Raw genomic sequence first — 72,089 nt, 5'->3', positions numbered from 1 at the left:
ATTTGATCAGCCGTCTGGATGCCTCTAGGTTAAGGAGGACTCTTCCCAACATGCTGTTAGTCATCACCATGATGGGATGTGAGAAAAATTATGGGTGAAGCCTTCAAGCGACAAGTACTAGCACGTACGCTAATTTTTTGAGACAAGTGTAGTGAGATTCTACATCTTTCAATATATGGTTTAAGAAATACACCGACTGTTGTTCAGAATCATTCTACTGCACCAACGCCGAGTCAACCACATGCTCTGTGGATGATAAATAAATCCAGAGCGGCTCGCTAGCGCTGACTTTGCTAGTATAGGTAGCAAAGTAAGATATTTCTTAAGTTCTTCTAGTGCCTTGTCACATTCCGGATCCCACTGGAATTTTGTCGCGCGGCGTTGGATTTTGAAGAAAGGGTGACTCCATTCGAACGATTTGGAGATGAATCTCGATAACACGGTGATTCATCTGGTTAGCCCTTGGGCCTCCTTTAAGTTACGAGGCAAGGGCGTGTCCTACAACACCTTCACCTTGATCTGATTTGCCTCTATTCCTCGCTTAGTCATTATGTACCCGAGGAAGTGGTCACTCCTTGCCCCGAACAAGGACTTGCTTGGGTTCAGTTTGATTCCATACGCCCTCAAAGTTCGGCAGGTTTCTTTGACATTTGCACAAAGTCAATGGCCCGGAGCGATTTTATTAATATGTTGTCAACCTATACCTCCATATGCATGCTAATCTACCATCGGAACACTTTGTTCATCAGTCTTTTGTAAGTGGCACCGGCGTTCTTCAGTCTGAACGACATGACGTTATAGTAGTAGGTCTTATCGACCGTAATGAAGCTAACCTTCTCTTAGTCTTCCTTGGCGAGTGACACTTGATGGTAGCCCTAGTATGCATCAAGCATGCAAATCAGCTCGCAACTTGCCGTGAAGTCCACCTTTTGATTAATACGTGGCAAGGGTAGAAATCCTTTTGGCAAGTCTTGTTCAACTCGCAAAAGTTGATGCAGACTCGCCACTTATTGCCCAGCTTGGAGACCAGCACGATGTTGGTCAGCTAGCTCAGAAATTAAACCTCGTGGATGTGACCGACCTCCATCAATTTTTCTATCTACACTCGGATGATCTTATTCTACTCCGAGCTAAAATCCCTCTTCCTTTATTTTCTGGTCGTGCATCTGGTCGGACATGAAGCTCGTGTTGCACCATGCTCGGCGAGATGCTCGGGAGCTCGTGAGTTGACCAGGCAAACACATCGTGGTTTTGCCTAAGGCAGGTGACTAGCTCTGCCTTCCTATCGTCTGTCAGATTGGCAACGACAAATGTTGTGACTTTCGATCGGCTGGGATAGATTTGAACCTCCTTTTTTTTCATCATAGACTAGCGCAGGAGGTTCATCTACAATTGTGTTTACCTCCAAACGCTGAGTCTTCCAAGTGGCCTTTGTTTCGACGTAGCATCGCCAAGCGGCTAATTGGTCGCCTTTGACCTCACCCACCAAGTTGTCCACTGGGAACTTGATCTTTTAGTAGAAGGTGGACACTACGGCTCAGAACTCGTTCAAGGCCGGTCGTCCCAATATTACATTGTATGCAGACGACGCATCCACCATGATGAAGTTTGTGGTTCTTATCCTCTTGAGAGGCTCCTCTCCAAGTGATATGGTCAGCTAAGCCTAGCCGATTGGTAATATTTCATTGCCCGTGAATCCATACAGCAGGGTCGTCATGGGCTGCAAGTTGCTTCGGTCGATTTGCAGCTGATCGAACGCTTTCTTGAAAATGATATTCACCGAGCTACTTGCATGCACGAAAGTTTGATGAATAGTATAATTAGCTATTACCGCTCGGATGATCGAGGCGTCGTCGTCGGGGATCTCTACTCCCTCTAGGTCCTGTGGGCCAAAACTGATCTCTAGTCCCTCGGCCTTCTCCTTGCTGTATCCCATAGCATGTATCTCCAGTCACCGGGCGTGTGACTTACTTGTTATGTTGGAATCACCGTTACTTGGTCCTCCGGCGATCATTCCAATTTTGCCTCTAGCTGCATTGCTTCGGTTGTCCTCCTCCCAAGTCGAAGGTCGAGTCCGCTCAGCAGAAGCTCGGGCGGACTTGCATTTCCTGTTCGTTGAGGCTGACATTGAAGTTGCTCGGCTGCTGATCTCTCTTCTCCCCCTTACCCTTCTGATCAACATTGATGTGGTCAATCTGGAGAGGGTGAATGATGACGGTATCTTAGAGGAACCGATCGACTTGAAACTGGTCTCAAGTCGTAGCAGTCCCTTGTGTTGTGCGTCGGCGAGTGATGGTAGGATCAGAACAATGGCATCCACGGCCTGCCTTTCGAAGCCTTCGGCCGCTCTGCTTCTACTTGCTGCACTGCATGGGCTTAGGGCTCCTGGTGCACCTGTGTTGCTCCTGATCGGGGGGCCCTTTGGTGGCTGATGGGCATCGGCTGGTCGTAGTTCAAGGGGAGTAGTATATTCAGCGGACACTTCCTTCCTTCGTGCCACTTGGGTCCTTTCCACGTTGATGTATTCGGTGGCACGCCTGAGCAGGTGATCGAAGTCTTTTGGCGACCTCCAGATGAGTGAGCGAAAGAATTCCCCTTCAGTAAGCCCCAGCGAGAAGGTATTCACTAATATCTTTGAGATGACCAATGGGATATCCATGACCACTTAGTTGAACCGCTTGATGTAAGCTCTTAATGCCTCCTTGGGCTCTTGCTTCATAGCAAACAAATTAACGCTCATCTTCTGGTGGTGGTGACCATTGGCAAAATTATGCCGGAACGCCGCTTGAAAATCCTTGAAGCTATGAATTGATCCTATTGGCAATCGTCTAAACCATCGTTGCACTGATCCAGAGAGGGTGGTGAGGAGGACTCGACACTTCACTCCATCGGTGTACTGATAGAGTGTGGTCGTGTTATCAAATCTGATCAGATGGTCCTCTCGATCGGTTATCCCATTGTACTCCCCGATCGTTAATGGAGTACAATATCGTGGTAATGGGTCGTCTAGAATCCCCTGAGAGAATTGCCTATTGATCCGTTTGGGTGAATCATCGATCCTTAGTGCCTTCCCTTCTATTCGTTCCGAACAGGCGCGTCGTCTGAAGAGGATCCTTGCTCTCTATATGCTCGACCTTACTCCTCTGAAACAATATGGAACAACGTCAGATGAAAGGGGATCAACGCATTTGGCCCATCCCCATATGTACCGGTCGACTTCTTGTTTTACCCCTGAATGAATATATTTTTCGCTCGGTCTCTATAGCCAGCCTACTGTCCCACTACTGACACTACGGGTTCATTTACTTGCCGTTCGACCATCGCCTGTTGTTGTTGCTCCATCATCTTGGCAGCCCGAGCTTGTATTAGCATGTTCAACTCCTCCTTCGTCAGTGTCACAGTCGTGAGTCGCCCAATGTCTTCCATCTTCGCGTCTCGAATACATGTTAATTTCCCACAGGCGACGCCAATATGATCCTATCCGAAAACGGTGAAGATAACTAGCTTGGGATGTGGCTCGATTGACCTTGCGAAGACTCCGCTCTAATCTGAAAAACTAAGAATGTCAGTGCTAGGCCAAGGAAGGGATCCCCATCTTTGGTCATCCGATGCTCAAGTCAGTCATCGAAATAGTAGAAAGGCGGTAAAGAATTGTAGCAACAACATGAGCTCTAGCAAAGATAACGCATACCTTCCATAATGCATGGAACCCCTTTATATAGTGCTCTAGTAGCAAACATGCACGTTTATCAAGGTGTGTGCATGCTTTCTCAACTGTTCGATGAAAAGATATGTCAGAAAAAGTGTCTCTGACATCATTCCTTAATAGAGCGTGCAAATCTCTAACATAACAGTGAAAACTTTTGTCGTACAATTTGCCTGTTGACCATACCTTGTTGTCAGCGACATCAACTCTCAAAATGATATAATGAGCTAGGCAAGCAGCCCCACTGTTTGGCCAAGTGGGGGAGCCGCTCGGCCGGGATTCCCCGCCTGGTAGCTTTCAACTATTCTTCTTCACGGTCGCTCGGCTCGGTAGGTTGTTCCCCATTAGACCAGATATGCGATCTGGACTAACACTTGTAGGGTTGTCATAGTTGAGCATTTAATGTTCTCTCTGTAGTCGTCCTGGTCGGACAAGCGACCTACCAAGGTGAGCCTCCTGGCCGAACAGAACTTTTAGACCCGCTGGGCTCATTGCCTCCCGCTTGGCCAACTTTGGTGACCAGGTAGTTTCTTGTCTTTGGCCTCTACGTCAACTGTTATTCTTGCCTTTGACTCATACTTGGTAAGCTCCCTTTACCACCTCATCAGTAGTGATGGCGTCAGGTGGATCTACGGGGAAGAAGAGATGGCTAGGTAGGGAAACCCCTTACCTTGTGGATGGGAGATGGGAGATCACTGGAGGAAGGGCAAAGAAGAGATGAGATGAAGGATGATGGATCACCGGAGAAAGGGAGTCCTCTTGACCTCCAGTGATCCGGTGGTGGTGGAGAAGCAGCGCCAAGGAAGAGCAGGGCGATCATGGTGGAGCCCGAGAGAGGAAGAACTATGCTTCGTCAAATATGATTCCTGCTTCTCCGATCTGAGATAACAGTTGGGATTAAATCTGAATAAGTAGTTTAGATCAGATCAGACATAGATAACATAGTTAAAAATTATTATTATTGTAGATATTAAAAAAATACTTATAGATAAGCATGGTCTTTGACCTTAAAAAAAACCACCAATAGATAACAAAGCGTTGTTTTTAAGAAAAATATAAAATATAGATAATATTTTTCATTAAAAACGTTGTAAAATAAAAAAATTATATAATATTTTTTTAAAAAAATCGTTGACTTTTATGCAATGTGTAATCCTAATTTTTTTAAAAATAATTGTATATAAATATCGCTTACACGAAATATTCGACCAGAAATATTATCATCAAATCTACTCAAAGATGAATGATCAAATTAAAGGAAATTAAAATTAGAGAGTGATCACTACTAGTCACAAATTAGTGGTCAATATGTCAATAAATATATATTGATCGAAATATAGAAATAATGATACCCATAATTCAAATTACTATAACTAAAAAAACACATTCACTAGTTGAATTTTATTGATAAATTTCACCACTGATTATTTCTGATATTATTAATTCTCAAGTAATATATGTTAGGCTTCGGTTATAAAATTGACATAATAAATAACATTTTAAATTTCATATATTAAACAACCTAAACTTCAATTTTATTTTTACATGACATTTAATTTTATAATATTAATTTGGTGAAGTAATAAAATAAATTTATATTTTGAAATGATCAAGTAATAAGTTTGGATTTGTTAAAATATTATTTCATTTAGTAATAAGTTAAACCAGCTGTAAATAAGCCGAGCCAAGTTGAGTTTTGGAGTATTCAAATTTGTTAGCTGAGCCGAGTCGAGCTTAAAATGAATCAAGTTTTTGAAATGATTGTTCAAGTTTGGTTTGACTTATTTTTTATGAGTTTGAGTTTGTTTAAAGCTTGACTTGAACTTAATTCGTTTAGATATTATCGAGCTCTTAATTCAAGCTTAGCTTGAGCTTCGTTCGTTTAAATGTTATCGAGCTCTCAATTTAAATTTTTTTGATTATTTGAGACTTTTACTTCTTTGATTGATTATTAAGTTTGATAATTTAAATTTATTTATTTATTTTATTATTTATTTAGTATATTGAAAAGAGGTTTATTAATGAATATGATTCGTGAATATTATTCATGAACGTTATTCACGAATATTGTTCACGAACGTTATTCACGAACGTTGTTCACGAACATTAACGAGTTTAATACGTATGTATTCAAGCTTATTTGTTTGGTTTAACGAGCTATGCAAGATTGTTTGTTTAATTAATCTGGTATATATTGAATGAATATAAATAAATTTTTATTAAGCTGAACACTTATGGTTCATTTAAAGCTATCAGCCAGGCAGCTGCGGTTCGAACCCCAACTACGGTGTATTTGCAGGAATTTGTTCTTCAAATTGGGGCGTAACCAAAAGATGTTGGGCTTCTGGACTGGTCGCCGTGTGGGCTTATTGATTTACCCTGGTGGCCGGTGGGAAACTTCCGTGGGGTCGGGTTGGTCACCACAGGGATAGTTAATGAGGCTAACTGGTATTATCATTTTGTCACTCAGGCACCCGGGGTTCGAACCCCAGCTACGACATATTTGCAGGAATTTTTCCTCCAAATGGGGGGGCGTAACCAAAAGATGTTGGGCTTCTATCCTCGCCGCCGCGCGCGCTTCTCGATTTACCCTAGTGATTGGTGGGAAACTTTAGTGGGGTCGGGCCGATCACCCCTAAGAATAGTCAGGGACGGTTCAAGGCATAGGCCATTAAGACCTATGCCTAGGGCCCCTATTATATTGGGGCCCACAAATTTTACATATGTATACCTATATAAATTAAATATGAATATTAATTTAAAAACATATGAGTATGGATATTAAATATTTAAAATTATAATTAAAATAAATTTTGGTCGAGATTTATTTTTATCTTAAATTTAATTTTTTACTAACTAAATTATATTTGGTAAAAATTTTAAATTTTTTATAGATTAAATTTGGTTCATTTTTATTTTTTTTACTCGTGTTAGATTTAATTGATAATTTTAATTTTTTACTATTAAAATGAGATTTAGTTGGTAATTTATTTTTAATTTTTTAGTAAAATTTAATTAGTAATTTTAAATTTTTTAATGATAAAAATTTAATTTATTAATCAAAATTAAATTTTGTTAATAAATTAAAAATATTTATTGGTTACACTTAATTCATATATATATATATATATATATATATATATATATATAAATATTTTTGAAAGTCAAAAATATATTCAATAATGTACTATTATTTTTTTATTAAATTTTATTTTTCTTTCACTTTTTTAATAATTCATCAACAATATTTTCTAACTAAATATTTTTGAATAAATAAATTTTATTAATAATTTATCAAAATTAAAATTGATAAAAAGACAGTTTAGTTCACGAACCTGTCAACAAGAGATTCTAAGGAAGAGTCTATTATACATAGTGACTATATCTAGTACTCGAATCTATTTTCTCTATGTCACACAACAATTTTACTGTTGTGTCAAGACTTTTCTTCCTATAGTTAAAAATGATTGATATTTTTTTTTAAAAAAAATGTAATTAAAATGTATATTAATAGTATTACAATAATTTATTACTGTTTCAAAATTAGATAATATAATATAAAATATTTTTTATTTTTTTAAATTTTACTAATAATAAAAAAGCGAGGTTTGATATAAGATAAAGTTATTGCTACGTGACTTAGTTGGTCACTGTTTCTATCTAATTGTATAAATAATCATTGACAATATATGAAAACACCCTTTTAAATCTTACTAATATAATTAAATGTCTCCCCGAGAACATGATTAAATTGACTAATATAGGGTAGATATTGTTACAATGGACAAGATGTTGAATCTCGATAAAGTCAAGAAAAATGTTCTCCCAGCCAACTGCAGTTTTTCGATTTATCTCCTCACAGATAATCGGTCGTGTTGAGCTACTAGGATGATAAGTTTCACCTTTTACTATAACTAATAAAATTAAATATTTCTAATAATATTTATTTAAAAAAATATTAATTTTTTTTAGATCTCGAGAATGGTTGAGACAATCCTAGAGTAATCAATGAGTCGGGATTATCATTTTTTTTTTCATTTAAAACCTTAGTCAGAAAAAACCAAAACCTAGGCTAGCACAGCCATTGGGTCGTTCTCCTGGTCGAGAAGAAACGCGAGGCGTGAGGCAGTGGACGCCCCGCCCCGTCGAATCTCCATCCCTCGTTCTACTACTTGTCAATCCGCTTCTGCCCATGCAGGAGAGGAAGGAGGGCAACGACTCTGTCAGCAAGCTCGTGGCTAGGAAGCCCTCTCGAAAAGGCATCTCCTACAGCCAGCCCCTTAACCGAGATGTCGTTCTCGCCTGTGCGTCACGCCGCTGAGCCCTCCCTAAAGCAGAGCCTTGACGAGGACAACTGCAGCACCCGACCCTCCTCAATCCCCGGCTTTTTCTTCGTTCTTAAACTCTAACCTAGGGTTTGGTGCTATTTATTCCCATCTGCATCTCTCAACAACTCTTCTGTTCGGTCTTTCCCTCTCCCATCTCTAGTTCTTCCACGTCTTCATCTTCACCGAAGAGAAGTCCGAAGGCCGCAGCTTGAATACTTTTCTTTTCCTCTGTCGTCTTTCACCTTTCATCCCTTCTTCTCCTTAGGTCCTCGCGGACTCTCCGCTAATGGCTCCAATGCCACGAAACTTTAATCTGAAGAAGAAGTTAAACAAGAAGATTCCAAGAGGGGAGGAAGTTCACGCGTCCTCCAAAAAAATTGAATCTCTCGAATTCGATCCAGGCTCCGAGGAGGAGGAGGAGGACCGCAACCAGTTCTTCGACCCGGAAGACTTCTTCCAACGGAGAACCCCTTGCCGACGACTTCCTTGGCGGCAGCGACGATAGTGGTAATTGCGGCTTATTCACGTTTGTTGATTTTGTCAGTTTTATTTGTCATGCGCGTGATGTTTTCGATGATTTGGTTTCAGAGGGAGTGGAAGAGCTAGGGTCAGATTCGGATGAATCTGATCTGGAGGCAAAATCAAGAACTATAGAAGAGGCCAAAGCGAGGGCAGAGGAGAAAGCGCAAGATGAGTTGCAACTTAATATAAAGGGGGGATCTGATGAGTTCATATTGCCAATGAAAGAGGTCTTTTTTGCCTCTAAGTTTTTTTCAATTTATTTTTTGGCATTTTGTAACTTCTGCCTTGACATTATCACAACAGGTTCACTTTTTTGTACTGAGATATGAGTGATCATACAAGAACTCAAAGAAGAAGCACAACAACCGCCCAATCTTCAGAACATTCATTGGAGGATCAATGAAAATGAGTAAGCCTATCTCCTTTAAGAGAAATATTTTGAGCTTCAAAATTGTGATTTTCTTCCATTGTTGTCCTATTTTCACACACTTTTACACATTTTTTTTCCTTCTCTTTTCTCATTGAATTAAATTGCCATCTATGTGCCACTAGCTGACATGTGGGTGCTTGTGATTGGGTTTCGGATTGCTTGTACTTTGTGCGATTTTGCAACTAGAGTGGATGCAATCAATTATGCAACATTTGAATTTTTGTTAACATGCATCTCTTTCACAAGTCTGAAAGCTATCAATAAGCTTCATTCTTTAAAATCAAATTAAGATGTTCAGATTGGGGATAGGGTTTCTTTTGTAATTGTTTACACAATTTATAACAATTCTTATGGATCGAACTTGACAAGGACGGATGACAAATTAGCTGATACTGTGACTGTTGGGAGCAATTTCTACAATAAAGTTGAAAGATCTATGGCCGTTCTTAATGTGTTCACTGACTTCATACAGGTAATTTGCCTTCGTCTAACTCAAGTTTACCACCCCTATCCAACTATTTTGTAGTCAGGTATGGCACCAAATCATGTATTTACATAACATCATCTTATGTTACATTAAGTCACATTTTCTACACCCAAGGACAAGTTTGAAAAGGAAGCTTTTATTAAAGAAATTATTTAAGGTTAAGAGTATAATATCACTGTTTAAGTACTTACTATCTGGCTTGTTAGTCATATGGTGAGTTATATTTTGATACTATATGGTTTTCTAATGCTTATTATAGGAATTCAATCGTTAAAGTTCTTATTTGTTTGACCTTCAATTTGTATTATATTCTTGTAGATGCATATGAATACAAATCTGCTAATATTCCATCAAGGGAGGAAGATAAAGTAGATGGTTTAGGAGACTTGGTCAGACAATCTATTTGGAAAGGGCCTAAGACCATCTCCAACCCACATCACTAAATATGGTGTAATTTTCACACCAAAATGGTGTTATTTCAACACCAAACACTATTTCAACTCCAACCCATCATCACCATATCACACCAAAAAGGAATATTCTTTAGAATATTCTATTATTCTTATTAGTTTTTTTTATATGATAATTATTATATTTAAAATTAATACTTCTTAATATTCTTTTTTAATATTTGAAATTAGTGATAATTTATAAATGTAATTATAATTAAAATATATTAAATAAAATTAAAATAATAATTTTAATAAATTAAATATTTACAAATATACATAATAAAATTTAAATATGCTATTAAATACACTTAATTTAAATTTATAGTAAATAATAATTACATTTAATTATACTATAAATAAAGATAAAGAAAATAATAATTATTAATTAATTACATTTGATTTTATAATAATATAATAAAATAAAATAAAAAATTCTCTCCATCACCAAATATGGTGATGTGAATAGTGCAACACCAAACACCACTATTCACATCACCATATTTGGTGATGGAGAGATCGGGGGCGCTGGCGGCGAGCGAATCCCCTTTTGCCACATATTTGGTGATGGAGAGAATTTTTTTTTAATTTTTATTATATTATTATAAAATCAAATGTAATTAATTAATAATTATTATTTTCTTTATCTTTATTTATAGTATAATTAAATGTAATTATTATTTATTATAAATTTAAATTAAGTGCATTTAATAGAATATTTAAATTTTATTATGTATATTTGTAAATATTTAATTTATTAAAATTATTATTTTAAATTTATTTAATATATAATAATTATCATATAAAAAAATTAATAAGAATTATAGAATATTTTAAAGAATATTCCTTTTTGGTGTGATATGGTGATGATGGGTTGGAGTTGAAATAGTGTTTGGTGTTGAAATAGCACCATTTGGTGTGAAAATTGCACCAAATTTGGTGATGCGGATTGGAGATGGTCTAAGCAAACAAATATGGGGTGAGCTGTATAAAGTACTAGATGGTCGGGACCTCTAGGTACAAGATGCTATCACTTGGAGAAGCACTCAAAGGAGTACTTTTGGGTGAAACACTTAAAGGAGCACTTAGAGGTACCAGATGTTTTACAATTAATATCAATAATGATGAAGTAAGAAGTGATCGAATTTGTCTACTCTTATATGGATGTCCAAGAGTCGTGTATGCTATAATATAAATCTTTGGGTTGTACACATTTTTTTTCCTTCTCTTTTCTTATTGAATTAAATTGCCATCTATGTGCCACTAGCTGACATGTGGGTGCTTGTGATTGGGTTTCGGATTGCTTGTACTTTGTGCGATTTTGCAACTAGAGTGGATGCAATCAATTATGCAACATTTGAATTTTTGTTAACATGTATCTCTTTCACAAGTCTGAAAGCTATCAATAAGCTTCATTCTTTAAAATCAAATTAAGATGTTCAGATTGGGGATAGGGTTTCTTTTGTAATTGTTTACACAGTTTACAACAATAATAATGGATCGAACTTGACAAGGACGGATGATAAATTAGCTGATACTGTGACTGTTGGGAGCAATTTCTACAATAAAGTTGAAAGATCTATGGTCATTCTTAATGTGTTCATTGACAATACAGGTAATTTGCCTTCGTATAACTCAAGTTTACCACCCCTATCCAACTATTTTGTAGTCAGGTATGGCACCAAATCATGTATTTACATAACATCATCTTATGTTACATTAAGTCACATTTTCTACACCCAAGGACAAGTTTGAAAAGGAAGCTTTTATTAAAAAAATTATTTAAGGTTAAGAGTATAATATCACTGTTTAAGTACTTACTATCTGGCTTGTTAGTCATATGGTGAGTTATATTTTGATACTATATTGGTTTTCTAATGTTTATTATAGGAGTTCAATCGTTAGAGTTCTTGTTTGTTTGACCTTCAATTTGTATTCTATTCTTGTAGATGCATATGAATAGAAATTTGCTAATATTCCATCAAGGAGGAAGATAAAGTAGATGGTTAGGAGACTTGGTCAGACATAATCTATTTGGAAAGGGCCTAAGCAAACAAATATGGGGTGAGCTGTATAAAGTACTAGATGGTCGGGACCTCTAGGTACAAGATGCTGCCACTTGGAGAAGAACTCAAAGGAGTACTTTTGGGGTGAAACACTTAGGCTACGTTTGATTGGGTGTAATGTAATTTAGCTTGTAATGTAATGTAATGTATGTAATCTTTGATTACAAAGGTAATTACATTCTTTTGTTTGGTGTCCATTATTTTTTATAAGGAATGTAATTCATATTATTATAAAATGACAAAAATATCCTGTGACCTCTATCGGCGGTCGCCACACCTCTGCCGGGGTTTGCGGCAGCCATCGGCAACCAGCTGCCGCCGCCACCGTCGGCGACCGGCGGCGGCCGGCGACCGGCGACGACCGGCGATGAAGGTCGGCGACCGGTGGCGGGCGACGGTCGACAACAGACTAGGGGTATATTCGGCATTTAAATTTTGGTGAAACAATGACCTCGTAATGTAATCGGATTATATAGCATTTGCTTTGTAATCCAGATTACAAATCTTCACTACCTTTTGTAATCCAGATTACATTACATTACAAGTTTTAAATCAAATCAAACAAAATAATCGACTTTGTAATGTAATCTGGATTACATTACAAGGTAGATTACATGCTACCAAATGTAGCCTTAAAGGAGTACTGTTGGGTGAAACACTTAAAGGAGCACTTAGAGGTACCCGATGTTTTACAATCAATATCAATAATGATGAAGTAAGAAGTGAGCTAATTCGTCTACTCTTATGTGGATGTGTTGAGAGTCGTGTACGTTATAATATAAATTTTTGGATTGTACTTGGCTAACTATTGATACAGTTTTAGCTGAAGTTGCTCAAATATGTTTGTTGTGAATATATTTTTGGGTTGTATTTTGTACATATTTATGGTATATTTGTTTAATTTTGATAGTGAAAAATATTTTATCCAATTAATACAACAAAAAAATATTTCGATCAAGTTAAATTGTACAGAATTAAAAGCAAACATTTACTACATCATAATATAAAAATAGTGAAGTCGTATAAATAATTTACTTCATCAATTAATATAACTTGTGAACTCATATATCATCAACTATTTTAGTATTTTTACGAAATTGATGAAATAAAATTTTTTACTTCAAAATCGGTCCAATTTCAAACCGGTTTAAACTAGACAAAGACTTCGGTACTTTTATGACAAAGTAATAAATAGACTCTTTCGATAGTTTGATAATTATCTACTTTAGACTTCGTTGAATAACTGAAGTATTTCTAATAAAAATATGATTACATCAAGGATCAACTCGAAGTCTCTAACTTTTTATACTAATTATGGACGAATTATTGCACACATTCAAGACACAGTACTATCGTACATATTTGCATATGACACTTTTTAGTATATGAAACATGTGAAGGAGTGAATACTAGACTAAAATCTGGATAGAAAACATTAGAAGGGAAAGATTTTAAACTTAATAGAATAAAGATAGAATATATGGAATTTAAGTTTAACAATATTAGACGTAATGAGATAATTGTTAAGATACGAGATGCGAGTTGTCCGGAATTAAGAGCTTTAAATATTTAGGATTATTTTTACAAAATAATGGAGGGATTGAGAGAGATGTTTTACATAAAATATAAGTAGCAGGGTTAAGATGGAGGAGAATATCAGATGTTTTATGTGACCATAAACTACCTTTAAAACTTAAAAAAAAAAAATTCTACAAAATCGCAATTAAACCTGCTATGTTATATGGAGCTGAATGTTGATTATGGCTCGAGCATATAAGCAAAATATGAGAGTTGTAAAAATAAGAATGTTAAGGCGGTTGTGTGGGTACACGAGGATGAACAGAATAAGAAATGAGAACATTAGTGTAAAAGTCGAAATTGCATCTATTAAGGGAAAACTCCGAAAGATACGTTTAAGATGATATGTGCATGTACTTCGATGACCAATAAATACTTCAGTTAGAAGATGTGAAATTATGACAAATACGCATATCAAACGAAGAAGAGAAAGACAAAAAAAATTTGGTTAACAATAATAAAATAAGATAAAAAAATATTTAAGTATAGATGATGATATAGTAAGAGACAAAGCTCAATGACATAAAAGAATCCATATAACTGATCCCATCTAGTGGGATAAAGTTTGGTTGTTATTGTTGTATACTTCGTTGAATATACGAAGTCTATTAATCAAATTTACATAGTTGATCCGGTAGTAAGAAGGCGGGGCACATGGGAGGTCAAAGTCAACGGTCAACGGTCAATACCGGGAGTATCCGACCGAGCAGACGTGAAGGAGGGTCAAGTGGCCCCCAGCTCGGTCAAATGGGAACGCAACCTCGGCCCGACGGACATGGCTTCTTCGCTCAGCGAGACGGAGCCAGGACAGTTGGATGATTGGCCGAGCAGCTACCCCGCTCGGCCCGACCATGATAACAGCTAGCAGTTGACTGGCCGAGCGGCTACCTCGCTCGACCCAATACCAGACAAAAGGAGCAGCTGGGAATATCTTCCTAGAGATTAGTGCCGCCGACATGCTGCGTGGCGGGCGGCATGGTCAGACAGAGAATCGTACGGTGGACGTTTCCACTGTCACGTCAGGGATATGCTCGGGCTATTAAGGTATGGCGCCAGACACGCTTTTCTGACAGGTCTATTACATGTATGCTTTGAGGAACGTGCACGCCTCGGGGGAGCGTGCACGCACCTCTGGGGAGCCCTATATAAGGACCCCTGGACTTCGACGGAGGTATGCTCCATGCTTTACTGTAGCTACAGTCCTCGTTTCCTTTTTGCTTTAATTCTTTCCACCGGAGATCTTACTTGAGCGTCGGAAGGCCATCGCCGGGGAACCCTTCCCCTGCTCGGCGTTGTTCTTGCAGGTTCGCGTCAGCAGGAGATCTACGTCTTCGGAGTCTTCGACCAATCAATAGGAGCGCCATATCCCCAGCGTCCATCGACTCAACCCTCGGATAGGATCAAATTTGGCGCCGTCTGTGGGAACGCACTTGAATCCGAGCCAAGGAGATGGAAGAAGTTGGACGTTAGCACACTGTGACACTCTCTCAAGAGGAGCTTGACGTGCTCATACAAGCGCGAGCGACCAAGATAATAGAGCAGCAACAGAAGACACTAGCCGATCGACTGGCGCAACAAGCAACCTCAGCATCTAAAGGCCGAGCGGCGCACGAGGATCGATCGGAACAGCTCTCCATATGGGGCCAAAACAAGGGTCCGATTGGCACACAAGTAGAGGCGCCGCTCGCCCCGATTCCATTCTATCGGGCCTTGTTCCAGACGTCATCTGAAATCGCGCAAGCGAATCGAGACTGATCTTCATCAGACGAAGCTCCCTCTCGGGACGCGAGAAAGGGCAAAGCATCCCGAGCTAACTCATCCCCCGAGTGGATCAACCACCAATTCTCCGAGGCAATTCTATAGGATCCTCTGTCAAGACACTACGCACCCTTGGCGATCGGCGAATACAATGGGTCGACTGATCCGGACGACCACCTCGGTAAGTTCGATAACGCCGCAACCCCTCATCAATAAACAAATGGAGTTAAGTGCCGAGTCTTCCTCACTACGTTATCCAGCTCGGCACAATGTTGGTTTTGAAGATTGCCGGACGGGTCGATTCAGAGCTTCAAGTACTTCCGAACGGTCTTCCTTCACCACTTCGCGAGCAACAGACGCTATCAGAAGACTAGTGTCAGTCTGTTCTCTATGAAGCAAGGGCCGAGAGAGACTCTACGGACCTACATTCAACGCTTTAACCAGGCGGCCATGGACATCCCCATGGTCTCGTCTGAAACTATGATGCATGCCTTCACCCAAGGGCTCATCGATGGGGACTTCTTCCGCTCGCTCATCATAAAGCCACCCCGCGATTACGACCATATGCTGAAGAAGGCCAGCGAGTATATCAACGTAGAGGAAGCTCAGGCAGCCTGAAGGAAAGAAGCGCCATCAGAACCATCGGTGCACGCCGAAAGAAGGTCGTCAATCAGCCACCAGCCTCCGAGAGGGCCACGAGCCGATGTGGCACGACTGCATCAGGAAGCAAGGCCACATGTCGTCCAACACGTGGCTGCCAAACGACCAAGGTTCAAGGGAAAGGTATGAGCTTCTATGTTCTGTATCTTTCATCAATCGGCAACCCACAACACCCGCGACTGTCGCGGAGTCCCTACGGTCGCTCAGCCGACTCCCAGGAGTTATCGTCGTCGATCGCCTTCCCCAAAACTACGATATAGGCGGCCGAGTGTCGGATGACGAGAGGAGACCAGGTGGTCACTTGAGCGGCGACAACATCATCATCAAGCAAAGAGTGATGACCGTGCCCAAGCCTCACACGAGCGAGTCAGACACTCCGCTCGGGAGGAGGAGAATCGAAGCAACGCCGCTCGTGGTGAGATCAACATCATAGCTGGTGGACCAACCAACGGAGACTTCAACCGAGCCCGAAAGTCATATGCTCGGCGATTAGAGATCCATGCTGTAGGATGCAGCCAAGAGAAGGCGAGCGGACTCGAAATCAGCTTTGGCCCCAGGGATCTTGATGGGATTGAAGTGCCGCACGACGACGCCCTCATCATCCGTGCGGTAATTGCCAACTACACTATTCATCGCATATTTATTGACATAGGGAGCTCGATCAACATCATCTTCAAGAAGGCCTTCGACCAGCTCTAGATCGACTGGGTTGAGTTGTTACCGATGACGACCTCTTTGTATGGGTTCACCGGCTATGAGGTCCAGCCGATCGGTCAGACAAAGTTGGTCATATCACTCGGAGAGGAGCCGCTCCAGAGGACCAAGACTACCACCTTCATCATCGTGGACGACCCATCAACCTATAATGCCATTCTGGACCGGTCGACCCTCAACGAATTCCGGGCGATAGTCTCTACCTATTGCCAGAAGATCAAGTTCCTCGTGGAGGATCGGGTCGGGAAAGTCAAAGCAGATCAACTGGTTGCTCGGTGTTGCTACGTCGAGATGGTGAAGGCGGAGGCTAAGTCCGCTCGGAAAGTTCCCCGACTCGAGGTAAACGCCATAACCGAGAAACCTCCTACTTTATTTTATGAGGAGAAAGAAGAGGTGCAGATACACCCCGGTCGGTCGGGGGCAACGACCTTCATAGCGTCCGACCTGCAAGTTGAGCAGAAGGCCAAACTGATTAGATGTCTTCAACAAAATCATGATGTCTTCGCCTGGTCCACACATGAACTACCCGACATTTCCCCGAGCGTAGCGTAGCACGAGCTTCACGTCCGACCGGTGAAGCAGAGGAAAAGGGACTTCAACGCCGAGTATAATCAGATCATCCAAGCTGAGGTAGAGAAGCTACTGGAAGCCAACCACATCCGAGAGGTCCAGTTCCCGAGCTGGCTCGCGAATGTGGTGCTGGTCTCGAAGCCTGACAACAAGTGGAGGGTTTGCATCAACTTTCGAGACCTCAACAAGGCCTGCCCGAAGGACTTCTACCCATTGCCAAGGATCGACCAGATGGTGGACTCCACAGCTGGGTGCGAGCTGATATGTATGCTGAACGCATATCAGGGGTATCATCAAGTGCCGCTCCCCCGGGAGGATCAAGAGAAGGTGAGCTTCATCACGGCGGACGACACCTACTGTTACAACGTGATGCCATTCGGACTAAAGAATGTCGGGGCTACCTACCAGCGACTCATGAATAAGGTGTTCCGGAAGCAGATTGGACGAAACATGGAGGTATATGTCGACGATATGCTCATCAAGTCCCTCCGAGCTGCCGATCTCTGTGCAGATATAGAGGAAACTTGTCAGACGCTCCGTGCATACGGAATCAAGCTGAAGCCGAGCAAGTGTCTGGTCGGCGCAAAGGGTGGAAAATTTCTGGGCTATATCGTCATCGAGCGGGGCATTGAGACGAACCATAGTAAGGTGAGGGCGCTGCAAGATATGTCGCCGCCAAGGAATTTGAAGGAAGCTCAGCGCCTCACCGGTCGGATAATTACCTTATCTCGGTTCATCTCCAAGTCTGTCGATCGGAGCCTTCCTTTCTTCAAGATACTGCGCTGAGCTACCAAGTTCCAATGGGACGAAGAGTGCGACCGGACGTTTGAAGAACTAAAAGCATATCTGAATTCCTTGCATGTGTTGGCTAAGCCAACTGTCGGCGAGCCACTTTGTATTTATTTGTCCTCGATCGAACACGCTGTCGGCTCTGTGTTAGTGCGGCAGAACGACGAGGAACAACAAGTGTATTTCCGTAGCCATATTTTAAAAGATGCTGGCCCCTTGGTGGACTTTGTCACTGAAGTACAGAATCTCGAGCCAGAAGTCACTTGGAGGATATATGTGGACGGATCATCCACTCGGCAAGGAAGCGGAGTCGGTGTACTACTGATCTCCCTCCGGGAAGAACGGATGCATCTGTCCGTTCGGTTAGAATATCGAGCAACCAACAACGAGGCCGAATACGAGGCACTCATAGCAGACCTGCAGGCCGCTCGGCATGTCGGAGCGATCAAGGTCTTGATTCACTCGGATTCTCAGTTAGCCGCTCAGCAACTCACTCGGACATTCGAGATAAGCAACACTCGACTCAAGTTCTACGCTGAGGCCTTTGAAAAGCTCAAGGTCAACTTCCAGGAGGTGGTTATTCAGAAGATATCCCGAGCGGAGAACCAAGTTGCGGACGAGCTGGCTAAGCTCAGCTCCATATCGCCGATTGTTATATCACAGTCGATCGAGCAGGTATCTCTGGTGGCGCACATTGACCAAATGGAAGGACTCACCTTCCCAAACGATTGGAGGACGACACTGATAGAGTTCCTGCGATCGGGAACTACGCCGTCAGATCGGGAGGAAGCCCACCTATTGAGAAGGAGGGCAGGAAGATTCACACTGATTGGGGATCAACTGTACAAGAAAGCTTTCTCTCAACCCCTGCTCAAATGTGTCGGGCCAGAGGACATCGACTACATTCTACAGGAGGTGCATCAAGGAACTTGCGAAGGACACCCAGGCGGTCAGCCATTGGCTAGAAAGATACTGTTGGTCGGATATTTTTGGCCAATCCTCCAAGCAGATTCCGCTCGGACAGTGTCCACCTGCTTGTCCTACCAGAAGTACCACAACCTCTCGCACCGACCCACAGAGGAGATGAAGACGTCCGTAGTATCTTGCCCGTTCGACCAGTGGGGCATGGATATAATGGGGCCCTTCCCCATGGCGGCCGACCAACGAAAGTTTCTGCTCGTCGCAGTAGATTACTTCTCCAAATGGGTTGAGGCAGAGCCGCCCTCGAGAATAACCGAGCAGATGGTTAAGAAATTCATCTGCAACACATCATATGTCGGTTCGGAGTCCCGCGTCGTAGCATATCCCCAGAGCAACGGACAAGCTGAAATTGCCAATCAGGGGATTCTGCGAATTCTTCGAGTTCGACTCGACCACGTCGGAGGCAGCTGGGCAGACGAGCTTTCTGGCGTGCTATGGGCAATCCACACAACTCCAAAGGAGGGGATGGCAGTGATCCCATTCCACTTGGTTTATGGAGGCGAAGCAGTCGCCCCTGTTGAAGTCGGAGTTGAATCCGATCGTGTGCAGCAGTATAGCGAGGACAATGTCGAGTGGAGACTCCTGGAGCTGGACTTGGTGGAGGAGGCGCGCGCTAAAGCAGCCGTCCGCCTGACGACCTACCGACAAAAGATGCGTCAGAACTAAAATAGACGAGTAATACCTAGATCTTTTCAGGTCGATGACTTCGTATGGAAGAAAGTGAAGTCAGTCGGCGACATTACCAAGCTGGAGGCTCCTTGGGCCGGACCCTTCAAGGTCGTGGAAAAGCTCCGATCGGGCGTTTATTACCTAGAGGACGAGGACGGGCGGAGGCTAGAGTGTCCGTAGAGTGCAAACCACTTCCAGCCGTACCGAGCTGGATGAAAGGTGCGCTGATGTAATTAAGGCCATGTAATCTCCGTTTTTTCTGCGTCCTTCGGCTGCAGGATTAAAATAAAAAACAAGGGTTCACAAAGTTATTGTCGTGCGGCCAACCCGCTCTGAAGATCGTCGAGCGGCGACGTTAAACCCAGAGTCGAAGCGACGATTATAAAAACCCCGCCTTGAAGATCGTCGAGCGGCGACGATAAACCCCACAGTCGAAGCGACGACTATAAAAACCCCGACTTGAAGATCATCGAACGGCGACGTTAAACCCCAGAGTCGAACGACGACTATAAATATCCGCTCGAAAGACCGTTGAGCGGCGACGTTAAACCCCAGAGTCGAAGCGGCGACTATAAAAATCCCGCCTTGAAAACCGTCGAGCGGCAACGTTAAACCCCAGAGTCAAAGCGGCGACTATAAAAACCCCCGCCTTGAAGACTGTCGAGCAGCGACGTTAAACCCCAGAGTCGAACGACGACTATAAATATCCGTCCGGGAGACCGTCGAGCGGCGACGTTAAACCCCAGAGTAGATGTGGCGACTATAAAACCCCCGTCTTGAAGACCGTCGAGCGGCGACGTTAAATCCTAGAGTTGAACGGCGACTATAAATATCTGCCCGGAAGACCGTTGAGTGGCGATGTTAAACCCCAAAGTTGAAGCGGCGACTATAAAAATATCTTTTTGAAGACCATCGAGCGGCAACGTTAAACCCCAAAGTCGAGCGACGACTATAAATATCCGCCCGGAAGACCGTCGAGCGGCGACGTTAAACCCTAGAGTCGAAGCGACGACTATAAAAACCCCGCCTTGAAGACCGTCGAGCGGCGACGTTAAACCCCATAGTCGAACGACGACTATAAATAGCCGTTTGGAAGATCGTCGAGCAGCGACGTTAAACCCCAGAGTCGAATGACGACTATAAACTCAAGAGTTGAGCAACAACTTTAGACATGGGCTCGAAAGAGAGACGAGCAAGTATAAAATCGAAGGCCGATCGGCGGCCCCAGGGTCAGGAGATGACCACTGCGAATGTAACAGTGATCAAAATGCAAAGTATGTAAGTCGCCCGAGCCTATACAATCAAATACTGGCGGGAGAATAGGCAAACAACGAAAAACTGGAAAAGGAATTCATTAACAAGCCAAAAGCCTCGTCGAGCGGCGGGCATACATATATAATTTCAAAAAAGTTTTATACATATCGGAGCCCTCACACACACAAAATCATTCCAAGTAATCGAAGATCTCGTCGGGGATGGTGGTGATGAGCTCGGCGCGGTCCAGGGTGGGGATAGTCATAGCTTCAGGGAGGTGACCTTTGGCCTTCAAATATGTGACCGTCGCAGTGATGGCTAGATCGAACGCACCAACGAGCCGCTTGCATTCCTTTTCAACAAATGGCTCCGAGCGGATGTAATTTTGCCTCATGACAGCAAAATGGCTCGGTTCGGCATCTTAATACTCTTTGAGAGCGGCACGGGAGGCTTCAAGGGCGTCTTGCAAGGTCTTCAAGTTCGCCCGGAGAGCGGTCACCTCCACCGAGCGACCATTCCGCTCAGCGTCCAGAAGATCTGGCAGCTCCTTGACTCTCTGCTCCAGGGCCCGAGCCTCATTCTTCGCATCCAGGTCGGCGATGACCCTAAGCTTCCTGGTTGTGGCCAGCTCAAGCTTATGGTTATATGACCGGACCTGTTCCTCAACCCGACCCATCATTATCTGCCAATCGGATGAGGTTTTGCTCGGCCTCCAGGAGTTTCTTGGTTTTGGCCAGGTCCGCCTGGAGTTCGGCATACGAGGGTCTCTGGGAGGGAGCTCCACTAGAAATTTTGAGCTGCTTGAACTCCTCCTCCAAAAGCGCCAGGCGGTTGCACACCGCCACGCTCTCCACCAGTACTACAGCCGAGCGGGGGAATGTTAGTACCGAGATAAAGGAGGTGAATCATGAATCAACAGAACTTACGCCGGTAGCCATCTGCATATGGCTGTTGCCCACCAAACCGGGAGGCATGGTCGCGACGTGTGCTCGAGCGTCCTCCCACACCTTGGCGAGCGACCCGCGAATAATTATCTGATGTTCCAGAGCCGTGGGCCGATCCGCCTGGGGCAGGTACTCCTCCGTCGGAAGATGCAAAATTGCCTTTATTGACCTTCGGGCGCTCGGGGTAGATTGAGCGGACGCCGAAGGGCCCGAGGATTGACCGGCCGAAGTAGAGTGGATGCCAGATCGCAAAACTCTTCGGCGAGCGGGGGGCAGAGAGCTAATAGGCTGAACGGTGAAGGGTTCAAACGATAGCTCGAACTGAGAAGGAGCCCGATCAGAAGATATCGCCTCCACGGTTTCGGGAGCTACCGGAGGAACGCCTGTCTGTTCGGACGCATGCACGACCGAAGCGGCTGAGCAGGAGGGTGTGCCCGTTCGGCAACATTTGCGACCTATCAGCGGAAGCTCGTCGTCGGAAGACTCAGACCCCTCGGTCCGAGCAGTTTGCTGTGCCCCGGAAGGTGTGGTCTCCCCCGGAAGTCTGAGCGACGGACCGCCCCCCCCTCCAGCAGTTGGGGCTACCTTGCTCCCGTCAGCAGTTGGAGCTGCTTCGCTCTCACCCTCGTGCGAGCCGACCGGCGTGAGACCGAGCCTCTCCATCTCCTTAGCTGCAGCTGACTTGACCTCGGCAACCTTGAGCTTCATCAGGCCGAGCGTTACCGATTTCATCATAGTGTCAGTTGCAAAAGAAAAAAGGAAAATCAGTTAGACCCAAAAAAAAGCAAGGGGGAATTCCTTACCAATGTCGTTCGAGAGACTAGTTCGGATCGGGCTCAACCCGAACATGTACAGGACGCCTTCTGGCAACAGCCTGTGGGTGTCGAATTTTAGGCCGGCAAGCATGTTGGCCGCATGAAGATACTCCGGCCGGGTCTTATACCTCTTCAGCTCGGGCAGAGGTGGCAGGGTGGTCTGCCATTGGGCTCGGAAGTGTGGCAGCTCGGGAAGAAGCAAGTAGAAAAAATAATCCTTCTAGTGCTTATTGGAGGAAGACATTTTATCGAAAAAGACTAAACCAATCCGAGACTGAAAAAAGGAAGGTGCCCAGCTCGGACTGTTTAGGGTAGTAAAAGTAATGGAAAATCTGAAGCTTAAGGGGGATGCTGTGCACTTTGAATAGCACGACCACACCACATAACATGCGGAAAGAGTTGGGAACAAGCTGGGCGAGCGAGACTTGGAAATAGTTGCAAACCTCGGTGATGAACGGATGGATGGGAAACCGGAGACTGGCCACGAACTGGTCTCGGAAGGAAACATATAGTGCCGGTCGGCGGGTTGTGTGGCCGATCGGACGGACCAGCCAGGACAATCTTGTGGTCGGGCGGGATGTCGAAAGCGTTAATAAGGTGCGCCGCATCGCCCGCATCAAACCTGGTCTCCACGGTGGTATACCAGAGACCAGGGGAGGGATCGACTGGCTAGAAGGAACTGGTCATGATCGGAAAACAAAGGAGCAGAAGGATTCGCTAAAGAGATCGTCGGAAAAACGGAGAGCAGGATCGACAGGAGGTTCGCCACACAAAATGGCAGAACGTCGAAAAACGCTAAAGGACGAGAAAAGAAGAGGAAGGAACAGAAGTGGAAGCTTACAGGAAAGGGAAGCGTTGGAGTAGAAAGACGGGGATCGCCGGAGCACTGAACACGGATAGTCGTCGGAGCACACGAACATGAAGGCAGCAACAATGAAACAGAAGTCGGTGTAGCGGCTTTATAAAGATCGGGCTCGGCCGAGCGGAGTCGTTCGATCTAAGTCGCGAGAATTGACGCATGCATTCAACCGTCGAATTTGAACCGTCGAATTTGAACCGTCGCACGTCACATCACCTTTGACGCATCGATCGCGTGGTGACGGTGGTGGCGCCACGTGGCATTCACCTACAGGGGCACATTTAATGAGCTCCATTACCGGGCATGGCCGCGTGCTCAGTTTAATGACGGTGATTTGAACGAATTCCAGGAGATCCGGACGACGTCAGCTTTGACCGCCCATGGACTAGGACCCGGAACGGTGCATTTTGCATAAGTACCTGTTGGTGCAATATCCCTCAGGTCAAGGTTGACCTGGTTAACCAAGCTGAGTCTTGGTTTGGGTTTAGATGTTTGACAATAAGATACTGATTGAAGGAGAGTCAAGTAGGTCAAGGTTGACCGGATACTTGACTGGGAAGTCCTGACTGGGATGTTAGGCAGAAGGAATTCCTGGTGAGTGAAGCCAGGTGAAAGTCCTGACTGGGATGTTAGGCAGAAGAAAATCCTGGTGAGTGAAGCCAGGTGAAAGTCCTGACTGGGATGTTAGGCAGAAGAAAATCCTGGTGAGTGAAGCCAGGTGAAAGTCCTGACTGGGATGTTAGGCAGATGAAAATCCTAGTGAGTGAAGCTAGGTGAAAGTCCTGGTGAGTGAAGCCAGGCAAGGGAAATCCAGATGGATCAAGGATGATCGGACATCTGGTGTTGGGAAGTCCAAGTAGGTCAAGAGAGTGACCGGATACTTGGCATGAAAGAAAAGTCCAAGTAGGTCAAGAGAGTGACCGGATACTTGGCATGAAAGAAAAGTACAAGTGGGTCAAAGGGATTGACCGGACACTTGTTGGGGAGTCCTGGCAGGTCAAGGGAGTGACCAGATGCTAGGCATGATGTACCAACAAGTCAAGGTTGACCGGATGTTGGTTTGGGAGGTTCGGGACTTGGTTTTGGGCAAAAACCAAGTGCTGGATCGATCAGTGGATCGATCCAGATCTTTCCCAGCGCACCAGATCGATCGGTGGATCGATCAGAGGTCCCAATCGATCGGCCGATCGATTGACGGTGCGCGATAAGCGCCGGATCGATCCGTGGATCGATCCAGCGCGTTTCCACGAATGGCCGGATCGATCCGTGGATCGATCCAAAGTCTCCCGATCGATTGGGAACATTCGAATCGATCGGGATCCGACCGTTGGCGTCGATAAAGGCCGCAGCGCACGATTCCTTGGCATCTCTTCTCGATTCACTCGGATCTTTCGCCAACTTCTCCACAGGCTCTCAAAGATCGATCGCGGTTCTTGAAGGATCTTGGAAGCTTCAAGTCAAGAGGCGGATCAAAGACAAGAAGAGAAGATAGGGTTAGGGTTTTCAGTACTCATTGTAAGCTTTGGCTTGTATTTAGTTTCCTTTCCTTTCTTCTTGTCTTGAGAGTCTTGTAGGGCTTCCGCCCTCGGTAGTTACCGAAAAGGAGTGTTTTCATAGTGGAGGGTGCGTGCGTGGTGTGGATCCTTGGACTAGTCACCTCTTATGAGGTGGATACCAAGTAAACCAACCTTGTTAGCGTTGTGTGTTTGTTTCTGTTATTTTCCGCTGCATATCCTTGAAGAAACAAGTCACGCCGAGCGCACGCGACGAGCTATTCACCCCCCCTCTAGCTACTTTTGGTCCTAACAAGTGGTATCAGAGCGAGGCCGCTCTTCACCGGAATCATCGCCGGAAGGGTCAAGCATAACAAGAAAAGCTAGAGGGTGAAGAAGTTGGAGCAAATTCTTCAAGTTCAAGACTTTATCAAGCTCAACTTCAAGATGCAATTCCAAGATGGACTTGGTTTTGACACAAGGGTGGCTCCACCATACACTTCTACGAGTTTCGATTCTTGGAAATCAAGAATCGAAAATTTTCTTATGATGGAGATAGAGCAATGGTTTGCTCTAATGGAAGGCTTCAAGGCTCCAAGAAATTCAAAGGGCAAAGTTCTCAAGAGGAGCAAGTGGAGCCAAGAGCAAGTCCAAAGGTGCGAGGCTAATGACAAAGTGACCAAGCTTTTGGTCAATTTATTGCCAAGCACCATCCTTTGCAAAATTGGAGAATTTGAAGATGCAAAGGAATTATGGAGCAAATTGGACAAGCTTCATAAAGAGATCCCCTCCACTGTACAAGATCATGAAGAATCCAGAGAGGGTGACTCTTTGGAGCAAGACCAAGAGGAGGACTCCGAGGTTGAGAGATGCTCAACCTCCGAAGAAGAGGAAATCCAAGAAACTTCATCCTCAAGGGAATGCAATGAAGGGAACAAGGAGGGAGCATACTCCTTGTTTCATGTTCAAGATGATGAAGCCTCCACCTCTAGGATTGAGGGGGAGCAATCCTTGGTGACACCGGATCAAGAAGAAGGAGAAGCTTCTACATCCGGGTCAAGTGAAGAAGAAGAAGATGGTGCCACCTCCGAAATTCAAGAAATAGCAAATGGAGGAGCAAGTGCCATCCCTACACAAGAAGGTATAAATGTTTCAATTAAAAATAAAAATAATATAATATGTTTTGAGTGTAGGGAAAGTGGGCACTACAAGAGCAAGTGTCCCAACTTGGCCAAGAAGAAGGGTCAAGTGACGCAAAAGGGCAAGGAGAAGCCCGAGGAGACCATTCCCGGAACAAAGAAGAGCAAGGAGCATATCATATGCTTCTCTTGCAATCAAAAGGGCATTATCGGAGTCAATGCCCTAAGGGGAAGAAGATGGTCAAGGCTCAAGGAGGAAGCTCAAGTCAAGGGGAGCCTCTAAGGTAAAAAGGAAGGTAACATTTATTGAGCCTACCCCTTTACATTATGGTAAAAAGCATGATAGTTCTAATTTTTATCATTTTAATGCAATTTACCATAAGAATAGAAAGCATGAGGGCTTTAAGGAAAAGCATGTGGCCCTACATGCCAAAACTACACCTAAGGCTAGGAATGTAGGTAAAAGTCTAGGCAAGAACTCTAAGGATTGTAGCTACAAGCCTAGAAACAAAAATGCTCATGAACTTAATGGAAAAACAAAAACTAAGGACTTAGTGATGGAAAATCAAGTCTTGAGGTCAAGACTTGATAAAATGGAAAAGACCCTAAAAAGGATGGAAAATATCCTATTAGGGCAAAAAGAGCATAACCTAGGTTTAGGGGTACAAAAGCCATCCAATGGCCATAGAGGTTTGGGATACAAACCAAAGGCTAAGAAGGATGTGCCCACTTACCATAGAGTTCCATATAGTTATGGAACAAACCCTAGGTCTAGTGGTCAAGCCAAAAATACTAGGGAAGTCATCCCTAAGAGTATTTTTGTAATAAATGTGACTAAGGCTTCTAAGAAGTCTAAGAAAGTCACAAACAAGGTCACAAGGGAGGCTATCCCTAGAGTTGACCTAGAAAGTGTGACCAAGGCCTCCAAGAAGCCAAACAAGGTCACTAGGAAGGTATCTAGGGAAGTTATCCCTAGTAAATACCTAGAGCATCCAAGGAGCACCAATAGGTGTTGGGTTCCTAGGAGCATCTTCTCTACCCATAGATGGGTTAGAGAGTGTCAACTCCGATTAGAAGGGTAGTTAACCCAACTTTGAGGAAATTGACACTCAAGGAGCATTCAAGGTTTTGTTAACCTTTGAAAATGAAATGGAAGTATTATTTACTCCTTGAAAGAGTAAAATGTGCCTAATGGTGGAAAATTGATTTTATCTTAAAAAGGCATAAATTGGGAAAACCTAGAGAAATACCAAGTTGAGATTTTGGTATTCTCTTATAAATTTTAAGGCACTCCGGGCCTTGATTTATGTGATTACTCTTGAGGAAAAATGGAATATGCCAACATTTGAGGATAAGCTTAATTTCAATTGGCATAAATTAATCAAGAGAATTAGAAATGCCCATTTAGGTTTTGGCACTCTCTTGAAGCACTTTGGGCAATCTAGGGTTTAAGTTTTAGGATTAGCTAAGATTAACGATACTTAGGTAGGTAATCTAGGTATATTTTATTTATGCTAAACCTTGCCATGATTGTTTGCTCATAATATGCCATGATATCATATTTTATCTTATTTGTATTTTGCATTCATGACTTATCATGAAAAATACAAAAATACCATGTCATGTCATACATACATCATGTAGTTATAGGAATCTTTCTTTTGAAAGCTATTTTATTTTGATGTATGCCATAACATTATCATGCATTATGTTTATTTCCTTAAAAATTAAGGACATATGTCATTAGTTAAACAAGTGGCAATTGTTTACAACAAGTGGAATAAACAAGTGACATTTGTTTAACAAGTAAATCAACAAGTAACATCCTTTGTGGATGTCTACCTCGCAAAATGCCTAGATAGATATGCATGATCCCTAGAATAGGGCAAAACCAAAATCTTACATCTCACAAAGACCTATAAGATGACTTGTATGTGTTTCAGTGCACATTAGATACAAGTGAGATGTTAGGATGATGAACAAAACTCAAGATGTTGATTTAGTGCATTCTTTTGAGTTTTAAGTTCATCAAAACACATAGTTATGTGTTTTCCCATCATTGGGAAAGCTAATGTACAAGTCATGTGCATTATGCCCAAGGAACATGATGGGATATTGGTTTTGAAAATGTTTTTAAAATATTTTTGGAAAACTTTAGTGAAGGCTATCTTTTGATAGTAATCACCATTGAATAGTTAGACACAAACTTGAAGAAAACGCTAAAGTTTTTGCAAGTTTTCAAGTTTGTGTCAATATTTGAAAATATAAAGTATTTTCATATAAAGCTATTTTTCCATGATTAAGTATGCCCTAAATAATGTCTACACGAAATTTCATGATTTTTGGATTTTTGTAGAATTTTCTAGGGGTTTCTGAAGTTGACTGAAATGGAATTTCAGCAACTATCAGAACTCCGATCGATCCATGGATCGATTGGAGTTCCTGAATCGATCCGTGGATCGATTCAGAAGGTAAATCTCACGAGCAGAAGCTCGCTGGATCGATCAGTGGATCGATCCACACATACTGAATCGATCAGTGGATCGATTCGGTTGGTTCAATCGATTGGATCCCAACTCCAATCGATCCAAGTTGCTGATTTTGGCTGGGAAGGCCTGACTTCAGCATCTTTGAACCATGGTTAGTCTATGTAACCATTCCAAACCCTTAAAATACATTTGTATACATAAAAAGGGTGTTTTCGTGTTGAAAACAAGGATGGAATGGTAAAGGAAGGCTAAGTTGAAGTTTAGGTTGAGGTTTGTTTCAAACTTTGAACATTTGAACCTCAAAACTTCTAAATTTGGGTTTCCTAAAGGTTTAGGGATTCCAAGTCATTGTTGGTGCAATGACAGAAGTTACCACCATGTCTTTAGGGGGAGGGACTCTTTAAAGGCATGAAAATTATTTTTCATGAACCTTGGAAGGTGGTTAACCTTCTTTAAAGAAAATGCTCATGGACGAGCTTTTGAACTTGAAATGGGGAGTGGATATCCTCATTATTTCAAGTGGAAACTCAAGTGGTTAGAAAATGCTCAAGGTTGGGTATTTGTCTACATTGAGGGTGAAGTTAAGGATAAATGAAGGGTATGGGACCTTCATTGTCGTGTTGATCACAACGAGTGATGTTGTGAACAACGATGAGCAACTCTTCAGGGGGAGAGTTGTCAACAAATGGATTTGTTGATGTATACCCAAAATTGGGGCATGAGTTGATGTGTGCCCAAAGATGGGTTGATGTGTTTTATCAGTAGGGGGTTGATGTGTGCTAATAGGGGGAGAATGAAAGGAAGTAAGGTAGGTTTTCATTACCTAGAGGGAGTTTGCCCTCTTAGGGGGAGAATGAAAAGCTTAACTTATGTGTTCATTACCTAGTGGCATGAAGAAGGAGGCTATATGATTAGCCTAACTTACATGTGGGATTATAAGTGTTATTGTGGTATTGTCAAACATCAAGGGGAGATTGTTGGTGCATATTCCCTCGGTCAAGGTTGACTGGTTAACCAAGCTGAGTCTTGGTTTGGGTTTAGATGTTTGACAATAAGATCTTGATTGAAGGAGAGTCAAGTAGGTCGAGGTTGACTGGAAAGTGAGGATGTTAGGCGAAGGAATTCTGGTGAGTGAAGCCGGTGAAAGTCCGAGTGATGTTAGGCTAGGAAAATCCTGGTGAGTGAAGCCGGTGAAAGTCCCGACTGGATGTTAGGCGTAAGAAAATCAGTGAGTGAAGCGGTGAAAGTCTGGCGGGATGTTAGGCGAGATGAAAATCCTAGTGAGTGAAGCTAGGTGAAAGTCCAGTGAGTGAAGCCGGGGAAATCCGGATGGATCAAGGATGATCGGACATCCGGTGTTGGGAAGTCCAAGTAGGTCAAGAGAGTGACCGGATACTTGGCATGAAAGAAAAGTCCAAGTAGGTCAAGAGAGTGACCGGATACTTGGCATGAAAGAAAAGTACAAGTGGGTCAAAGGATTGACCGGACACTTGCGGGGAGTCTGGCAGTCAAGGGAGTGACCGGATGCTAGGCATGATGTACCAACAAGTCAAGGTTGACCGGATGTTGGTTTGGGAGGTTCGGGACTTGGTTTTGGGCAAAAACGGGCTTTGGATCGATCGATGGATCGATCGATCTTCGAAATCAGAGCCTCGGATCGATCGGTGGATCGATCAGAGGTCCCAATCGATCACCGATCGATTGGGACGCCGTCGCAGGCGATAAGCGCTGGATCGATCCGTGGATCGATCCAGCGCGTTTCAGAGGCTCGGATCGATCCGTGGATCGATCGAAAGTCTCCGATCGATTGGGAACATTCGAATCGATCGGGATCCGATTGAGCTGAAGGCGTGCGATTGCTTCATCATCTCTTCTCCGATTCACTCCGGATCTTTCGCCAACTTCTCCACGGCGCTCACAAAGGATCGCCAGTTCTTGAAGGATCTTGGAAGCTTTCCAAGTCAAGAGGCGGATCAAAGACAAGAAGAGAAGATAGGGTTAGGGTTTTCTGTACTCATTGTAAGCTTTGCGCTTGTATTTAGTTTCCCTTTCCTTTCTTCTTGTACTGAGAGTCTTGTAGGGCTTCTCCGCCCTCGGTAGTTACCGAAAAGGAGTGTTTTCATAGTGGAGGGTGCGTGCGTGGTGTGGATCCTTGGACTAGTCACCTCTTGTGAGGTGGATACCAAGTAAACCAACCTTGTTAGCGTTGTGTGTTTGTTTCTGTTATTTTCCGCTGCATATCCTTGAAGAAACAAGCCACGCCGAGCGACGAGCACGCGACGAGCTATTCACCCCCCCTCTAGCTACTTTTGGTCCTAACAGTACCGACATACGCTTCGTCGAGCAACGACAGGAAGCCAATCGAACCCTCTTCATCAGCACGACCGAGCGGCCGACGGAACACTAGACTAATTTCGTCCAGTCAGTCGGACTTTCATCCTCCTTCGACTAGACTTGAAGGGAAGACATGTGATCCGGTAGTAAGAAGGCGGGGCACGTGGGAGGTCAAAGTCAACGGTCAACGTTGTTAGTATCCGGCCGAGCGGACGTGAAGGAGGGTCGAGCGGCCCCCAGCTCGGCTGAATGGGGGACGCAACCTCGGCCCAGCGGACATGGCTTCTTCGCTCAGCGAGACGGAGCCAAGACAGTTGGATGATTGGCCGAGCAGCTACCCCGCTCGACCCGACAATGATAACAGCTAGCAGTTGACTGGCCGAGCGGCTACCCCTCTCGGCCCAATAGCAGACAAAAGGAGCAGCTGGGAATATCTTCCTAGGGATTAGTGCCGTCGGCAGGCTACGTGGCGAGCGGCATGGTCAAGTAGAGAATCGTACGGTGGGCGTTTCCACTGTCACGTCAGGGATATGCTCGGGCTATTGAGGTATGTTGTCAGACACGCTTTTCTGACAGGTCCATTACATGTATGCTTTGAGGAACGTGCACGTCTCGGGGAGCGTGCACGCGCCTCTGGGGAGCCATATATAAGGACCCCTGGATTTCGACGGAGGTATGCTCCATGCTTTACTGTAGCTACAGTTCTCGTTTCCTCTTTGCTTTACTTCTTTCCGCTGGAGATCTTACTTGAGCGTCGGAGGGCCGTCGCTGGGGAACCCTTCCCCTGCTCGGCGTTGTGCTTGCAGGTCTGTGTCAGCAGGAGATCTACGCCTTCGGAGTCTTCGACCAGTCAACATGAGCGTCATATCCCCAGTGTCCATCGACTCAACCCTTAGACAGGATCAATAGTGATTGTTGAAAGCAAGGGTTTAACTTCTGTTTAGAGTAAGGTCGTAACTAAAGATAACATGTGTAACTAAATATACATAAAAATAAGTAATCTAGAGGGTGATTATAAAGTCTTTCCAAGAGGCATTTGTCTTGAAGTAGTGGAGTGAGTAGACGATTGATAAGATAGATTGCGATTTGGATGTCAACATTACAAAATTTAAGTGAAACTGAGATATGATTAAGAAGAGCTAAGATAGTTTTAATTAGATGACAATGTTTCCTCTTGACGGATCCATTTTGTTCAGAAGTATGAGGATAAGAGACTCGATGAAAAATTCAGAGGGGGTAGTATGATGATAGAGCGTTTGATACTCTCCTCTCAATCAAAATAAAGAAACAGTATTTTATGATCAAAGTAACGCTCAATGTGCTTTTGAAAATGATAAAAAATATTGAGGAGACCAAACTTGTCATAGGAAAAATTTAAGGGAACTTACTAAAATTATCAATAAAAATATTATAATAAAGAAAACTCTAATTAGATGGAATAGGAGTATGACCCCATAAATCAAAATGAATACTTTTCAAAAGAAAATTAAAAATGTGAGTAGAGGACACAAAAGGTATGCTATGAGATTTTACTTTCATACAAGCTTCACATAAATGAGATGATAAGGCTAAAGAAGTTAGTAAACTAAGGTGGTTAATAATATCCTGAACAAGACGTAGAGACAGATGACTAATATGTGCATGCCAAAAGAATTTGTTCGTGTGTTCTCCAATAAAAGTTTTGAGAGAGGTGGATTGAAGATGATAAATATCATTTTTAATGTCCCCTTGAAATAGAATAGTTTCTATCATGGAATCTTTCACAAGACAATGATGAAAATTAAATTCAAATAACACGTTATTATTAAGAATAAATTGATATATGAAAAGTAATTCTTATTGATAAAAAGATCATGACAAGTGTTGCACATGCGAAAAGTACAATCACATGAATGAATGGATGTGTTTCTAAAGTGATCAATTTGCAAACCTAAGTTATTGTTTATTTGCACCATGTCGAGTCCATGATAAGGTGAAGTTTCTGTGAAAATATCATACTTCAGTGTAATATGATGAGTTGAATTCGAATGACATCCTAGAGTTCCAGGAGCCAATGACGTTATATTAGAAGGGATGAAGGCTGAGAATGTTCTAAAGTAAGATGACTGAGTACTATATTGCCAAGATGAGGGAGGAGGTGATGCAAATTTTGTTATATTTAAGTGGTATCTTAAAGATAATCGCCTTAAACGTTGTCTTATTTATTTAATAAATAAAAGTTATTATTTGAGTGTACATTCTATATGTATGTGATTTGATCTTAAACTCTATTAATGAAGTCCACAATACAAAGTGATCTTGTCTGCGAGCATCAACGGATGAATTACCGATGAATTGGCACTGTTGCCAATTTCATCACCAATCATAGAACGATAATGAGGATGATCACATGGTTCAGAACTTGGAGGAAGATAAACAAGAAGAGATTAGAATGACGGTCAGGGGGTTCCTCGCCACAATCACTCCGACACTCAAGTTAGAGGATAAAGAAAATAAATATTCGGATTTCGATCTATGTAGTAGTGTGTCTATTTGTCTCTCTTAAAGATTGAAAAAGACTATCTTTTATAGAGAGAAATCAGATATTTCCCTTCCATTCCTATTTCTATAGTGTCATTATTTAATTTTCTTAAATAATGTAAGATTTATTCACGTCGTTGTTTTTTTTTCTAAAATAACCAAAATTGACAGAAATTTTCCTTCCGTTCCAATTTTTTTGCTGTCATTAATTACTTTCTTAAATAATATAAGATTTATTCATGTTATTGCCTCTTTCTTAAAATAACTAGGATCTTTGCGATGATTATTCTTTTCCTGAAACGATCTTTTATCTTGCATTGTTGAAGAGTCAAGAGATTTGAGAAGCTAGATAGTCGGGAGATCCGAGAAGGTTGATAGTCAGGAGACTCGAGAGGCTAAGGAGCTAGAAGTCCCGATAGGCTAGGTAGCCAGGAGACTTGAGAGGCTAAGGAGTCGGGAGATCCGAGAAGCTTAGTAGTTGGGAGACTTGAGAAGATAAGGCCAGGAGACCCAAGAGGTTAAGTAGTCGGGAGACCTGAGTAGCCAGGAGACCTAAGAGGCTAAGGAGCTAGGAGACTCGAGAGGCTAAGTAGCCAGGAGGCTCGAGTAGCCAAGCATCGATTTGACATTCAGAACCACCTCAGCAGATTCACTAATCTCATCTTGTCCACAGGGCATCTTATTGATCATTTCTCGGATCACAAGTCTCCCCTTCAAGTTTAGTTTGAAGGATGCGAGAGTCTGACCGACAGGATGGTTATGTAGTCAATATGATTCCTACTAACTTTTCTCCTTAAGTCACGTGGCAGATCCACTTTGTATTTTCAAAGAGATTATGCATTAAATGTCGGCAAGTCTAAGTCATCATGTTCTTAAATGCCACCACTCTTTTTGGGCACGCCGCTTATGTCTTAGAATGCACCAGTAAGCCTATGAGGTTGTAACATATTAATATGATAGGACTTGTGGTAGAGAAGATTGTGTCCTCATAATAAGTAATGATCATCCTCGAGTTTTTCCTTTATCTCACATGCCAGATCCTACGATTCAAAGTTTGTCCCACCTTTCGACAGTGGAGATCGAATGTTTCCTTTTGAATGAATTAGGCTATATTAGGTTGAATAAGAACACTTTCATACACATTAGCTAATTCTCTTATTGCTGCTTCTACCTCTCCTTTGTCTACCTCGCCCTCCTCGTCTTCAAGTTTTATTCTCCGCCTAGTAAGTGATTTTAATCCGTTTTTACGTTCCTTTTTCACCGATCCCTCAGTAGTGTGTTCCATGGCCGATAAATCTTCTTCTGTTCTTTGGTATAGATCCACTACCTTGAGTTTCACCGATGTATTTTTAGGTCGACTGAGGATGACTTATGAAATTCCAACCGATACCTATTAGGGCTCTCAAATGACAACGATAAGCCAGATCATCCTCCTCCAAGCTTTGTAACCTTCTTCTAAAGTCATATGTTGAGTAGTCTACATTTCCCCATCTATGTTTTCTTCATTGTGGTGTCACGATACTTCCATATCCTGCTATCATAGCTTGGTCCCAGTTCATTCCACATACTGACTAGGGTCGCGATTATATTTTGCTAGTATCGCATTCCACTTTCTTCTCATTTTTTTATTTTTTTCTTATACCTAAAAAAATGGAAGATGGAGTCTTCTTCTTTTGCTCCTGTTCTAAGGTTAGTTTAATTAAAGAACTTCATTCCACAAGGGATGAAAACCTCAATTCTTTTTTATTAAACCCCCAAACTCCTCCTTCGTTGGCATTGAGAATTGCCTCTTCCTCCGACTCTAAAAGACTTTCATCTAGTGTAAGGTTACTATAGTGCATCTCAGAGTTTGAATGTTTAACTAAGATATGTTACCTCTTGCCATTCACACCATGATTAAGGCATCTCTTAACAAGGTGATGAAATTTATGGTTGTAGAGTTGGAAGTGCGCCATGTGGAAATCATAGATCTTACTAAGGCGACTTCCAAAGAGGGAGCACCAGCAGCTCCGGCTACAACCCCAATATAGGGAACTTCTTAATTGGCAGCAAGGGTGCCCAACCCAATTGGGGAGTCAGGATCTCCTGCTGGTCCACCCAATGCTCCCATGCCCACTTTATCCGTGGAATTGAAGGCTCCCCTCCGAATTTCAAGAAAAAGGCATCGCTCGTCTCAACTGAATAAGCAGACCCCTCTACCCCTGTACAAATTCCTGTTGGATTACCAACACACGGGATCAAGAGGTCGCTCGACCACCACTAACCTTCCTTTGGTGCACCTCTCCCCTTCCCCTAGAACTCTCGGTTCCCATCCTCCCGTGAAGCAAAATCTCCCTTCATGGGAGCTAGTCCTTCTCGTGTTCTTAGGAATTTACCAGATGAAGAGATTCCTCTGGTGGAGCTTGCCCAAGACCTAGTCCTAGTCGAGCACTGGATAGGCCTTTCTATCTACGGTCTAGCAGCCCTTGCTTGGAAGGACGGGGAAGCAGTGGCCAAAGACATGCTCATTTGAGATTTAGCAAAAGAACTTCTATGACATGGTACCCAGCACATGTCTTAGTTAATGATTTTCAGACGAAAATATCCTGAACTCTACCAGGGCCGTGGAGATTTGAGGGCCCACATCACTGAACTGGAAACCCAGCTAACTGCAACTCCTTCCCAAGAGGTTTTGGTTGTAGCCTATTAAGAAATAATCGTTGCACAATCGGAGATCGATCACTTGAAACAACTGCAAACATACACTGCCTCTGATCATGCGACTATCAATTGACTAAGGAGGGGGATTGCGGATGCAATAGCCGAAAGAATCAGTCTGGCACATACTGTGAGTTAGCTGCAGGTGGAGATAGACACACTAACCACTATCGCAGCCGACCGCCAAAAGAAATTAGAGGCAGCCGTAGCTAAGGAGGCAGCCACTCAAGCTGATTTGGATGCTAGTCGGCAAAAATTGGGGATTCTGAACCTGGAGCTAGGAGTTACTCAATGGGAGGTTGAATCGGCCAAAGCTTTAGCAGAAACCTATCATAGTGACCTGGAGGCTGCTCTTATTACCATTAAAGATATTCGAGCTGAGGTACAGAGCCAGGAGGTTTCCTTGATGGAGCTACAAACTTCTTTGGAGGATCTAGAGGCCTAGAAGGATCAAGTGAAGGGACAAGTGCTTGAACTTAAAGAACATCAGTGGGAGAAAGATGAGCGCTAAGCCACTAGATAAAAAAAAAGAATTCTTTCATTCAGAAAAATTTTATGATATGGTCAGCACCCAGTTCTTTCAAATAGTGCAATATGACATTGATGGCATCTTGAAGTAGTTGGTAGAAAATGGGAAGCTCCCTGTTGACTCTCCCTTCCAATCATTGATATTTTGAAAATCAACGAGAGCATCGCCGATGAAGATGCGATTGACTTTGGAACTTCAAGATGTATTTATCCTTTTGTAAATCTTTTATTTGCATTAGTGAAAGTTTGAAATCGTGATGTTCTTTGTTGTAAAGGAGGCAAGGATATCGATCCTGGCTATGTCCAAATCCTGGAGAGCTAGGCCCTACAAAGCTAAAGGGAATTTGATACCATAGCTAGGAGGATCTCGACCTCGACTGCATACAAGTCCAGGAGAGGTTGGCCCTGAAAAGAATATAACAATATGGTACTCGCTTGACCCTTGTACGAAGAGGAGTCCACTACTATAATCGGGAGGATTTCGACCTCAACTAAATCCAAGGCCGAGGTAATTTGGGGCCAAATCCAAATCTAAATCTAAGTCTAAATAGTCATTTGTTTAATAAGAACAAGTACTAGACATAGTTAAACTTGGGAGAGATATTTTTAAAGTTGCAAAAATATTTTTAAGTAAAGTAAGATTTAAGGTGATTGACACTCCATAGTCGATTGAGCTTTTTGACATAGTTAAACCTGGGAGAGATATTTTTAAAGTTGCAAAAATATTTTTAGGTAAAGTAAGATTTAAGGTGATTGACACTCCATAGTCGATTGAGCTTTTTGACATAGTTAAACCTGGGAGAGATATTTTTAAAGTTGCAAAAATATTTTTAGGTAAAGTAAGATTTAAGGTGATTGACACTCCATAGTCGATTGAGCTTTTTATCATCTGTATCCTCCAAATAATAGGATCCTGAGCTTAGCTTGCTAATTACCTAGAAAGGCCCTCCCCATTGTGGCTCTAATTTATTCACGTCTCCCACCGGTTTAATCTTCCTCTAAACCAGATCTTCAACTCAGAAAATATGAGGAATGACTCATTTGCTATACCTAGTGCACATCCGTTATCGGTGTGCTTTGAGCTGAGCAACTACTCATTCTTGGGTTTCAGCACTCAGATTAAGACCTAGGAGTCGCCATTCAGAATTATCTTGCCCATATGTGCTCCTCTAGATTGACTCTTCTCCAATCACTAATGACACAATTGCTCTTCATAAACAAAATTAAAATGAGTCATTTTACTGTGTTCCCTTGAAGTGGTCCGGTAAGCCCATAAGATGTTTGACAATTCATCCACTCGGTTGTCCTTAACATGATCCAATTTAATTTTAAACCTTCAAACTATTTCCCGATTGACCATGACGATTTGACCATTACTGTAGGATCGTAGATGTGCTGGGGGGGGGGGATAGCACACCTTGCTTTTTCGTTCGTTTCGTAAAACTCAAAGTATGCAACGGAAATAAAGAAAGAACCAAAGGCAATCGCTAACACAATTTCTTTTATTTGGTTCGGAGCTTGTGGCGACTCTACTCCAAGGCCCACACGTGAGAGTGTTTTCGATGGGCAATCACTATAAACTCGAGAATCTTTTACAGATAAGTAAATACAAGTATTGAACTTAAAAGATTATACCGACAATACAAAAGATGATGGAAGTAGTCGTCGATTGTCGGAACAGTAGTTGAGCGTCGTTGAGTCATTTCGACGTAGGCGCAACTTCGAAGATTGCTTGTACAATTGTTGTTCGAAGTTGCTAGCCGAGACCCCTTTTTATAGCAGCTTCAAGTCTGATCCAGATCCCCCGATCTTCGGGATCAAGTCTTGACTCGACCCGGATCGGTCGACCGATCCCCTAGTTCGGTCGACCGAACCTGCTGAACTTGCCCGACCTTCTATCCAGATGCAGCCTTTTTGGATAGCATGCATCTGCATTCGGTCGATTGATCCCTCTATTCGGTCGACCGATCAGTTGATGGTCTCTGCCTCATCTAACCCGATCAACTCGCTCGACCATGTCTCTGTTTATCTTCGGTTCGGTCCATCGATCCCTCTGGTCAACCCTTCACCGATAGCTGGATTTTGATCCTTTTGTGTGGGTTCGATCGACCGATCAATGCTGAGTCCGACCCTGTAGAACTGTTAGTTTCCTGCCAAACAGAGTTAGGCAAATAGAGCAAATAATATTAAACAATTAAATTAACAGTCTTTAGACTGTCCAGTTCTGACTTCGAATTTCCTCCGGAAATCCTAGATTGAATCGACGCCTACTGTTCCCTCAACGGGGAACGCGTCCTCACATACTCCTCTTAGGAGAGTTTATCTGTTGCCAGATTGGTCCTCCAGACTGACTGGACTTTCCGCCTAGGGTAACCGTCCCCTAGGATCTAGGGTTACCACCCCCTAGGATTTTCCTCAGCCTAGGATTACTGTCCCCTAGGACCTAGGGTTACCACACCTAGAGTTTTCTACTTGCCTACCCGCAGCTTGGACTTCTGTCTAAGAACACTTAGGATTTTTCGGCAGTCTCATTCAAACTCGTTAGAGCACAAATAGCTTTAACTTTGCACCCTTTGACATAATCAAAACTCAGGTTCAATCGTCGGATGTTTCCTATATCAATAATTTTTCCCTTTTTGATTATGGTAATACAGTTCAAAGTTAAGTAAAATATAATAATAATAATAAAGAAATTTAAGCATGAGCATAAATATAATAATTTATAAAAAAATTCTCTTATGCTCCCCCTTTCATAAAAAATTATGTTTAAATTCTTAACTTTGACTTTTCTACATATATCAAAAAGAAGAGAAGGTTGTTTGACGAAAGAGTTTTTACTTTATTTAATTTGAAGCTCCCCTGAAGGGTAGCAATTAGTTAAACATAGCTTTGAAAATAATTTTTTTAAAAAATACATAGCTAAATTAGAAATTCTTTGAAAATATTTAATTTTTTCAAAAAAACTTAGATTATTTAGTTAGAAAGAAACTTAGTTAATCTTAAGTTTTTAAACTATCATATTTTTTTAAAAAATATATTAATTAAATTTTAGCTTTAAAAATATTTGGATAAAAACTTAACTTTTAAAAATATTTTGATAAAAATTTAATTTTAAAAATATTTTGATAGGGACTAAGCTTTAAAAAAGAATTTGATGGAAAACATAATTATTTGAAAAGATTTTGATAGAAAGTATAGTTCAAGCTTAATAATGTACTTATGGATTGTACTTGGATAAGCTTTTGCTGTTTTATAGATTAAGACAGTTTTAGCTGTTACTGAGAATGCAGGACTAAAATCCTTATTTTTTTTAGTGTAGTGAAAGAAGACAAAGGCTACTCATACTGTGGAAAGATACCACAAGAGAAACAATATAAACGTGCCTGGCAATCACTGTCCAAAGAGCAATCATCAAGTAACTTCATAAAGTTTCGCCCCAAATGTGTTTAACTGAAATAGAAATTCTTCTCTAAAAGAAATAAATTGCCCTCAGAACTTGCTAGCAGATACAGACAGCAAAGGGCAAAGCTAAAAGCAACTAGCAAAACTGCACTTGCCTGGCATTCTCAATTGGAACAGATAATTATTATAGATAAGTAATAATTACTTATCTATAATTCTACTGTTTATAGATAAGTAATTATTATAGATAATTTTATCTTTTATATCTTAATTACTACTGTTTATTTTCATTTTTCTCGTCTAAGTAATTATTATTTATCAAATAGATTATTAAATATAGGTGAATATGTTAGACATTTTGATTCTCAGGGAAAAAAGTGTAAAATTCAAAACGAGGAAAAATCAAGATCATATTCACACAATGAGCCATAGGGGAAATGTCTAGTTAGTTTTCATGATAGTAAAAAAAATTTATTTATCAAACTTTATGAAAAAGTTTTACATATACACTTAATTAGTAACATTATTTGTTTTAACAATTTTTATATATCTTAGACTTAAGGAAAAAACAAGTCCTGTCGATACATTAATTACACGAGCAAAAGTTTAGATTGAATGTCACAAGAAAAAAAATAGAGAACCTAATAGTCAAGCTGTTGGAGAGAAAAATGGTATTAAAACTCTATTATTTGTCGAATTCACAAGAAAAAAAATAGACAATCTAAATTTCTAATTGTATCATCTTAAAAGTTGTCGCTTTTTATTTGCAGAAAGAAATAGAACGGTGTACACCTGAATCTCACAACATAACTAATATTGCTAATGATGCAATTAGTCTTGTATTTGACAAGGAAAATTGAGGTAGAGTCCGCGGAATGAGCTTTGGAGTTATACCATCGAAAGTTGATGACTGTTAAACGACTTGAAAGTACAATAAATAACCATCAACAAGAAATGCAAGAAATGAGATTCTTATTTTTTCAAAATATGAGGTAACAAAATGAGTAAGAACAAGTTAGTAATTAACAACATAAGATATAATATGGAAAAACTTGTCATCATTTTTTTTAATTACTTTGAGTTTTTTGTATTCTTGTTAGTATTAATTATAATTTATATATAAAATTTTAAAAATATAAGAATAGTAATTTTATATTAAAATATCTAGGAGGGACAGCTATCCCCTAACAGAGCATCCTCGGCGTCATGCAAGAGCATCTTCGGGATCACGGTGGTAAAAAGACGAATACATTCATCCCTAGCATTTTTATCAATTCGTCCCAAGACCAACAACATCCTCAGGATCACCGTGCAATGGAAAGAAGTTAAATTATGACTCATTCTCAATTATAATATATTTATAAAAATTTTTTCTCTCTAAATAGGATGTATAATCCATTATCTTAGCTTTAGTATGGCAACGGATGAAACTTATTTATAGGACTAAACAAATCTCTCAGATTTAGTGTTACATTATTCAATAATTTTTCATAAAAAAAATAAACACAGCAGATTCTAACTTTCTTTCCCTTTTCAGTTTTCACGGCGTAGGTTTGTTTCATCCGTCCAGATAAACGGACGGTCCGATGATCTCCTTCACAGGCTAGTTGCAATTTGCCCAAAGTGGGGTTCCTGCAGATTTGGTGGCGTGTGGGTCATGAATAAGAAAAGCAAAAATCCCATAAAACCCTACCCAAAATTTCTGCGTGCTCTGGTCCTTTGCCGCCTATGGCAAGGAGCGAGCACGAAAATGGCAGTTTCCAATGGATGCATTGAATTGAAGTGCCCTTCCAAAAAATGGCGCCCTAATTGCGCGCGATCAAATTCCAACCTGCACCAAAGGGCGCCTAATTTCCCCGCTCAAAATGCCCTTTCGGCCCCGACACTTCTCATTGCGCGCTGCCTCTTCGCCTTCCCCAGCCTTCAGGTTCCGTTCCTCCCGGCGGTCAATTTGAGACCTGCTTGACGGCCGTCCCACGTCCCCTCCGGGGAAGCCATTGATTCTGCTCTGATATTGTGCTCCTCGGAAGGTGATCGGAAACGAGCTATCTCTACCGCTCCATCCTTGTGCTCGGTCGTCTACGGGTCAGTAAGTTTATAGCAGATCCGAGCTCAAGTTGTTTTTTTTCTTCTTCTTCTAGATGATCGTGACTATGTTAAACATGGGTTGCTATTGGAAAGGGCGAAATAGATCTTGTTCTAAGTAGTCGGTTAAATTTGCAGTGCGTCTTCTGCATGGGTTTTGATCTGTTTCTGTTTTCTATTTGTCTTATGAACTAATGTTCTGTTTTTTGTTTCCTTCTGTAGGATTCCAGATTCGTAGCAAGTCAACAACTTAGTATGGCGAGAAATCCTGGAGGTTCGAATTCTACAGGTTTGGTTCGGCAGCATCGCTGTTAGGAGATTTTTCTTTTGTTGTGAATATATGTAATCAACTATAAATTGGAAGTTCTAGGTTGCAGATGTTCTTTATTCTCCAGTTGTCATGCGTGAAGCAGATAAATGATGTTTTATCATTATGTTGCAAAATTTTGTTTTCAACACATTGATTTCGTGATATTTTTTCCCATTTGTTAAATGGGTGTTTGAAATAGAACATGATTTTTCATGTCCGAAAATTAAACACATGTTTGTCAATCTCATTGATGACTATCTCAAACATAAGCGTGTCATCTTTTCTCATATCCACCTGCCCTGTCAATCTCATTGGCAATTGTCTTGAACATACCCAACAAATAACACTTGAAAGAAGAGAAGGATGAAGCACCATGTTAGTGGGGGCTCAGTACAAGCATTTACAAAGGCTTGATCATCTGGAATATTTGCTTGAGTAGCGTAGTTAAATTTCTTCAGCATCCATGCATTTAGATAATTTCACAATAGAATTGAGCTTCCTAGAAGTTATATCTTTTAAACTACTAGTTGATAGATCTTTGAATGATTAAGTAAACAGATCTTTGGCGTGGATACCCTAGAAAACTTTTTGTGCTTGAGTATTTTATACCAACACTCCCTAGTTTGATTGTGTTTAATTTTCACATTTGCCCCTGTGAGTAAATTAGAAAAGAGGACAATTTTGAGCAACATTTGTTTTTTCTTGTGTTTAGTGAGTTTCAACATAACACAAGCAAATGTATACAATTCTTCTCGGGCAATATTGCAAAATTTTGCAAACATGATGTATACTCATTCTATCAAATTTGATCCAATTGAGCTTTGACTTTTAGATCTGGAGTTCTTGGGATATGCTCCTTGATCAGTGTCCTCTTCTACCTTCTCTCTATTTGGATTGATTGCATCATTGAATATAATCAATCTCTTATGATTTTTATGCACAATAAATATTGATCATATTTCTAATTTGCGACCTTTAAAGTTGAAAATAAAATGAAGGCTATGTTTTTTTTCCATGAGCCTTTAAACTTATACCATGATTTGCCAATATTGGCATATAAATCCAATGAAGTGAGGTGCTAATTCAAGCAACATGAAGTCAATTAAACATCCTTGTTACATTATATTACTCGGAGTGGAGCATCCAACAGTAGTGTGGATCCACTAGTCTAATGAGGTTATTTGTAAAAATCATTGTTTGAAATTTTGTTCCATGTTGAGTGAAATGGTCAAAATATATCGTTTTGGTAAATTATCAAATTTGATACTATGCATCAAATCCAATCTGTCATTAGTGCCATGCGTCAACATGTTGGCACAATACTAAAACAATATTGTTTTAGTAAAAAACCAAAATTTCGGTACGGTTTGAGATTTTTGAACCTTTACACATCTCAATATAGATATTGAATATTTGCTTAGAGGCTTGGTGTTCAAGTGTTGATGTGAATATTTGCTTTACACATCCAACATGAATGCAAAATGAGTGGTTGAAGGTTCAAGCATTGGAAGTCAACTTGTTATTCTATTTGCTAAAGTTGAAGGTTACCTCAAATATAAAACTGAATCGGTCTCTAATGCTTTATAGTGTCTATATCATAGCAATTGGTGCATCACCTTTATTAATGCCGTCTTTGGTCTCTAACTAATTATTTTTAGGAGTTAGTGATTTATATGACCTTATTTGTCTCAATGGCAAAAGTTTTTTATTTTTATTTTTAAAGAAAATGAGGTAGAGCCCTTTTAAAAAATTCCTTTTAAAAAATTCCTATTTAAGTCTCATGAAAAATATTAATTTTACCATTTGGAAGAACTGTGTTTTCGCAAGACATTATTTTTAGGGAAAAATAAAATTTTGTTTTCATGGGATCCCAATAGGGAGTTAATTAGGTGGCCTTCTTAGGGCTTTAAAAATAGATGCCAATTTTCCTAAGCAAAACATATAATACATATCAATTTATGCTAACTAGTAATGTAGATTTAGCCATATAATTAGCATGCAACTAAGCTAGCATTTGTTAAAAGTTACTTAGCTTAAGACTTACAAGTTACCATATCGAAACTTTAGTTTATAAAATTATTTCTTCATACATGGACAATATTATCCATGAAGAAAACATCATGAGAATCCTTATTATTTGAGAAGGGTAAGTGCTAGTCTAAAAAGTTTTATTTTATTTTTCCGATCTCTACATACGTAACATACGTAAAGTCATTTTCTCTTAATTAAGGAACATTTTATCATCAATTCCTCTTCTACTAGTTTATATTTCTGTAATCCAAACATAAAAAAGGAAAGGATCCATGAACCAAATTAAGAAAGATATATTCATATTTTATTCCTTATCAATTTCATTTCTTAGGAATAATTATTTCATTCCTTCTCAATTCCACTTTATAAATCAAATTCATAAAATTTGTTATATTTTTTTTCTTTAAATTTTATTATCTTTCCATAATTGTAATTTGGTGACATTATTATTTGTCTTGTTATAGAAATTATCATAACTACTTTATTCTTATTAAACCTCATTTCTTCATTTTTATTAACCTTTAAAGTATATCTTCCTTAGATGATTTTTTTTTTTCAATGTATGTCATCATCACCAACTACATGTTTTTTTTTTTTCTACTTTGGGACTTCAAAAAATTAATTTACCTTTTTTTCCTTCTATTTTTGTTTATTATCAAAATTAACATGATGCGGTCCAACCTTTTTTCGGGATCTTGTATTGGCCGGAGTTTTGTGTATTGGGCTATCCTTTATCAACGTTAATATGACATTAATATTATTATTCTTTATGTCAAATATTTTCTTTATTACCCTTTTTAGAAAATAAAGTATTATCTTTTAAGACACTACCATTTAGTTCTATTAGAGTAAAAAATATAAATTTTTTTCGTGTCGATCAACATTGGTGAAAATTATTGTTTTGCCTACTTAGGATACATCTTTGATACTCTGCCTACAGAGTGATAGGGCTAGGTGTCTGTGATAGACCTTTTGTGGGTGACTAGACAGAGCATTTGTGAGTGATTGCAAAGGTTTAGATTTCACAAATGTGATATTTATGGGTTTGCAATTTTGTGATGAAGCTCCGCAAGTGTGAGTTCTAGGACTTTGTTGTTTCACGATGAAGCTTTTTCGATGGGACTTTGGTGATGGCGTTAGGTGTGGTTCTTTCCTCTTCTTGCCTTTTCCTCCTCCTTTGGAGCTTCTTTGTCTTCTCTTTCTCGTTCGTGTCGTTAGCACAACATTTCTGCAAGCCCAACAGAGTCTAGAAATTGTTTTGGTTGAGGAATGAAACCATGCCTTCAATGAAATTTCAGATCTTGGTTAGAACTAGAAGGACAATTTTCTTTTTTTGCAATTTTATGATTAATATCTAGCAAAATTAAGTTTATTAAGAAAAAGATTACTCTTCAAAAGGAATTAAATGCTAATTTTTTTATTTGAGTTTTGGGTATCAACAATCACAATCCTTAAATGTAGAAGAAAAATTAAAATCTTATTACCCTCTTTGTTTTGTTCCTTGGATTGTCCTCTATATGCAAATTAGTATTTTATCCAATATGCCCATTTAACAAATCCAATTTTAGCATGGCAATTATATCCTCACCTATCTTAATTTCAGCAACGCCATCCTTAATTCTAAATGGCTCTTCCATTTTTTTTTATGTTCTACTTTTTAGTATACAAAGTTTGAAGCATGTTGCTGTCTCTTTAGCAAGTTCTCTTGCCCATTAGTTTCATGTGACCATAGCATGCTATTTTTCTCCCAATCATCACTTGTATTTTAGAAAATGCTTGTATGTTTGGGGTTGCTAATCTAGATTATAATCAAGGATTAGCTTCTAATCCTCACTGACATATAATAATGCAAGTTTTTTTATTTTATTTTATTTTATTTTTTTAATTTTTAGTTTTGCATCACATTTTGGGCAAATGCAGTTTCAAAATTTACTCTCATAAAAAGGGTACTCATGGTTCATATTTATGAGCTGGTTGTTAAAATTGATATTTTTCCTCTTTCCATAAATAAATAACTATGTTTTCATTTTAGGAATGACAAGGAGTGGCAAACGAAGGTCATCGAAAAGGAAAGTAACTGATAATGCTGAATCTGCTACTGCAGTGGAGTGTGGAAAACATAGTAGCAATCTTGAAAATGATAACGAAATAGATGCTTGCAAGAGGCCAAGGCGAGCTGCAGCATGCTCAAACTTTAAAGAGAGAAGTGTCAGAATATCTGACAAATCCTCAGTTCTTGAAACAAAGAAAATACAAGTGGAGGAGAATGAGGAAGTGGCTGTTGAACTGACTAGACTTGGTGCAGAAGATCTCCCCCCATGTAGAAAGCTTGTTGATTTCACCATTCATGATGCTGATGGAAATGCACAGCCATTTGAAATGTCAGAAATAGATGATTGTTTCATCACTGCACTCGTTCTGCCTTCGGATGACAATCTGGGAAAAGAGAGAGACAGGGGAATAAAATGTGAAGGATTTGGCCGGATAGAGTGTTGGTCAATTTCAGGTTATGATGAAGGTTCACCAGTTATTTGGGTCTCAACAGAAATTGCAGACTATGAGTGTGCAAAGCCAGCAGGCAGTTACAAGAAGTTTTATGACCTTTTTTATGAGAAGGCATGCATATGCGTTCATGTTTATCAAAAGTTGGCTAAAACTGTTAGTGGGAACTCAACTTTGAGCCTTGAGGAGTTGCTTGCTTCAGTAATCCGTTCTATGAGTGGAACCAAGAATTTTCCTGCTGGATCAAATTGTAGAGATTTTGTGATCTCTCTTGGAGAGTTTATTTACAACCAGCTAATAGGCCTAGATGAGTCTTCTACCAACAACAATGTTAATTGGGCAACTATGCCAACTCTTATTGCTTTAAGAGATGAATGTGGAAGTAGGTCAGAATCAAAGAATTTTCCATTAAGGGTATCAAATCAGAACTTGAGGATTAAGGAAGGAGAAGTTTTAGGTTCTACTGAAGATGAAGATGAGAAATTGGCAAGACTTTTGCAGGAAGAGGAAAATTGGAAGGCTATGAGGCAGCAAAAAAGCCATAGAGCAGCTACAAACACTAAAAAGAACATCTACATAAAAATCAATGAGATAGAGATTGCTAATGATTATCCATTGCCTGCCTATTACCGACCTTCCAACCATGAAATGGATGAATACTTATTTTTTGAGAGTGAGAACAATATGTCATATTCTGATCTTCCTAGAAGGATTCTTGACAATTGGGCTCTCTATAATTCTGACTCGAGGCTAATTTCTCTGGAGCTTCTGCCAATGAAGTCATGTGCAGAAATTGATGTGACTATTTTTGGATCTGGTCAAATGAGAGAGGATGATGGTAGTGGATTTGAATTGGATAATGACCTAGGTCTTTCTTCTTCAAGCCATTCTAACCATGCAGATATTGAAGGGGTTCCAATCTATCTTAGTGCTATTAAGGAGTGGATGATTGAATTTGGTGCTTCAATGATTTTCATCTCTATCCGAACAGACGTTGCCTGGTACTTCTAAATTTGCATCATTAGCAATTGCTATTTTGTTAATTTCATTCTATTACAGTATGCTCTTGGTTTCGTTAGCTAAACCTTGATCCTTATATGGGAATTTCCTCTATAATTTGCATAATTGAAGATAGACTAATAGAAGAATAATGAAAGGTGATAAAAAATCTCTACAGTTCAATATTTTATTCCTTAGCAGTTTTATGATGCAAAAGATAAAGTGCTTTTGAAAAAATGGAGATATTGACATGCTGTGTTGTTTCTTAGCAACAGTGCTCCTGGTACTGATTTTGCTTTCTGATTACAGGTACAGGTTAGGGAAACCTGCAAAACAATATGATCCTTGGCATCAACCAGTCCTGAAAACAGCCAAGCTTGCTATTTCTATAATCACTTTGTTAAAAGAACAAAGCAGGGTTTCAAAACTTTCCTTTGCTGATGTAATTAAGAAAGTGTCAGAATTTAGCAAAACTCATCCTGCATATATATCATCCAACTTATCTTTGGTTGAGAGATACATTGTTGTACACGGACAGATTATTCTTCAGCAGTTTGCTGAGTATCCTGATGAAACAATTAGGAAGTGTGCTTTCATAATTGGACTTTCTGAGAATATGGAGCAAAGAAGCCATACAAAACTCATAATGAAGAAAAAAGCTCTGTTAAAGAAGGAAGAAAACTTGAATCCTTGTGCAGCAATGGGACCTACTTTATCCAGCAGAAAAGTAATGCGTGCTACAACAACAAGATTTATCAATAAAATTTGGGGAGACTACTACTTGAATTTTTTCCCTGAGGACTCTACTAATGGGGATGCACATGAGCCTGTAGAAATTGAAGGAGAGCTGGAGGACAATGAAGATGATGAAGTAGAAGAGGAGAATGCATTGGTGTTGGATCAACAACCCACAAAGCCTCATTCAACCTCACACTCTTCTAAGCTTCATAAGGAAATCCAATGGGAGGGAAAACCTAATGGGAAAATGAATTCTGGGGAGACTCTTTATCGTTGTGCGATTGTCCGTGGACATGTTATAGAAATTGGTGGAGCAGTAACTATGGAAGCTGATGTAAATGATGAGCCATCTTTGTTGTTTGTGGAATACATGTTTGAGAAACATAATGGTGTCAAAATGGCTCATGGAAGGGTGTTGCTCAAAGGCTCCCAGACTATCCTTGGAAATGCAGCTGATGAGAGAGAGTTGTTCCTTTCAAATGACTGTATGGAAGTTGAACTAGGGAATATTAAAGAATCCATAGTAGTTGATATCCGTTTACGGCCCTGGGGACACCAGTACAGAAAGGATTATGCCAATGCTGATAAGATCGATAGAGCAAAAGCAGAGGAGAATAGACGGAAAGGACTGCCTATGGAGTTCTATTGCAAAGTCTTATATAACCCTGAGAGGGGTGGTTTTTTTGTTCTTCCTCATCACAGTATGGGCCTTGGAAATGGTGTTTGTGGCTCTTGCAAAGAAAAGTCCTTGCAGAAAGATGATTTCAAATTGAGTTCCAATTCTAGCTTTGTCTATAAGAGGATTGAGTACACTGTTCAAGATTTTCTTTATGTCAGACCTCAGTTCTTTGACAGTGAAGAACAGGAGGATCTTGGGACTTTTAAATCTGGCAGAAATGTAGGACTAAAGGCCTATGTAGTGTGCCAAATTCTTGAAATTCCAGTGTCCAAGCAACATACATTAAAATCAGCAAAGGTGAAAGTAAGAAGGTTTTATAGACCAGAAGACATTTCATCAGAAAAAGCCTACAGTTCTGACATTAGAGAGGTACACTATCTTTGATTATGCTTTTCTTGAAAATGTATAATGAAAATGCACAACTATCTTTAAATTAAAGATGCATTTATCATGATGCAATTTTATCCATGAGCATCTGTTTATGTAAAACTTGGATCATATGTTTATAGCATGGAACAATTTTCTGTTTATTATTGTCCCAGCTTCAAATTCATGGCTCTTTTTGCCCAAACATACAACCTACCCAAGCAATATGGTGAGTACACTATATCTTCATGGTTTTACATTTTCCATTTACTTAAAGAAACAATGTGGAAATTAGTCTATCTCATACATCTTGTACATACCCATCTACAATTTTGTATGTATCAATTTGGATATCTTGTTAGGGGATAAAAATTGATCCTGGGGAGATCCTACACTGCCTTACTATCAGTGCAATGTCTTTTTTTTAGACGCAGTCATATTATCCAATTTCTACATTCTTTTGAACAGCCAAATTTAATTGCTATTTTTCAAAAAGAAATTCAGTTTCTAATTTTACTGGCTGCATATTTGAATCTCAGGTGTACTATAGTGAAAATGTGGTCTCTGTGCCTGTTGACATGATTGAAGGAAAATGTGAAGTTCGGAAGAAGATTGATGTTTTAAGTTTTGGTATACCTGTGCTTGATGACATATTCTTCTGTGAATATTGTTATGATCCTGTTAAAGGAACTCTCAAACAGGTACATTCTTTTTGTTTACCTAAATTATTTTCATTCATGCTTCTCTCTTTAACAGGGGTAGCCTTGGCACAACGGTGAAGTTGTTGCCATATGCTTTGGAGATCATTGATTCAAATCTCAAAAACAGTCTCTTGCAAAGCAGGATAAGGTTGCATATAATAGACCTTTCTTCGGAATCCTGCATTGGTGGGAGCTTCGTGTATCGGATTACCCTTTGTACTTCTTCCTTCTCATCTTCCTGACTTAAAATGAATGTGTCTTCAGTTACCTGCCAACATAAAGGTATCGTCTTTGAAAATAAAGGAAGACCAAATTGCCTATCGAAAGAAAAAGGGCAAGGAGAAGTGTGGAGATGAATTTTCTGAAAAATTGACTGATGTGTCTCGGGAAAATCATTTGGCAACTCTTGATATTTTTGCTGGATGTGGTGGCTTGTCTGCAGGACTTCAGCACTCTGGTAAGTTTTTTACAGTCAAGGTTGCAGTTGGAGATGTATCTAGAACAGCAAGTTTGATAACATTTAAATTTGCAGGTGTTTCATATACAAAATGGGCCATTGAATATGAAGAGCCTGCTGGTGAAGCATTTCGCTATAATCATCCTGAAGCCTTGATGTTTGTAGATAATTGCAATGTTATTCTCAGGCAAGCTACTGGATTTAGTTAAAGATTCAAAATTTTGTCACAAGTTCACATATATTCTAAGACTTTTTTGCAGGGCTATTATGGAGAAATATGGAGATTCAGATGATTGTATCTCAACGTCTGAGGCTGCTGACTTGGCTGCTTCACTTGATGAGGAGAAGCTTAAAAATCTACCAAAGCCAGGCGAAGTAGATTTCATCAATGGAGGGCCTCCATGTCAGGTGTAATTTGTTGTTTCATCAGTATTGTTGGTTTGATCAATTGAGGTCCTCCATATCAGCCAGGTGATCACTATGAATTTGTTGTCAATTTTTAAAGTTTATTTTTATTTTTTGCCTCCAGGGATTTTCTGGGATGAACCGGTTTAATCGGAGCACGTGGAGTAAAGTTCAGTGTGAAATGATTTTGGCCTTCTTATCATTTGCAGAATATTTCAGGCCCAAGTTTTTTCTTCTAGAGAATGTTAGGAATTTTGTGTCTTTCAACAAAGGACAGACATTCAGATTGACTCTTGCGTCACTTTTAGCTATGGGTTATCAGGTATCTATAGTTTTGGTTTCTTAGCAGTGGTAAAGGTGGTCGTAGCCTCAGTATTGAATTCATAATCTTTCATGGTTCTTATTTTTTATACTTTTTTTTCCTCAAAACTATGGTTGACTTGTGTTCATTTTATTCTTGCTGGTTTAGGTAAGGTTTGGTATCCTGGAAGCTGGAGCCTATGGTGTCTCCCAATCAAGAAAGAGGGCGTTCATTTGGGCTGCTTCACCAGAAGAGACTCTTCCAGAATGGCCAGAACCTATCCATGTGTTTGCTACCCCTGAGCTTAAAATTTCTATGCCTGGGAATGGGTATTATACTGCCGTCCGAAGCACAGCTGGAGGAGCTCCTTTTCGTTCGATTACTGTTAGGGATACAATTGGTGATCTTCCACCAGTTGCAAATGGAGCTGCCAAACCGACAATTGATGTACGGCAATTCAGCTTCTAATATTGTTCATATGCATCATTCATCTATTCTTACATTTTTACTTCTCCATATTAACAAGATTTTATTGTCTTTTTCCATTTTTAGTACGGGAGTGAGCCCATATCATGGTTTCAAAAGAATATCAGAAGTGGCATGTCGGCTCTAAATGACCATATATCAAAGGAAATGAATGAACTCAATTTGATAAGATGCCAACGCATACCAAAAAGGCCAGGTGCTGATTGGCGTGATCTACCAGATGAAAAGGTAACTTTGTTGGGTGTTTGTTGATTATTTAATCTGCTACTATGTGCTACTTATTTCCTAATATGCTATTGTGTATATTAGGTTAAACTGTCCACTGGACAAATGGTTGATTTGATACCTTGGTGCCTTCCGAACACAGCAAAGAGGCACAATCAATGGAAGGGGTTGTTTGGTAGGTTGGACTGGGATGGCAACTTCCCGACTTCCATCACAGATCCCCAACCAATGGGCAAGGTAGGGATGTGCTTCCACCCGGATCAAGATAGAATTCTCACTGTCCGCGAATGTGCAAGATCTCAAGTAAGTTGTCATTTTCATACTAACGTGAACATTGCATGCTGAGCGAATTGTTCACTTGCATATCATGTTGAATTGGAGCGTATTGCAATCTTTATATCAGCATGTTGTAGTTGGTATCTTGAAGAGTTCTATTTGTGCCTGCAGGGTTTCCCAGACAGTTACCAGTTCTCTGGTAACGTCCAAAACAAGCATAGGCAAATTGGAAATGCTGTGCCACCTCCATTAGCCTATGCACTCGGAAGGAAACTTAAGGAAGCTGTCGAAGGAAAGCAATCCCCATCAGCTTAAACATCCATGGAGCTTCTATACCAGTACCAAATTAAACAAATTTTAAATGACCTCAATATTGTGGTTGTTCAATGTTTAGGGCTGCAGAAATTAACTCTCTCCTTTTGATCAGTCCTTTCTTATGTCTCTTGTAAAATTCGAAGACATTGTTTAACATTTTTTTAGTTAAAAAACCTGAGAAAGTTCATTAACCTATTGTTTTATAACATGCTTTACCACATGATTAATTACTTTCATGAAGTAAAAGATACAGGTTCATAAACTTGATGCTCAAGCTCCATACCATGTGACACACAGCTAGCTCTTAAAGGCTACCAACCTGGACTTTCTCTCATTTCCAAGCATTCAAAGCCCTCAAATTTAGGGGATAAAAGGAGTGACCACACTCTTGATCCTTTTACTTTGTCAAAGAGAATTCCTTCCATCCTTTTACAATTGATATAAACCAAACCTCAGGCTCTCATTCAGAGTAACACTTGTAGCCATGTCTTCCCTCCCTGCGCCAACTATCCTACAAACCTCCGCACCAACAGAGCTGTCTTATTCCCACTCTGGTGGATCCTTTGGCCCAGCACTGCTAGTGCTAGGCATCATTGCTATGCTTGCCATTGCTGCATGCGTCTTCGGGCGCCTTTGTGCTAGTCGTTTTAGCGAGTGCAAAGTATGGCACGAGGAGCATCCACTCCCAAGGCATTTTGAAACAAAGCCAGGCAGTTTCAATGCGAAATCTGCCGGCAATTGCAAGCTCCAAGCTCAAGCGAAGCTCGAACGCGATGTGAAAACAGAATTTCGCGTGTGAGAGAAACTTAAAAGTTTCATTTCCTATTCAATGTTATCCCTCTGTTTGCTGAAATGTTAAACCCCTTGCATCACTAACCATACCTCCATCACTAGGAAAGAAACCTCTTGTAGAACAACAATTTATGATCAACAACCAAAGATTGGCTTTTACTATCAACGTGATAATATATATATATATATATATATATATATATATATATATATATATATATCTCTTAATCTTAGAGAACTAAAAATAAAAGAAGAGCGTTGAGGGTGTGTTCGCTCAATCGCATCTTCTCTCCAGTCCGTATTACCAATTATACCCTTGAAGTTCTAATATGTCCCGTAGGAAAATTCGGCTCAGTCACCACATTGCAGGGGATAAATGCGTCATATGAGACAAAACGCCAGCGATGCTGCGTGCTCGCCCGATCCCTCCTCCCCTCCCCCCGCCGATCTCGTTCGACTCGAATCCGCCGCCATATTCCTCCTCCTTTTCCCGCAGACCGCGGTGTTACGCTGCCTCCGATGAAGGCGGTCGCTCATCCGGTGAGGGCGGCGTTGCGGCGCGTTGGGTTTGGCGGCGGACCACTGACGGGAAGTCTGCGCTGGCGACGCAGGCTCCTGCTCGCTGCGCTCTTCGCGTCGGCAGCGGCCGCCGTGTTTCTCGCCTTCTCTTCGCGCCCTTCGGGCGCTCCCCTCTGGATCTCCGACTCCTACAGCACCCCCTCCAGTCGCATCGCTGATTCACTCTCTTCCGCAAACTTCTCACCTGTGTCACTCCCTGGCTTTGCTTCGAGGCTTAATTTTAGTGCTTCCGATGTTACGCCTGTTTTCCCTCCGGTTCTTGCCCCTTCGCCACCGCCTAACGATGACTTAGATGATGCGGAGGTGGATGACATTGACAGCGGCCCTGTCTCAAAGGAGACAGCTTTGTGGACAGAGGTAGATATTCACCTTTTATATTTCCTTATCGGGGAAAATCTTACTTCTTGAACGGAGAAATTTAGTAGATTAGTGAATGTATTCTTGCTAATAGCCGATTTTTGCTCTGAAGGTCATGAACTCTACAGATGCAAATCTTCCGTCTCTTTTTGTAGAGCCTCACCCTTCTCAACTTGAGAGTTCAAAATCCGGTACACCTGAACTAAGAGAGCCTCCTTTGTCGCTTCAGAATGAACTAAGGATGCCTATGCCATTGACATCCACCGATCAACAACTTATCTATGCCAAAGGAGAAATTAGTCGTGCGCCTGTTATCTATGATGACTCTGATCTATTTGCTCCTCTGTTCCTGAATGTTTCAGTCTTTAAGAGGTGATGTTTTGAAGAACCTTGTTTGTCTACCACTCTGCTTATTAGCTTTGTGTGCCAAATGTCTACATTCTTTGATTGTTGATACATGGATCATTTGACCACAAAGAAGAGGAAATGACTCAGCTACAAGAACATCATTCCAGTCCTGCAATACTTTGCATGTTTCACCAATTTATGTTTGACTGTTAGAGAATAAGATTTGTCTCCATAATGAACTATTTCTAGGTTGTCTTCATAATCAACTCCATCAGATGGAAAGGGGAAGACATGAAAAATGCAAAACTTGTTCTAAAAGTTAGGTCAGAGTGTCAGGGGTTTAGGGATAAGAAAATAGTAATTTCAGATAACTAACTGCTGCTCACTTATCATTATTAAGATATGAATCTAGTCGTTTGTCTATTTTCTAACAACTGGAGATTCAAGGATAAATGGTCAATCAATTAAATTTACCCATTGTCCCATTAGTTCATGTGTTGGATTTGCACTGGCATCCTGTTCGAGTTAGTGTTCCTAGCCACACATGAAGGTGAGAGTGTTAAGAACATAAATATGTATTGGCTACTTTTTCCAACACCTCGAGCTATTGGGATAATTGGCCAACCAATCAAATTGGACAGTTATCGCCCATGGTGTCAGTTTCTATGAAGTCAAAATGCATTTTTCTCCCCTCCTAACTTTAATTCTCATTGTCCATCTTTACATTCAAAAGTAGTATATCTTGGTGATAATCACTATAAGAATCCGACTTTTGAGAAATTAGATGGCAATTGTTCTCATACTAGTCTGATTTATTATTTTTTGGAATTAGTAGAGAATAATAACAGTATTACTATCTTAGATTGTTTGGATTTGGTGATTATTATTTTCATTAAGCAGTGCTTCATCGATGCTTATATTCTTATTCATTAGATATCTCCAGGAGTTATTCACTGATGGAAAGTTTGCTGAAGGTTTACATCTATCAGGACGGATCAAAACCTATTTTCCACAGACCTGATCTCAAAGGCATCTATGCTTCTGAAGGGTGGTTCATGAAATTAATGGAGGGTAACAAGAATTTTGTTGTGAAAGATCCAAAGAAAGCCCATTTGTTCTATCTACCGTACAGTGCACATAGGTTACAACAGGCGCTTTACGTGCCCAACTCACACAATTTTCAGCCTTTAATGATTTTCTTGAGGGATCACATTAACATGATTTCTGTCAAGTATCCTTTTTGGAATCGAACAAGAGGAGCTGATCATTTTCTAGTTGCTTGCCACGACTGGGTATGTCCATGTCATACTGTGCATTATAGTATGTTTATTAATTTTACCTGAAACATCGACTTTGTGATGTTAACTAGGTTATTTATTATTATTCATTCATGTAGATTTAAAATTGTAACAATTGACAATGAAAAAGAAGTTGATTTATTAGCTTAGTATACTTGAATGCTAGCCTTTACTAGGTTTAATAATAGCAGTTGTCTTTTTGTTTGAGGGTTTAACTTGATTTCAAAGATGCTATTATCTAGAAAATATGCCCTCACTGATGAAGTGTCAAAAGCATCTAGGGATAGTAGATGAGGAGAGAGAAATTTTTGTTGTTTTGATCAAGTAGTCATGTTCTCTGTCGTTCTAGATTATTGTTGCTTCTGCTATTATTGGTCTGCCTCTTCCCATGATACTGTGGCAAAGAAGCCCTATAATGGTTTAACACTTTTGATTTTTTTTTTTTGTAGTATGAATGACACTTTTGGAATTTGAAGCCATCTTATTGGACATTTAAATGCCAACCTGAAACACTAGAGACTTTGCAAGCTTGATTTCTTCAGTCTGTTTTTCTTTATTATCCTTTCAACAAGTTTCCTGTATTTTGAAATACAGCATCAGATTACTTGTTAGCATCTTACTACAAAGAAATTGTTTTCACCTTCTTGCATGGATAACAAGGAGGGTGGTTGGTGTAATCATTTTTCATGTAAGAAGTTTTGTGATATTCAGCAGCCTTTCTGATAATTCAAGGTTGTCTAGAAGCATAGGTCAACATGCCACCACTGTGTACAACTAATACTGAGCCTTTAGAGGAATCTATGTGTATGAAATATCATTTTCCCTATTTATTGTATGTTTTTTAACACTTCTTATTCTTTGTTCATAGTTTGAGTCATGGTAAGTATGTGTGGTGGGTTTAGTTTGATATTGGGTGTCCAAGTCTCGGAGTCCTATTACATGGTATCTCTTCACCACACAATAAGATTGATACACCATTTCCCATTACTTAACGTGGTATAAAAGCTTCCTCTTCCTAGGGTTAGGTTTTCAAAAAAATAATTCCCTTGATGGCGGTCTTCTCCCTCATCCATTGATCTTCCACGTTATCAGCACTAATTCTCCTGTATTGTTGTCTACTGCTCAACTTCTTCTTCTCCTTCCCTTGTTCACTAGCTCAACCATGTCCCAACTCGCCATCAAGCCTTCCTTCAGCACATTTTCTTGCCTCAAGATCATTTGGTTGCATTTGTCTCTGCTCTGGCCTTATGGGCCAAGTTGTTGCCTCGTCATGCAATGCTAGAGTTCATGAGCTTCTCTGATTTTGTCACACCCTGCTGCTGCCTTATTGCAGGACATGAGTGTTCATCTTCCTCTCGTGCAGCTTCTCTCTGGCTACTTTATTACACAAGTACTCCTCCATGTAACAACTACTGCCGCCTCTTCTGCATGATGAGGATACTCCAACAAGCTCACCTCGATCTTCTCATCCCACAGGCCACCCAACCAAAGACATACTTGAAGTTTGTGTTGATGGTGATGAACTACTCCCCTTCGGTTGCAAACAATGGATCTAGATAGTAATCACACCAACCCTTTTACTCTCATGACTCCTCTTGCTATTCTTCAAGAATTGCCCTGTTCTTGTGTTTTGCTTAACCTGCATGTATCTGCTTGGAGTCAAATCTTCTTTTCATTGCCCGCGTCCTACTGCCCCATTATGGTCCATAACATCTGTCCCTTGTAGGACACAAGCAGTGATTCTTGATTTCTTCACCGAATCCCTCAATCTACAGCAATATAATCTGCCATTACCTCTGGTGCTTCCTTCATTGGCTGGAGCAGATTTCTCCTTCTTCAATCAAATTTCACCATGGAAATGAATTTCTTCTTTGTATAATCTCGAAAAGATTTCTTCTATATCCACCAAATTCAGTTTCCTTAAGATTTCCCTTTGATCCTTGTGCAAATCGATTGCATTTGCTTCTATATACTGTCTTCATTGTTTCTGCTTTCCTGACCATTGTTAATATTTGTAAAAACCTTTTCTTGTCTGCATTCTCCTTCATAGTAGTTCATTCATCCAACACTGCAACAATTATTGGTCATCATCTCCCAGCAGTTTACCAAATTTGGTAAACTCTATCTTGAGCTGAGCTGCTGCAGATTCAAGCAACTCTCTCTCATATAGAGCTTATGCACATGTCAACCTCTGCCCTCTCAACTTCCCTGGATTTTATGTTTTTTTTTTGAGTGCTTTCCTTCACTTCTTTCATCAGTCTGTCACATGCTCTCATCTCCCTTCTAAGAAGCCTACTCAACAAACTGTTTCCAGGGATCTCATCTCATTCTCTCAACCACCACTCGAACCCTCATTGAATGTTTTCTTTCTCCCCATTCATCAGTCGCTTGTTGTCAAATTATCATAAGAAGAAGCTCGCTCAAGAGGCTGGTTCCTGAGATCTCGCCTCAATTTTTCTCTATTGGTGCTTTGATTTTTGGTCAAAGGAATAAATGCCTACTTCCTACTTGTTTCATCACATCCAAGTAAGTTTACATTTTTCTTTCTTTCTTTTTTTTTAAAGGCCTTTATAGGTTAAGTATCGGCACACACATTGATAGTATTTATACTCTAGTTTACAGAGTGTTAGAATCATTAGCTATGCGTAGTGGGTTGAGTCTCACATTGGGTGATTTAGGTTTAGAGTTTATGTTGGGTCATATACATACCATGTAATAGATGCCTCTTAAAATTACAAGAAGATCTGTATATAATTTTCCACTGCACTTATTATCTTGTTAGTTGTTCATTCATTACTTTTTCTTTCTTCCTGATGATTACTTAAACGTTAGGGGCCTTACACAACAAAGTGGCATCATGAATTGCGCACAAACACCATCAAAGCTTTATGCAATGCAGATGTCTCTGAGGGTGTTTTTATCCTCGGAAAAGATGTCTCTCTTCCAGAAACAAGTATTAGAAATGCTAGAAGGCCTTTGTGGAATATAGGAGGAAAGCCTGTTTCTCAGAGAACTATTCTTGCATTCTTTGCTGGACAAATACATGGTCGTGTCAGACCAATCCTGCTGCAGTACTGGAGTGGGAGGGATGAAGACATGAAAATCTATGGACCATTTCCAGAAAGAGTTGCAAGGAAGATGTCATATGCTGACCACATGAAATCGAGTAAATACTGCATCTGTCCTATGGGTTACGAAGTGAATAGCCCAAGGATTGTGGAAGCCATCTACTATGAATGCGTTCCAGTTATTATAGCAGACAACTTTGTGCTTCCTTTCGAAGAAGTCCTTGACTGGAGTGCTTTCTCAGTTGTTGTAGCAGAGAAGGATATACCAAATTTGAAAGATATAATATTACGAATTCCACAGGCGCGATATGTAACTATGCAGATGAATGTGAAGAAATTGCAGAAACATTTCTTGTGGCATGCAAAACCAGTCAAGTATGATATTTTCCACATGATACTTCATTCCATTTGGTTTAATAGACTGAACCAAATCCAAACTGAGCAGTGATAGTACAACTCTGTCATCACTCTTTTGAGAGCTTAACAGAAAATACCATCAAAGCTTAACAGAAAAGTTCTCATGAATTTCTTTATCATATCATGCCTTTCCTCTGTTCTACTGCCTCGCCAATCCTATAGCTTTTACTGCAATAGTCCAGAAATATCAACCCCAGACAACCATAATTTGGGTTCTTCGGTATAGGTATGAAATCAACAAATCTGAAGTTTACACAATGCCTGTGATCATGCTCATCTTGTATCCCTTTTCCTAATGCCATTCTTTGTATTGCAATATTTAGCTTTTCTATGGTGTCCATGACTACATCAAAGGAGTTTTTAAGTAGCTGGCAAGGTAAAGAATAAGAACTTTCAACTGATAGAACGTTTAAATATGTTTTTGTTCATCTTGATAGAAGGTTTAGTTTTGCTCGAAAAGGATTGTGGAAGGCAATGATACCACAGTGTGGACAGAGAGCATTCTGATCTAAAGCCATTTCTTAGGCAGATTACTTAGTAATTGAGAATGAAAATGACTGAGGAGATTGTATCAGGATCAAGCGTACAGGATAGTCATTAATGACTGAGGATTTGTAATATTTATTGACTGAAATATGATATCTTGCACAGAATCTATTCTTGATTAATGACTTAAATTCTTTTCAGGAGTTTGTGGATACTATATAATTTAAAATGTATGTAGTTAAATATATGATTGATTTAGAAAAACATAATTAATGAGTATATTTGCTTTTATGTTTTTTTAGTTTGAAATATTTGCATTTGTAAAAAAATCACTAAACCCCAAGAATAATTAATAATCATATTCAACAACATTGATTGAAGTTAATTATTTAAAATTAAAATTAATTTAAATTTGTGAATTAACTTTTATTTTACAATTTGAAATAGAATTGACTTATATAAAAAGCATGCAGTTGTATTTGCATTAAAATACTCTTTTACATGCCCCCAGGGCGTAGCACAGACGGTGGACACATGATATCTCTGGCGTAATAGTCAGGGGTCGATTCTCAGGAACTGACGACCTGGGATTTATCCCGTCATGCGCCTATGGCCTGTATACCTGCATGAACCTCCCTCCATATCCGTGAGACCGGCACTAGGGGGACCGCTAAGGTAGCGGATCTATCTTTTATTAAAATACTCTTTTACATACCGTGAATGTTAATATTTAATTTACCAAAACAATGCAGGTGAATTTAAGTTTTTCTAAATCACGTATATGGTTTTAAAAAATGTTCCAACAATATCGTTATCTAAATAAAATTGCATATAATGTCTGTTCTTTCTTTTGTATGCATGTAATAAAAAAAAATTTATCTGAAACAATTTTTTTTATTATTCATCCGAAATTTTTTTTAAACCTCTCTCACCTTTTCATTGTTCATTTAAAAAAAATTTCGAACTATTTTTTTTTAAATTTTCTATTAGCAACTTAGTAAAATAGTGATTTAGAATATATGCTCTATAATATTGTTAATTTTTAAAAATTAGTAATATGGTGTTGTTGAAAATCTGCAACATAGTAAAAAGTGATGTCTAATTTTAAAAATCAATAATACATGGTTGATTTTATGTGTTGCTATGTTACTGATTTATTGTATTGTGTTGTTGAAAATCAGTACCATTGTGTTAATGATTATTGTCAATTATTGTACTTCAGTTTATAATTATTTCGAATTTATAGTTGTTGCCCATCGAAAGTGATCAAGGATCGCGGGCCTTCGAGTAGGAGTCGCCTTAGGCTCCGAACGAAGTAAATCTTTCGTGTCTGTGTTTTCTCTATTTCATTTCCGCTGCGTTAATTACTCGACGATTGTTTTACGATTCCGATAATCGAACGAAATAGCCGCGAGCGCTATTCACCCCCCCTCTAACACTTCTCGATCCAAAAGTTTAAGGTACGAGAAGATAAAGCAGAAGCCTGCTCGAGAAGAATGTCAGAAATTGAGTTCGAGTGAGCCATATTTCGGTTGACAGCAATCACCCAAGTGAACGGAGCAGCGGAAGATCCAAAAGAAGGTTGAAGCTATTTATATGCTACAGGCAGAGGGCGCCCTCCATAAGTATGGGAGGTGCCCTCCATAAAGGATGGGAGGCGCCCTCCATGCTTATTGAGGGCACCCTCGACCTAGTCTTTTAGCCGTTTGGCAGCGGATAAAGTTTTATCCACTGTCTCGCTGGAGGCGCCCTCAAGCAGTAGATAAGATTTTCCAGGGGCTATAAATGGATCCCTGGACATAAGAAAGATAAAACAACTTTAGAACAACTACTGTAATCATTTCCTAGAGATTTTCTGAGTTTTTTCAAAGAGTGTAAGAGGCTTCTCCGCCTACAGAGAAGGAGATATTTCTAGTAGAGCTTTGTAATTGCCTTGGATTAACAACCATCAAGGTTGTAACCAAGTCAAATCTGTTTGCTTCTTTTCTTTTTAATTAGTTGCTTATTTTAGTTTATTTTAATTGTGATATTGCTACTAATCTTAGTTGGAAAGAAGGGAAAAGTTTTATTTTTGTTTTTAGACACTGCACCCTCTTACCGGTCCCACCGCTGCGCCAACAACTACTCGAGAGTTAGAAAATAAAGTGTAGTCGCTAGTGCCGACTAGCTACTATAAAATATTAACATGCATTAGCCAGATTGACTATACATTTACATATGGTATACAATGGATTTAACCAGTTTTTACAGCAATTATACAATATAATTATACCAACTTGACAAAATATTGTCAATAAAATTACAATTCAATTACATTATCAATTTAATATTGACCATAGTATTCTGAACCCCCATGAGTGCTCACATTATTCTCATATTGTACAACATCAATATCATATTGGTCGAGCTTCGTCCACAGTGTTCTCCTTGGGCGATCATCCTTGTTCAAACATAGACACTATTCTGAACATCAAACAACATTTGTTATTTTCCATATCCCTCACATTCTTTGGTCACGACTAGAAGAAGTTCGTTGAGGTGAGCATCCTCTCCCTAATCCACTCATTCCTCAGGACATTCCTGAGGCTCTTCATCATGCACACGGGATTTTGGGCAAACTTAGACCACTCCATGAGCGGCCTAATCTCATCCACGTATATTGATCGAGACTAGACGATGGTGTTCGCATTAAAGATATTCCTTTACGAATATGGAAGCTTACACTAGACCATGGAAGCCAACATGACCGCTTTGGGAGCAAGATACACCTTATGATTTACAGTGGATGCTATGAAAGAAATGATGAAGATGGTTGTGGGAAAATGACATCAATCCATTAATAAGCTACTCATTTCGTTTTCCTTTAGATGTCATGAAAGGAGCCTCCCGCTGTTATATAGGAAAACAGAGGCGTTATACTATTCAATCTGGGAATAGCTGTATTCACGAGCCCACAGCTGGGCTTCTGCCAACTCTTGATTTTACCAATATTCACGAGTCATGATATATGATAAGTATGACTAGTCATATAGTTTCTGACAGTTATGAGTGGTTATTCTATGGGCGTCGCAGATCAATGGACCAGATTTGGTAGGTCACCATTAATTAATTGATGTGTCTCCATAAATTCATTAATTTCAATTTATATAAGTGACCATTGAATTATTAATATAGATTATGGTTTATTAGCTGCATCTATAGTAGCTGCTACACGTTGTAGTAGCTCATGTATCTGGAGTAGCTGCTACAACATGTAGTAGCTAATCCGCAGTAACTGCTACATAGTGTAGCAGCTACTCTTGAGAAGCTGCTACACGTTGTAGCAGCATCTAGCAACTAGCTGATACAACGTGCAGTAGTAGTTGTTACAACGTGTAGCAGCTTCTAGCAATTTATACATTAACTGATACAACGTGTAGAAGGTCATTTAATTAATCTAAATAAAAAAAATGAGATTGATATGATCTATTATTGCTTGAATATGCAGAGTAACATCTTGTTGAGCGTAAAAGATTAAAGAGTTAGAGACTTTAGTAGGGTTGATATACATGAAGGAAATACTATTAATATTCTAAACAAAGATAACAACATAGGACAAACAAGAAGATCTTAAGCCAAAAGGTTAATACAAATGCTAATGCTATAATAATTTGATTTATAGCATTCTCTAATGCTACATTAACTTGGAACAGTTGTTGTTGCACTTGCACAAGTTCAGTTTGATTCTTTTTTTTCTCGTAGAAGGGTAGCATAGATAGGGAGATGTTAGGCTGAACTTCACAAAGAGCGATATTTCACTCAGTCAGTTGATTTATAACATCCTCTAATGCTACATTAACTTGGGATAGTTGTTGTCGTAGCTGCATAAGTTTAGATTGATTCTTTTTCTCTCGTAAAAGGGCAGCATCCAACTCTTTCTTCGCTTGGTTCCATTGTTCGGTGAGAATCTTAATATAGCCACAAACAACATGATGATCCATGGCTAAACTGAGATACTTGTTCGGATTAATTTAGAAAAATATTGAATTCAAGGAATGAAAGTTATATATATAGTAGCTTGAAGAATGGATAATACAAACCGAGAAGAAGATGAGTTTACTGATAGAGAAGATCTTTCAAAGGGAGAAGACGTAGAGCTTGAATCCTCATCGATAGGGGGTTCTTTAACACCCTTAGTGGGGTTCGTCTTCCTGCTAAAGCAAGACATGATCCTTGAAGAGTATAATAAAACCATTGTATAAGAGGACGAAAGGCAAGGCAACGTGAAAGAGTGAGTTAGGTTGATAGATGATTTATAGGAAATTTGGTTTTAACAACATTAACTCTTAATAAAGACAAGTCAAGCTATCTAGCATCTTTTTGATACCATAAAAATGAGTCATCAAAAGACTCACTATAACTCATCAAAACTTGTGAAAAGATAAGACAGATAGTAAAGATAAGGATAACCAACCGTTGGGGCCTTGAATCCTTCCGTGCAACTAATATACATAAGCTGCTACAATGTGTTGTAGCTTAAAATTATTCAATCGAAAATATTACAAGCCCTATAGTCCATACACACAGATTAAAAAAATTAAAACTATGCAACAAACTGTTGTTACAATCGGGTGATTACTATTTTATTTTTATAAATTTTAAAATTTTACACGTTGTAATTGCAACTGCACAATTACTGATAGAACGTGGAACATCTATAGAATGAAGTTTGTATTGTAGCAGTTACGAATGAGTAACTACTGTAACATCATCCTGATTATAATTATTACATTTCAACAACTCCCTTTGTTCCATTTAATATGTTATCTATAAATGATGTTTCACCTCCCTGAAATAGATTTCACTATCCCTCGCACTTTGGCTCTAGAATTTATGTAAATTACACCATTATAAAGATGACATCCTAAACACTTTTTCCCTTCATTATCCTAAACCTGTCAATTTCAGATAATGGCTTCTCCTTTGGGAGACAAGAAAATAATACCTTGTCCTGAGACTGTGATATTGATCGATGAATCAATATCTTCCCCTTCTTTAGGGTCTTGGGATGACTCTTCGGCCTCCCTCGCTTCTAAAGTCTAAACTGTTAGGATCCTTCGTACGGAGGCTAGAGAGGGGGGGTGTGAATAGCCGACACCAAATCGTCGCGTTTCTACAAACCGTGTTAGCGCAGCGGAAAATAAACACAGAAACGAAAGGGAAAGAAGACAAACCTCAAACAAACCGATGTAACGAGGTTCGGAGATAAACTCCTACTCCTCGGCGTGTCCGTAAGGTGGATGAAGTCTATCAATCCGTCGGTGGATGAGTCCCCGGAGAACCGGCTAATAAATGCTCCTTGTGGGTGGAGAAACCTCGCCACAATACTTGTAACAACAAGAAAGGAGTACAAGGAAAGCAAGAAGCAAATACAAACAACAATATGAATGCAACACTCGCTTGCCTTCTCTGTCGATCGGAGGCGATGAAGCAGCAACTTCACAACCCAAACGCAGCAGCTGATCGACGACTGGAAGCTCACGCGAAGCTTCGGAAGCGAGCTCAACAAAGCTCAGAACCTCAGAGCACAGAAGCAGAAGCTTCGATCCAAGGAAGAAGAAGAAGGAGAAAGAAGATCGGAGGCTCGCAGCAGCAGCCCTCCTTTTATAACCTGCGAAGAAAGCGGAGAAACACAGAAGAAATCTAGCCGTTGCGTCGCAACGGCTAGTGCCTGGATCGGTCTGCAGACCGATCAGGCTCCATGTGGATCGGTCCACAGACCGATCCATTCCCTAGCCTTCGCTTCTGTTCCGTCTCTGATCGGTCCGTAGACCGATCAGGCTTCTCTTCTCCCGAATTTCTTTGCGCCTCGATCGTTGTCGATCGGTCTCCGGACCGATCGATAACCTGATGAGCTCGGATGGTTCCGATCGGTGCGGTGACCGATCGGCTATCGATGTATCATCTGATCGGTCCCCCGATCCAAACTCCCCAGCCCTAAACCTCAGGCTTCTACACCAACATCCGGTCAACCTTGACCTGTTGGTTCATCATTCCTAGCATCTGGTCACTCCCTTGACCTGCTAGAATTCTCCACCAAGTGTTCGGTCAATCCCTTTGACCCACTTGAGCTTTCCTCTTCGTGTCAAGTATCCGATCACTCCCTTGATCTACTTGGACTTCCCAACACCAGATGTCCGATCACCCTTGATCTATCTGGATTTTCCCTTGCCCGGCTTCACTCACCAGGACTTTCACCTAGCTTCACTCACTAGGGTTTTCACCTGGCTTCACTCACCAGGATTTCCAATCTGCCTGGCTTCACTCACCAGGACTTCCAAACTGCCTGACTTCACTCACCAGGACTTTCCCGAATGCCTGGCTTCACTCACCAGGACTTCCACTTTCACCTAGCTTCACTCACTAGGATTTTCACCTGGCTTCACTCACCAGGATTTCCCGACTGCCTGGCTTCACTCACCAGTGTTGGTGCAACCTTAGGTCAAGGTTGACCTGGTTGACCCGACTCGAGTTGACTTGACTCGAGTTGTATTTTGATGTTTGACTTGGGAAGATTGTTGATGCAACTTTAGGTCAAGATTGACCTAGTTGAGTTGCATGTTGATGTTTGACACTCGTGAGAGAGTTCTATTCTTGATATGGGACAAGAATAGATGTTTGGGAGATTATTGGTGCAACCGTAGGTCAAGGTTGACCTGGTTGACCTGATTCGGGAAAAAGTCCAAGTATGGAGCCTTGGCGCGGAAAAGTCCAAGCAGGGCTTGGCACTAAAAAGTCCAAGTATGGAGACTTGAATCGGAGGAAGGGAGCTTGGCACGCGAAAAGTCAAGTATGGAGACTTGGCAGGGAAAAGTCCAAGTATGGAGACTTGGAATGGAAAAGTCCAAGTAGGGAGAAGTCCAAGCAGGAGCTTGGCACGAGGAAAAGTCCTAACTGGATGTTAGGTGTGGAAAGTCTGGTGAGTAAAGCCAGTAATGAGAAAGTCCTAAGCGGGATGTTAGGCGAGAAAGTCCTAAGCGGGATGTTAGGCGGTGTGGAAAGTCCTGGTGAGTGAGGCGGTGGGAAAGTCCTAACTGGGATGTTAGGCGGTTGGAAAGTCCCGGTGAGTGAAACCGGGCAGGGAAAATCCAGATGGATCGGGGATGATCGGACTTCGGTGTTGGAAAATCCGGATGGATCGGGGATGATCGGACTTACGGTGTTGGAAAGTCCAAGTAGGTCGAAGGGATTGACCGGACACTGGTGGGGAGTCTTAGCAGGTCAAGGGTGACCGGATGCTAAGCATGATGAACCAATAGGTCAAGGTTGACCGGATATTGGTTTGAAGTCTTGGGACTTGGTTTGGGCAAAACCAAGCTCGGATCGGTCACCGCCGATCGGATACTGTTTGCTCGATCGGTCCGGTGACCGATCGGATATCGAACAGCTCTGTTGTTCCGATCGGTGACCGATCGCAGCAACGAGCGAAAAGCGGTGATCGGTCCACGCCGATCATCTGATCGATGGCGGGACCGATCGAGACGATGTCGCGGAAGCACGGCCAGAGTTGGGATCACTACCGATCGGTATCTGATCGGTCCACCGATCGATCAGAAGCGGCTTGCCTGATCGATCGCGGGGACCGATCGACAGATCTGATCGGTCGTAGACCGATCGAGTTCTAACCGTTATGACGGCTAGTTTCTTCATGTTTCTCCTTCGCGGTATAAAGGGGGGCTTCTACAGGCGAGCTTCTTCTTTTCTTCTTGAGCTTCGCTCTTGACTCTTGGCCGGTGTGCTCTTGAGCTTTCTTGAGCTCTCATCGTCAAGCTCTGCGTGAGTTTCTGTTGGTGTTCTAGTGGATCGAGAAGTCCGCTTCATCAAGGTTCGATCGACAACAAGAGGCAAGCAAGTGTTTTACAATTTCTATTGTTCTTGTTTGTTGTCTCTATTGTTGTACTCCTTTGTTTGCTGTTGCAAAAGATTGTGGTGAGGTTTCTCCACCCACAAGGAGTATATTATTAGCCGGTTCTCCGGGGACTCATCCACCGACGGATTGAGAGGCTTCGTCCACCTTACGGACACGCCGAGGAGTAGGAGTATCATCTCCGAACCTCGTTACATCGACGCGTTGAGGTTTGATCTTCTTGTTTTCGTTTCCTTGTTTGTTTTTCCGCTGCGCTAACGAATTGTAGGAAGAAACGCGATCGATTTGGGGTCGGCTATTCACACCCCCCCTCTCTAGCCGTACGAAGGATCCTAACAAGTGGTATCAGAGCGAGGCCGCTCTTCATCGGATCAACACCCGTGGGAGCAAAGCTAGAGATGGATCTCTATGGAGAAGATGTCACGATTCAACCCTTCTACGAGTCTCACGACAACTTCACATATTGGAAGGTAAGGATGATGTATTTTCTTAGGACTAATATGTTAAATTGGTTTTGTGTACAAGAAGGGTTTTCCCCACCGATGGATGAGGAAGGAAAACCTATCAAGAAGAAGGAGTGGACGAAAGAGCAAATCCACCAATCCACAATCAACGACGAGGTAACGAAAATTCTTGAATTTTCATTACCTAGTGATATCTTGCATAAGATAGGTAGATACAACGATGCCAAGGAATTGTGGAACAACTTGGCAAAGTTCCATGAGGAGAGCTCAAATTCAAGCCATGAAGAGGAGCTAAGTGAGCCAAGTAGCTCACATCATGGAGGGAGCGATTGGGAGTGGAGGGCTACTCAACATCCAAGGAAGAAGAGGAGGAGAGTTCCTCTTGTTCAAGTTCGGAGCAAGAAGAAGAGACATCTACCTCCGGAAGGGATGAGGAAGAGAGCTCACACCCATCCCCAAACCTAGGTAACTCAAGCATTTCAATTTCAAATAAGTTACATATAATATGCTTTGAGTGTAGGGAACATGGACATTACAAGAGTAAGTGTCCAAAGAGGGTAAGAAAGACTCCACCGGCGCCAAAGTTCAAGGAAGCCGGAGTCCCAAAACGCAAGGGCAAGGAGCACATCGTGTGCTTCCAATGCAAGCAAAGGGGACACTATAGGAGCCATTGTCAGAGGGGAGGCAACCTCACAAGGGCAAGAGACCGGGCACAACGATAAGGGGAGCTAAGGCAAACCCTAAGGTAACCTCTAAGGTTCATTATTGCAATTCTAATAAAACTCATGCTAGTAGTTTTGTTGCAATTGTTAATAATGATAAGCATGTTAACTTTAGGAACCAATACATGTGCTTAGGAGCTAAACATGTTAGCCTAGGTAAGGTTAACACTAGAAATACCAACCCTAGGATTAACGCTTCTAAAGTTAAGGAAAACCTAGGTAGAAATCCCAAGAAGACTAGACACATGCCTAGGAATATCTCAAGAGAAAATGACAAATTAAAACTTGAGGTATTAGAGAGAGAAAATCAAGTCTTGAGGTCAAGACTTGATAATTTGGAAAAGGCTCTTAAAAACATAGGGAAGTCATCTCTAGGGTTTAAGGGTCAAAACCAATGTCCAAGGACAAGAAAGGTTTAGGTCACAAACCTAAGTCCCAATTGGTCAAGCCCACTTATCATAATGTTCCATTCGATTATGGAACAAAACCTAAGGCTAGGAAGACCATTACCAAGGTCACAAGGAGTCACCCCTATAGTTGACCTTGATGAGACCCAAATGACCAAGGCTTTAAAGCCTAAGAGGGTCATTAGGAGGGTTGCTAGGGAAGTTATCCCTAGTGAATATTTAGTGAACCCAATGAGCTCTAATAGGTATTGGGTTCCTAGGAGCATCTTCTCTACCCCATAAATGGGTTAGAGAGTGTCAACTCCAATAAGAAGGGTAGTTAACCCAACTTTGAGGAAATTGACACTCAAGGAGCATTTTCAAGGTTTTGTGAACCTTTGAAAATGAAAGGAATTATCATTTACTCCTTTGAAGAGTTAAATGTGCCTAAAGATTGGAAATCTCATTTTTAATCTCAATTGGCACAATTTGGAAAAACCTAGAAAAATATCAAATTGGGATTTTGATATTCTCTTAGGTAATCAAGGCAATCCGGGCCTTAATTTAGAAGTGCTACTCTTGTAAAATTTTAAATGGTATAAATCAAACAAGAGATCAAGAAATGCCAATTTGGGTTTTGACATTTTCTTGGAGCACTTTGGGCAATCTAGGATTAGAATTTAAGTTAGCTAAGTGATTAAGGATACTTAGATAGGTAATCTAGGTATTTTATTTGTGTTAACTTACCATGGTTGTTTGCCATTTGCCATGTCATGACATCATATTTAATTTATGATCATTTGAAATGTCATGATAATGCTTAGACTAGTTTTATGTCATGTTTATTTAAGTTTCAAACTTTATGCCATGACATCATGACATTGGCACATGTTTTCATTTATGATACCATTTTATGCCATGTCATCATCTCTTGCATTAATAATCAATTGAATTGATTTAAGGATGAAAACACATTTTGATATTGAGATCAAAGTTGTGTTTAGAAAATGCATGAGACCTTAGTCTAAGATACCTAAACCCATATCTCACATCAAAATTGACATGGATGTGGTTTGATACACCTTAGATGTGTGTGAGATATTAGGATCATGAGTTATGATCAAGGTGCATAGTTCTTGTACCTAGATGAGCCTAATTCAAGAAATGGAGGATCATAGGGAAAGCTTGGGTACAAGTCATGTACATTTAGCCCTAAGATTATGGTCCTAAATTCAAATGGTTTTAAAAGCATTTTAAAATTGATTTGAAAAACCTTGATGAAGCTTTCCTAGTGATAGCATTCATCATTGAACATTGTGATACAAAGTTGAGTTAAACTTGAACTATTTCAAAGTTTTTGAACTTTGTATCAAGATTGAAAAATGGAAACTATTTTCATAGAAAATTATTTTTCCGTGATAGTATATGGTATGAGGAGTGTATCCTCAAAATTTTACGATTTTTGGAATTTTCTGGAATTTATTAGGAGTTTCTGAATTTCCGGGAAGGGAAATCAGAAATCTCTGATTTCAGAGTATGGATCGGTCACCGGACCGATCCAGGGAAGTTCTGATCGGTCTGGTGACCGATCAGTGACGATCCAGTCCGATCCCAGTGAATGTGGATCGGTCTGGGGACCGATCCAATGGGATCCTGATCGGTCTGGTGACCGATCAGGGCGTGCCAGAAGCTGATTTTCGACTGTTGGTCTGAAATTTCAGCTGAAAATTGGGTTTTGTGGATTTCTAAAGGTTTGAAACTCTCCAAGACATTGTTGGTGCAATGGTCAAGGGGGAGTTGACCTTTAGGGGGAGTTTTTACCTAATTGTCAAGGGGGAGTTGACTTTTAGGGGGAGTTTTTACTCCTTAAGACTTCTGAGGATTAGTGATATGGGATTATCACTAAGTTGATTGTTGAGTTTAGTATCAAGGGGGAAATTAAGAGTTTCAATGAAAGGTATGAGACTTTCATTAGGAAGAAACTCTTGACCTTGATACCCTCCTTTTTTTCTTTTTGATGTGTGTCAAAAAGGGAGAGTGTTCATTGGAGAATTATTGGAGAACCCAAGTTAGGTTATCGGGTTAACCTAAGCTAGGGGAAGAATGTCAAGGAATGTTCGAGGAAGAACATTGGAATTCTTTTTGATGTGTGTCAAAAAGGGGGAGAATTTTTGGAGAACCCAAGTTAGGTTATCGGGTTAACCTAAGG

At 40.6% G+C, this 72,089-nt stretch overlaps 2 protein-coding genes, 2 long non-coding RNA genes and 1 pseudogene across 5 annotated transcripts; 4 read left to right on the top strand and 1 right to left on the bottom strand.

Annotated features, from left to right (window-relative positions):
• The first annotated feature begins 7,759 nt into the window (after positions 1-7,759).
• On the top strand, positions 7,760-9,928 carry LOC122006569. The gene is made up of 5 exons (XR_006118727.1): positions 7,760-8,541; positions 8,623-8,783; positions 8,860-8,965; positions 9,459-9,516; positions 9,792-9,928. It is a non-coding gene; the product is annotated as an uncharacterized LOC122006569 (long non-coding RNA).
• Positions 9,929-10,641: 713 nt separating this feature from the next.
• On the top strand, positions 10,642-12,185 carry LOC122006570. Its single transcript, XR_006118728.1, has 2 exons — positions 10,642-11,595; positions 11,872-12,185. It is a non-coding gene; the product is annotated as an uncharacterized LOC122006570 (long non-coding RNA).
• A 29,677-nt stretch (positions 12,186-41,862) lies between these two features.
• On the top strand, positions 41,863-53,248 carry LOC122006568 (DNA (cytosine-5)-methyltransferase 1B-like). Of its 2 annotated transcripts, none has more exons than XM_042562121.1 (13): positions 41,863-42,266; positions 42,489-42,555; positions 46,640-48,110; positions 48,418-49,894; positions 50,431-50,592; positions 50,857-51,049; positions 51,125-51,236; positions 51,310-51,457; positions 51,579-51,776; positions 51,924-52,202; positions 52,308-52,469; positions 52,551-52,769; positions 52,914-53,248. In XM_042562121.1, the coding sequence occupies exons 2-13, from the start codon at positions 42,522-42,524 to the stop codon at positions 53,055-53,057; spliced, it is 4,599 nt and encodes a 1,532-aa protein (XP_042418055.1). In that variant the 5' UTR covers positions 41,863-42,266; positions 42,489-42,521; the 3' UTR covers positions 53,058-53,248. The 2 variants fall into 2 exon arrangements, with proteins under 2 accessions (XP_042418055.1, XP_042418056.1); XM_042562122.1 differs by having other exon boundaries at positions 41,863-42,270.
• An 860-nt stretch (positions 53,249-54,108) lies between these two features.
• LOC122006566 (probable glycosyltransferase At5g03795) lies at positions 54,109-60,602 on the top strand. The gene is made up of 4 exons (XM_042562120.1): positions 54,109-54,785; positions 54,898-55,157; positions 56,077-56,425; positions 56,881-60,602. Exons 1-4 carry the CDS (start codon positions 54,369-54,371, stop codon positions 56,887-56,889), a joined length of 1,035 nt encoding a protein of 344 aa, XP_042418054.1. The 5' UTR covers positions 54,109-54,368; the 3' UTR covers positions 56,890-60,602.
• LOC122006567 lies at positions 59,662-59,902 on the bottom strand (annotated as a pseudogene).
• Positions 60,603-72,089: the final 11,487 nt, after the last annotated feature.

This window comes from Zingiber officinale, chromosome 7B, assembly GCF_018446385.1.
Source record: "Zingiber officinale cultivar Zhangliang chromosome 7B, Zo_v1.1, whole genome shotgun sequence".
In the NCBI taxonomy this organism is placed as follows: domain Eukaryota; kingdom Viridiplantae; phylum Streptophyta; class Magnoliopsida; order Zingiberales; family Zingiberaceae; genus Zingiber; species Zingiber officinale.
Note: the sequence above shows the minus strand (reverse complement) of the source record. Positions and strands in the feature narration are given on the sequence as shown.

Excerpts from the sequence above, each read along its gene's own strand:
- LOC122006568 (XM_042562121.1), top strand. The coding sequence starts at position 42,522 with ATGGCGAGAAATCCTGGAGGTTCGAATTCTACAG. Across the intron at positions 49,895-50,430 it reads ACAGTTCTGACATTAGAGAG|GTGTACTATAGTGAAAATGT; the intron begins GTACACTATCTT and ends TTTGAATCTCAG. Across the intron at positions 52,770-52,913 it reads GCGAATGTGCAAGATCTCAA|GGTTTCCCAGACAGTTACCA; the intron begins GTAAGTTGTCAT and ends TTGTGCCTGCAG.
- LOC122006566 (XM_042562120.1), top strand. The coding sequence starts at position 54,369 with ATGAAGGCGGTCGCTCATCCGGTGAGGGCGGCGTTGCGGCGCGTTGGG. Across the intron at positions 54,786-54,897 it reads AGACAGCTTTGTGGACAGAG|GTCATGAACTCTACAGATGC; the intron begins GTAGATATTCAC and ends TTTGCTCTGAAG. Across the intron at positions 55,158-56,076 it reads AATGTTTCAGTCTTTAAGAG|GAGTTATTCACTGATGGAAA; the intron begins GTGATGTTTTGA and ends AGATATCTCCAG.